Raw genomic sequence first — 72,089 nt, 5'->3', positions numbered from 1 at the left:
TGTTAGGGCTCGGATTTTCAGCATCTTCAGCAAGCAATATGTTCAGGATAATTCCAAAATATGGTATTCTCCAAGGTAACGGGTATCCTAAATTTTTTGTATAACTAACAATATCGTTCGCCGCCTTTCCTTATTCACCAGGTCAAAGATGTCGTCATAATTCCCTGAAGACTCGCACTTGCCGTTAATAGGACGTCACAAAAAAGGAAACGTGATTTATGGAGTAATTAACAGCTAATAGGAAAGAACCAATAGTTTCCTAATTTATAGGAAAGTTTGTTAGTCTCTTCTTGTTATAAATAAAGCCTAACTCGGATCACAACACACACTTTTTAGCACTCAAGACTTAGAGTACTCGTTCATTGTAATCACGATCCGATTAAGCTCCACCACTTGTAACCACTTAATTATTAATAAATCGGTGGTGATAGTTTTCAGCACCCGGGGTTTTTTTCTTGTTATCCTAAGGATAACAGGGTTTTTTCCTGGCAACAAATCTTTGTGTTCAAGCAATATTTACAAGCACCTAGTCCCATTTTACTAATTTGGTTGTAAAATCACACTTGTCAATTTTTGACCAAATCAGTTATATAATTTGACGTGTAGTGGACGACTCGCTTATTCGTATTTACATTCGTTTGTCATTAATCTAAGGTGAGTTTATCATTCCCCTATTTTACCAACTTTTCTAAACGTTTTGGGGACACATGCGTACGTATCCGTATTTCATACTATATATATATATATATATATATATTCAAACAAATGCATACATGTTATAGTGAGTGACTTAATCAAACATACGTGCTACTTGCTTACTTGTATTACTATTCATTCATTCGTATGATGTGTTACTATTCATTCATTCGTATGTTGGGATTACTATTCATTCATTCGTATAGTGGGTGCTCCTACTATTGACCAACGCCCAATTCGTTTGGCAACGGTCTACATACTTGTTTATGGTTTGATTATATTTACCACACTTATCACGTTATGCATATCTATATTGTTGTGTCAAAACTGGTGATATTCTCACTCAACTTTATGTTGACAAGCTCCATTTTTCTATGCATATGCAGGTGCTTGTATTGAAGATTGAAGTTTGGACACGTAGACAGGACCTTAGGATATAAACAAGAAAACATTATTTGAGCTTACATTCATGTACTTATATTGTTTGCTATATTTGAATATTGTGTGCACATTTGAAATAAAATAATTAAATGGATATTGTCACATTTATATTATGATAGTATCTTCGAGCTGTGAGCAATCGGATCACGCCCCGGCATTTCCGCCTTAGGTTGGGGTGTGACAATACCCGAGGCCTTACCATGATCCCGGTAACAGTTTACTTAATGCTAATTTGTATACTAACCGTGAATCTGTGCAGGATAAGGGGATATTCCCCTAGATAGCCAGAGAATTGCAGAAAATGAAGGATATGGTTTCCAATATCCCCAGGATAATCCGTCCCATAGCTGAAGTTCCCGTAGGCATCCACAGGTTATCCAGGTTCACTTGGCCTATATGCGACGTAGAGATCCCCAAGAAGTTCCAGACACCCAGCATGAAGCTGTACGATGGCACTACAGATCCTGAGGAACACGTAGCTCAGTACAGAAAAAGGACGGAGATCAACCCCGTCCCTATTGACATCAAAGAAGCTTGCCTATGCAAGGGATTCGTTTCAACACTAACGGGGCTGGCCCTCAAATGGTTATTGAGTATTCCTTCCAACACCATTACTTCATTTGCTCATTTGATTAACTTATTCAATAATCAATTCTCTTGTAGTAGATCTTTTGAGAAAATGACAGGTGATTTAATATAAAATTGTTCAGCATAACAATGAATCCTAAGGGATTACATAACTAGATTTAGCAGGGAAGCTTTGGATATCCCCAACCTCGACATGGCAGCTGCTGTTGAAGCTTTCAAGATGGGTTTGAAGAAGGATTCACCTTTCTATGACGACCTTGTCATGACTCCATGCAGGAATCTTGACGAAGTCAGGAACATGGCATTAAGATATATTCGGTTAGAGGATGATAAGAAGGCTCATGGAAGTTTGGTTATCCCGAAGTATGAGTCTACCAACAGGAAGTCAGACTCTCCACAGAAGTTCTCCAGGCCCAAGCCTTATTCCAAACAAGATACCTCCAGGATAAACGCCATGGAAGAAGACGAAGATGATAAGGAGTATCCTAAAATCTTCGAAATATTGTTTTAATATTGATATTGGTGGTGTGATATGTGCCATGCAGGATTTAAGTGATAAGGCTAGATGGACCAAGAAAAGTGAAAAGTCTGGATCCGGCAAAGACAAGTCCAAATGGTGTGCATTCTATGAAGACTTTGGCCATCGCACTGACGATTGTATAGCACTTCGGAAGGAAATAGGATATCTTCTCAGCAAAGGATACTTGAAGGAACTATTTGGAAGAAACAAGAACAAGAGTCAGGATCTTGTCAAGATACCCAAAAGGGCACCTTCTCCACCACCCGGAGCTAAGGTTGTACCCTTCATCTCAGGAGGATCTGACATCTGGGGAACCTCATATTCAGCAGCTAAGAAGCGTTCCAAAGAAATGAAGATGGACAACGGAGAAATACCTCTCCGTACTTCCACGTTAACAACTCAAAGAATCATATCCTTCGATGACGAGGATAGATGAGATTTTGTGGATCCCAATCATGATGGTTTGGTAATTACATTATGTATAGCTAACTGTTTTGTGCGCAGGATACTTGTTGATGGAGGCAGCTCCGTAAAAATTATCCAACTGGATGCCTTAAAGAAAATGGATATTCTTGATACTAAGATTATCCCGATATCCTCAGTCCTCGTGGGATTCAGTGGGGAGACCAAGAATACCCTGGGAGATATCAAACTTCCTGTATACATAGAGGAAGTAAACTCTCAACAAAAATTTTGTGTTATTGACTCATTGTCTTGTTGTAATGTGATCTTAGGCAGACCATGGATTCATGACATGAAGGCAGTACCCTCAACATACCATCAGTGTGTAAAACTTCCAAGTCCTTGGGGATTATCAAGATAGAAAGTGACCAACAAGACGCCAAAGATTGCTATGCATCTTCAATGAAGTCGGCTGCAAAGCCTACTTAATCATAGCAATTACAGAAACAACCAGGGGAGGTCCTGCAAGCTAGAAAGCAGGATGTGAAGGAAGTATCTTTGGATCCTCAAGATACTGAGATCAAAGTATTGTTAGGATCAAGTATTCCTGAGGATATTGAGATGGAATTGATATCCTTCCTAAAGAAAAGAGCTTCTAGCTTCGCCTGGAAACATGAAGATATGACAGGTATCTCTAAATAATTACTCATAAACTTGGTATAGATAAATCTTTCAGGCCGGTACATCAAAAGCGAATGAAGTTTGCTCCTGAGAGAAACATTATCATACAAAAAGAAGTGCAGAAGCTACTCAAAACTCAAAACCAAGATGATAAGAGAGGTCCACTATCCTAGGTGGTTGGCCAATCTAGTTGTAGTCCAGAAGAAGAATGGAAAGTGGAGAGTGTGTGTGGACTTCACAGACCTAAATAAGGCCTGTCCAAAAGACCCATTTCCACTCCCACACATTGACTCAATGGTGGATGCAACTGCTACCCATGAACCACTAACCTTCATGGATGCATCTAGGGCCGGCTCAACGTCCTCGAAGGCCTAAAATTAACTAAAATTTTGAGGCCTTTTTCTCTTCTTTTATTTTTGCGTATACGGATAAAGAGTATACAAAAATTATAGAATAATGATGATATGCAATGATAATGGATTTAAAGCAATCCTCTTTAGTTGTGGCACATCTATAAGTTACTAATTCTAAAAGAGCTCCACTTCAAAATCTCATAATACATAGCTTCTATTTAAAATGGACGCCCTATAAAAATGGAGGCCTAAAGCCATTGCCTTATTTAGCTTACCCAAGAGACGGCCCTGGATGCATCCTCAGGATTTCAACAAATTCAAATGGAGCCTTCAGATCAAGAAGACACAGCCTTCATGACTCCCACAGGTATATACTGTTATATTGCAATGCCTTTTGGACTAAAGAATGCATGTGCAACATACCAGAGGCTGGTCAACATGATGTTCAAACACCAACTGGGGGACACGATGGAAGTCTACATAGACGACATAGTGGTAAAGTCAAGGAGGGCTAAGGAACATCTCAAAGACTAGGCAACAGCATTTAACATCTTGGATGAATACAACATGAAGTTGAATCCTGCCAAGTGTCATTTTGGAGTCAAAGCAGGAAAGTCCCTTGGGTACATGGTCACCAAAAGAGGAATAGAAGCAAGCCCTGAGCAGATCAAGGCTATCCTAGATATCAAATCGCTAAGGAACGTTAAAGATGTCCAAAGATTGACCAGAAGAATTGCAGCTCTCAACAGGTTCATTTCAATATCATCAGAGAAGTGTAAAGACTTCTATGATATCCTGAGGAAGAACCAAAAATTTGAATGGGGAGAGAAGCAAGAAAGGGCTTTGGTATCCTTGAAGGAATACTTATCCTCAGCACCACTCCTGATGAAGCCAGTTGATGGTGAACCATTATCATTGTACTTAGCTATTTCGGGGAATGCGATAAGTGATGTCCTGGTCAAAGATCATGAAGGTCAACAATATCCTGTATATTATGTAAGTAAAAGTCTACTAGATGCTGAATCCAGGTATTCCTATCTTGAAAAATTAATTTTAGCACTTATAATGGCTTCTACTAAATTAAGACATTACTTTGAAACTCATGCTATTCATGTAAAAACTAACTATCCTATTAAAGTTGTTTTGAGAAAACCAGAAATGTCAGGTAGGATAACAAAGTGGGCTGTAAAACTTAGTGCATACGATATTGTGTATGAACCAAGAACAGCCATCAAATCTCAGGCGATTGCCGACTTTGTGGCAGCTAGGATATACTTGTTGAAGTAGAAAAAGAAGTTCAGCAGTTGGAGGTCAAGGAGAGTTGGACCTTGCATACTGATGGTGCTCCAACATAAGAGGAACAGGTCTAGGTATCCTGCTAAAATCGCCACAGGGGGGGCATTATACCTCTATCTATATCTTGTGAATTTCAGACTACTAATAATGAGGCTGAATATGAAGCCTTAATAGCTGGTTTACAGTTAGCCAAGGATATAAAGGTCAGGTATCTTCAAGTTTATGTTGATTCATTATTATTAGCTAACTATTTTAATGGCTCTTATACAATAAATGCAGAAAACTTAGCAAAATATTTGGAAATAGTTAAGCAATGAGCTATGTGTTTCGAAACATTTGATATAGTACATGTACCAAGAGAATGGAACGCCGAAGCAGAAGCCTTAGCAAATTTAGCATCAGCTCTCAAGATACCAGATGATATCAAGATACCCATCGTGCATATCCTGGCTCCAGCAACAAAAGAAAACCATGAAGTTATGGAGACTTCAAAACCTGAAAACGATCCAGTATCCTGGACCCGTCCCATAATACGGTATCTTAAAGATAACGAGATCCCAGAAAGAGAAAACCCTAGAGCCTTTCGAATGAAGGTAACCCAGTATATTATCCGAAATAATGTTTTGTATAAAAAGTCACTTGCAGGTCCATACTTGAGATGCTTCGAACACCATGAAGCACAAGAAGTTCTCAAAGACATACATGAAGGCGATTATGGAAACCACACTAGGGGCAGAGCCATAGTATCCAAGATACTGAGGACAGGTTACTTCTGGCCAACAATGAAGAAGGATGCAATGAATTTCTCCAGGAAGTGTGATGCTTGTCAAAGACACAGCAACATCTTGCATCAGTCAGCTGAACCACTACATCCTGTTATATCCCTGTGGCCATTCATGAAATGGGGAATGGATATTGTGGGAAAGCTGCCAAAGGCTCCTGGTGGAAAAGTCTTTATGCTGGCCATGACATATTACTTCTCTAAGTGGATCGAAGCCAAGGCATTTGCCCAGGTTAAAGAGAAGGATGTGATCTCATTTACCAAACGCAATATCCTGACAAGATTCAGTATCCCGGCAGAGATCGTTTGTGATAACGGTTCACAATTTATTGGTAGTAGAATAACCAACTTTTGTGAAAGTTGGGGAATCAAAATGATAACTTCAACTCCAGTACATCCTCAAGCTAACGATCAAGCAGACTATAGTAACAAGATCATCATCAACAATTTGAAGAAGAAATTGGGGTCCAAAAGGGGAAAATGAGCTGAAGAACTACCATTCGTTCTTTGGGCTGATAGAACCATTTCAAAAAATGCAACGGGTCAAACACCCTTCTCTTTGGTGTTTGGGGCCAAAGTTATTATCCCTACAGAGATGGTGATCCCCACAGCAAGAACCAACATCCAAGATACTGAGTCCAACAACCAAAGCCTTACGGAAGACCTAGACATTATTGATGAGCTTAGAGATCTAGCTAAGATCAGATGGCAGCATACCAGCAAAGGATAGCCAAGTCCTACAACAAGAACATCCGAATCCGAAGATTCCAAGTGGGAGATATGGTGTTAAGAAAGGCATTTCAGAATACCACTAATCCAGTAGATGGAAAACTAGCTTCAAAGTGGGAAGGTCCTTACTTGATTAATTCAGAAGACTTCGGCCATCGCACTGAAGATTGCATAGCACGATGTTCGAATATAGTTCGAGGCTGGCGGACCAGACTAGCTGATAATCTGTTTGTTGTTGGCTATATATCGGATCCTCAAGATAAGTGGCAGACGTGTCACACATACGTACTAAGGTTTATAACATTTTCATGTTATCTAAAGTTTCGGCATTTTCATGTCGCTCACGTTTGGGAATTTCCCCAGTTTTATCTAAGGTTTAGACATTTTCATGTCTCTCAAGTAAGGGCCTTGTCGCCGAAATATAGGCTTTATCGCCAGTAAACAGGCTCTATCGCCAGTAAATGGGCTTTATCGCTAGAACTATCTAACTTTGTTAACAGATCGGAGATCAGCCAGATCGCTAAGTGTAGAGATGTTACTAAGTTGATTGTAACTTAGCAAATTCCAAAAGCATGGTGCATAAAAGACCAGCAATTAGGGACATCGTTTGTAAGTTTGTCAATTTAATATCATCTGCGAAGGTACACTTTTATACCTAACTTTTCCTTGGCATTTTATTTGAAATATGATCTTTTGGCTTAATTGTGTCAAGTCTCACTTATAGAGGTTTTAAACATATATTTCCTGAAGATGTTATTCTTAAGATACTTTTCTAAGTATATTAAGGACATGTTTTCTACATATACCAACCTCAGATATTGTATTTTAAATATGATAAGTTTTGGGAATATATTTCACAGATATATTATACTTAACATATCTTACTTTAGAAAGTTTGAGACCATTTTGAATGTGTTATGTTAAGAACATATCGAATTGATTTCTCTTAATATATATATATATATATATATATATATATATATATATATATCAACACTCTAGGTTTAAAGATATATTATTTTATCTCAATGTATAATAAGGACTTAAAAACATATTTTTTTGAAATATAATCCTTAGAATATTTTATTCTAAAATATGAAGAGTTTAAGAAATATGTTTAGGATATATTATCCTCAAGATATTGTATTTCAAAAACTTAAAAATATTTCACAAGACATGTTCTAATGGATTATCTAAAATGACATGTAAATAAAACACAATGCTAAAGCCAAAAGATTATGTTCTTACTAACATTAAGTACAGGAAAATAAAAGGCAAAACACGGGCTTCGTTTTGAAAAGTTAAGATCCATCCACCCAAGTAGTGCCAGATGTCCAAAAGTCAAGATAACACGAGCTTCGTCTTGAAAAGCCAAGATCCCTCCACCGGTGTATCCTATTATCCTAAGCATAATTGTTTAAAGACATGAAAGTAAATTGTTCGACAACCATTACAAACCATCACAAACACATAAACCATAAAAAAGTGGGCTCAGGCCTTGTCTTTTTCGCCCTCATCACCCAACTGTTCGCCATCACCAGCTGCCTTCACCGCATCCTTGATTGCCACCTCCACAGCCTCCTCAGCAACCTTCTCCGCTCCGCTAGGCTCCGGATCCTCCATTCCTTCTCCATTCGGTTCCGCCATAACCTTCTCCCTAGCCGATACGTCCCAAAAGGGAGTATCCAAACCCGCATCTTTTGCCTTCTTAGCCATTCTGAGCCGGGATTGAAAGATGGAAATAGCAGCCGACCTCTTCGCCCCCTCTGCGACCTCTTGGATCCTTGCCAAATAATCTGCTTCTTGGTGAACAAGTTCCTTTTTGGACAGAGCAAGCTCCTGCTTCAGATCCTCACCCTCCTTAGTCTTCTTTTCAAGGAGATTGGTCTTATCAGTCTTGATCTTCGGCATTTCGGCAATACGGGTATTGGCATCGAGGAGTTCATGGCGAAGATCGTTGAACTTGGAGGATAACAGCCCTAGTCCCTGCTCAAAACAAACTATCCTCAGCATACATTATCTTCAAAAAATGAGGATAGGATAAGTCATACCTGATTGAACTCAAGGTCACACGTCGGAGAGGAGTCGGAAGTATCCTTGGTCTTTCTCTTTTTTGAACCCTTGGCTTAACCGCTTTCGGGCTTTGGCTGGGTCACGGGAATGGATTCCTTCTTTTTGGTGCTATGTGTGGAGACCATACTGTCAATGTCGTCAAAAACGAAAACAGGAGCAGATTTACCTACAAAAAACACTTGTTAGTATCTCTAACCCTTAAATTCTTCAACTAATGTATTGATACTTCTTACCAGACATAGCGGAGCCCGCTGACGGCGATGGTTCTTGGAGGCTTGACTGGAAGTGAAAGGTTCTTTCCTCCTCATCAATAAGATAGAACGAATTTAGTTTGCTCTTGGTCTCTTTGCTGGGAGGATCAATCTCAAAGAACTTCAAAGCTGCAAGAAAATAAGACAAAGCATATCAGTCACAGACATATCAGCATACGGCTTCAAAATAACGTATCCTACTTTTGGTGACCCAAAGATATGGAAGGTTTGCAGGATGGGGAAGGGAGTCTCTCCTAACAAAAAAGAACTGTTTCTTCCATTGGTCATTGTTTTGGGTTTTTCTCAAAACGAGTGGGGTTCGGTCAGATTTGGTCTTAAAAAGGTATCTTGAGGAACTGTGGCTACGAAGTTCATAAACGAAAGCGAGCTCAGAAAGGGTGAGATCTAAGGCATGATCAGTAATTAGCCACTCCAACACGAACAAGGTCCTCCAAACCATGGGCATGGTTTGGGCAAAACTAAGACCGGTTCTGTTGAAGAACTCGGTGGTAAAGTCCGAAAATGGGTAAGAAAAGCCAATCTTGAATGGCAAATATGGAAAGCAAATCCAGGTTTTCGAGACAAGGTCGGACAGAACGGCTGGGTCAAAAGGTCTGAAGACAGTCCCCGGAGGGAAACAGCCTCGGGACTGTAGGTTCATGATGTCGGTGTTGTTAAAAGTACATACTTCACTCGCGGGGCTTGCGAGAAGATTTTGTGACACAAAATCTTCAATACCGGAAGTGTGAAGCTTTGGACTCATGATTATAGAAAATGAAGATAAGAGAAGTTGAGAAAATTACCTATGAAGACGATCGGATGATTTGGGAAATATTTATCTTGGATAAATATAGAGATGTTCAAAGGTTTGATATGGTCACGGATGGTTGACACGTGCTCGTAATCTACACAAACAACGAAATTTAAAATTCAAAAATTAACAGCTGTTTCCCACTTTGACAGCCGTTAATTTTGGGAACAATTGTTAGGGCTAGGATTTTCAGTATCCTAGGCAAAAGCAATATGTTCAGGATAACTCCAGGATATTGTATCCTCCAAGTAACAGGTATCCATTGTATAATTAACAAATTGTTTGCTATTTTCCTTGTTTACCAGGTCAAGAGACTTACCATGATTCCCTAAATACTCGGACTTGCAGCTAATAAAACCTGTTCAAAAAGGAAACGTGGAAATCAATTATCTCCGGAAAAATAGGAACGGCTAATTAGATTTAGTCTGTCATTTCCTAATTTATAGGGATTATTGTTAGCTTCTTTTATTATAAATAGAGCTATTACTTGGATCAAAAGACACACATTATCACTCGAGACTTAGTAGTACTCGCACTCTGTAATCACGATCCAGTTTAAGCTCCACTACTTGTAATCATCTTTTGTTATCAATAAACTGGTGGTGATAGTTTTCACCACCTGGGGTTTTTTTTTCTTGTTATCCTCAGAATAACGGGTTTTTTTATCGCAACAAATATCTGTGTTCTAGTATTATTGCATTCATTTCAAGCAAGCACCAAACCGCATTTACTAATTGAACAACAAGAAAACAATAATTATTAACATTAAATAACTTATAGAAAGTTATGTAACATGGCTATTTTGTAACTTTCTTTCTTTATAGATTTCAAGCTAACTTAAAAAGAATAATTACTATTTCGATTTGTTAAATATTTTATAAAAAAGTTAATGATATAATATTAGAAGTGATTTTTTTAATTGAAAAAAGTGATCAAAATTGATGAAAAAGTATGAAGTATTCCGTATAAAATTAGGGCGTGGAGCTCAAAACTGGGTTGATTTTTTTTTTAAAATAGTGGATGCAGGATTATCCTTTAAAGGTATTTTTGTTAATGTTCACTTTTTAAGACTCGAAAATCTGATTACTCACTAATAAAAATTTTGAGAAAATCTCTCTCACCTTCCAACAAAAATTTCTTAAAACAATATGAAAGGTATACCATTACTTTATTCTTTTTAGGTAAAGAAGTATTACCAACTCAACAAATTCTCTTTAATTCTCTAATACCCAATTTATACCAAATTCTTTGATACTAAAATAAATCCAAATAATGAAACAAATGAAAGTAAAACCAATGACCTGTATTTCAAGTCGTACACATGATTTTATATTTATTTTTATTGCTGTCTTGTCACCCAAATCTTTGACTTTGTTCTCCATTCCATATTGTTTATTTGATTTTCTATTTTCTCAACAGTCCGGATCTCCGTCTATTACCTTCTAATTTTGTACGTTTATTACAATACTTTCGTATTAAAAATAGCATATTATTTATTTAGTGATATAGAATATAATGCTTTCTAAAATACGATTTCGCGAAAACTGTTTTAAAAATCATAATTTTAAATTCTATTTTAATTAAATATATATATTCTAATAAAAGAAAATAATTATGGACACGTATTGCTATGACTCTTTGAGATTAAACCTAAAAAAAATTTTACTTCCTATAATAATAATCATGTCATAGATCAATAATTATTCACTTTTATTTTACACTTCATTCATACTATTATACGTTGTTGGAATATATTTCAAAACATATCTGGTGAAATCCAAAAATCAACAAACTGTATTTCTTAAAAATTGAAAAGAATATAATTTCAAATATTATCATTAACATATTATACTATGTATATTGTTGAATATTGTAAATAAATAATAAAAAAAAGCTCTAATATGCTTTCATTTTCGGTTAATTTAGAAAACTATATATGTGTTAAAATGTAAAGATAGTATATATCAATCACTTTCATATATAATAAAGTTTACCATATTTAGTTTTATTTTCTTGGGTTTTTTATCAACGATTGTTTCGGGCTTTTTATGAAATTTAAATTTGATTGTTACAGTTAAAAGTTGGTAAATAGATTGTTTAGTACAAATCAACTACGTTTGACTCAAAATTTGTTACGGCTCGAAAAAGGATAATCTGAGTATTTTAAAAAGTTAAGAATACTATTTATCGTCAAATTTGTTACGGATTCAAAGTTTTGACTTGAAAATGTCAAATAAAAGAAAGAACGTGATTTGGTTTTCGAATTTATTTTCAATGACATTTTTTAAAATAATAAAAAGCTTTGGAGTTTGACAAATTGACTATTTTTCCCATGACTATTTTAATTTAAGAAAATATGGTGAGAACTTCCGACATGCCACCTCCAAGATTTATCAATGCTTCTAACTTTTATCAAATTTGAAATATTTGTGTCAGCATTGCATTTTTCTTTAATAGTGATCAGAAAGTTCAAAGTTGTATATGAAGCATGCCATACAAAATTATACCCAAGTGAAGCAAAACATTCACAAAATTGAAAGTGTTAACATTTTTTTTATGTGTTGTCATTAACCAAAGTCGAGAAGCCCATTCAAATTTATCAAAAAAAATTTAATGGTGTGGCTCTGAACTATTATTGTACGATAAGTCTTCTTCGAAATTGGTTCATAACCAAAATTCTTTCAATTATACTTATATGATACTGATAATGAAATTTCCAATAGATTGAGTTCTCGGGTATGTTTTTGCACTTACGTTATTATTATTATTTTTTTGAAGTTCATTTTTTTTTTTGAAAAAAATCATTTTGTTATATAAAAATCATTTATGTACACATAGTATAGATACAAGTATATATATAATGCATTTTCTATATACATTATGTATTTGCTTTATTTGTAACTTTATTATTTGGATCATTAGGTGCATTGCACGGACTCTAAAACTAGTAACAAATAAAAGATTGAAACAATAACAAAACCAATATGTTCAAATCACGAACTTGTTTAAAATACACACACTTGCAGACATTACTAAATAAATAACATTTTACATTTAAGCAGCTCAAAAAGCTGATAAAGTGACGTTTAAATTGTTCAAATACATGCATAATGATTTTTTCATATATGATAACTAGCGTTTTTATGTAAATTGATTAAAAGTGATAAATTTGTATTTCGCATAACTAAAAGAGTATATACGACATTCATATTAACAAAATTCTATACGTAGCTCTAGTCGACGTTTTTATGTTCTTATATGCTTTACTACATTATAAAACTACTTATATGATTTACTACATTAAAACCAGGTTAGGCAATTTTGAGAGTTACATGACTATATTTTGCGGGATTATGATGCTGATGGGCTGGATTCTGATTTTGGGTGTGATTTGAATGTTTGCACAAGTCCTTTCCTGGTCTTGATCTTGGCAGGTTCACTAATAAGGACACCACTAGGGATGGGAAAATTCTGTACCGGTATCGGTACCGAATCAATACCAAAGAGTTGAGTTTCGGGATCGGTATGGTACCGGTACCGGTATTTTCCAAACTTTTACCTTCAATAGCGGTACCGAACCGAATATTTTGGTATCGGTACTGGTACCAAGATTTTGTGATTTTCGGGATCGGTATTTTCTGTACCATTACTGGTCGGGTACCGGTCGGTACCGAGCTCATCCCGACCGGTAACGGTACCGAGCTCATCTCTAGACACTACCACCTAAAGCCCAGGATGAGTGCCCTTTATAGTAAAATCATCGAGAGTTTAAAATAAACGTTTGGTCTATCCTTCACCAAAGCCGTGTTAGAATGTCTTTGGACCCTTCGTGTTTAAGATTTCTTTATGTCATCAACATTAAAGGATTAGGCCAGCACATGGCAGCAGTGGAGTACTAAGCCATTTTCTTATGATAATGTGGTTCATTGCAAGGAGCTTTCGGGGTTTAAATATAAACATGATTGGGTTAGGTATGCCTATGTGATGTGTTAAGAGTGGGTATTGCGACAAGAAAAAAGGCTCTTATGAATTGACTGTCAGATCCGCCTGAAGAAGAGGTCTACTCTTCAGCCAACGGATATTCTTGTGTTTGGATGGGCGGAAGGAAAACACGCTTGTGTGAACCTTACTGGAGAGCCCCCTTCCCTATGTCGGGTCAAGGACATCAAGTTTGTTGCGAAAAATAAACATGTTTTTATTTTCATTGCTTTTGATATGTTTTTGTTCCTTGTCTCCAAAGCTATTGCGAACATGAAATTAGTTCAGCGGGTTGTGTACAGTAATTCGTCGACGCCGAATAACCTTAACTTTGTTTTTAGAAGGCAGGGTCGTCTCGTGGATAAGCTAAATGAGGCAATGACTTTGGACCTTCATTTTTATAGGGTCTTCATCTTAAATAGGAGTTTTCTATTATGAGATTTTGAAAGTAAAGTTCCTTTAGAATTAGAAATTTATGGATGGACCGTAAGCAAGGAGGCATTACTTCATATCCATTATCACTGCATATAATTCATATTTTATAATTCTTGTATGCTCTCTAGTCTATACGCATAAAGAAAATAAAAGAAAAGGTCCTCAACATTTTAGTTAGTTTTAGGCTCCGAGGACGTCAAGTCGGCCCTGTTAGAAGGGTCGGTTTTGATATTCAAAAGGAAATTGCCGCATAGCTTGTTGCAAACTAACATGCCTCTTTATCGTAGTTGAATCCATTATACAATAGATTTAGAATTATGGTATAGAAAAAAAAGCAATTCTCCGAAAACATTAAACATTACACTAGTTTTATTTCTAATATATAATATATAAATGAAACTTTTAAAAGCTTTCTGGTTGCTCCTTAAATTCTCTCAAGCCACCAAATTACTTTATTTGTAAATGAAGGCTTCTCATGCATTTTACCCGAATTTATGGGTATGGGTTTCACCAACCCTAGATAACTCATAAACGGGTTATAACATCTCATTAAATTAAAAACTAATATTACTAAATATTTGATGTGAAAATTCTATAAAATAGGGATATACTAAAAATTAATATATGATTTAAAAAAATATTATTTATAATTAATAACAATTTATACTAAAAAATAAGCGGGTCTCGGGTCTCACCAAACCCAGATAACTTTTAACCAGGTTATAACATCTCATTTATTCGCGAAACTCTTCTATCATCAAACCGTAAGTATATTATTAAATTTCTTACAATAAATAAAATTAGAATTCAAAAAATATATATATTATAAATGAATAATGTAAAACAACCTCGTAAATACGAGAGATAAATTAAATTAAAAATTAATCTTACCAAATATTTGATATGAAAATCATATAAAATAGCGATATACTAAAAATTAATATCCGATTTTTTTTTAAAAAAAAATATTATTTATAACTCAAAAACAATTTTATAATAAAAAAAAATAAACGGGTCATGGGTCACCAAATCCAAATAGCTTTTAAACGGGTTATAACATATCATTTATTTGTTAAGCCCTTTAATCATCAAACCCTAATTATATTAATAACTTTCTTATAATATAGAAAATTAAAATTCAAAAAGAAAATTGTAAAACAACCCCGTAATACGGGGGGATAAAACCTAATATTATTATACTAGTTTTAAAGCCCGTGTCACACACGGGATAATTTAAATTATAAAATTATAAGTAAAACAAATAATTACAGAGTATATATGAAAAAAATGTATTACATCTATGCTTATATCTATACAATGTGTACATAAATTGATTTTATTTGTATCACAAAATGATTTTTTTAAATGAACTTAATAAAAAAAATGTCTGTGCAAAGACGTACCCGATAATGCTTCTTTCTATTGAAAAATTCATTCTCAGTGTCATATATGTATAATTAAAAGAATTTTGGTTATGAACCAATTTAGGAAATAATAATTCTCATACGATAATAGTTCTAACCACTCGGCTTAAATACAAAAGGAGCGTCGCCTTTATTGATATATTTATCAATTTACCACACATTAAAGGAAAGTAAAACATTAAATTGTAACAATTGATGTTTTTCAAGAACTATATTTTTCTGAGCTACACCATGAAAAAGATTTTGATAAGTTTCAAAGGGCTTCTTGACTTTGTCATAATGACAACATAAAAAATAACATGTTAAACCGTTCAATTTTGTGAATATTTTATTTCATTTGAACATAGTTTTGCATGACATGTTTCCCATACAACGTTATGATCACAATTGAAGAAAAAATTAATGTTCACATAAATATTTCATATTTGATAAAAGTTAGAAGCATTGATAGGCATGGGGTGGCGTTACGAAAGTGTTCGCAATTTTTTCTTAAATTTTAATAGTTGATGGAAAAATAGTCAGTTTGTCAAATCCCGAACCTTTTGATTATTTCAAAAAATAACCTTAAAAATAAATTTGAAACCCGAATCATGTTTAAAATTCTAGCTTTCATACTTTTGACATTTTAAAGTCAACACTTTGAACCCATAACAAATTTTATGATAAATCTATTTTGCATTCTCAAACTTTTAAAAATACTCAAAATTTTCATTTTTGACCCGTAACAAATTTTGGCATAAATGTAGTTAACTTGTACCAAACAATTTATTTACCAACTTTTGACCCATAAAATCAAATTTAAGTTCTACAAAAAACCCGAAACAATTTTTATTTGAAAAACATGATTTGTTGTTGATTTTTGGAATTCACCAAGTACTTTGAAATATATAGAACAATAATATGTTAATATTTATATTTACAAAAATAATAGATATTATATAAATATAGTGTAAAAGGAAAGTGAATAATTATTAATTTATTACATATATATATATTAGGGTATATTGATTTTGGAGAAAAAAATTATAAGAATTAATAAAATAAGTGTTCACACTTATTTTACTTTATTAGAATAAGTTTATTTTATTAGAATAGGTAGATACATAATGTTGTTAGAATTTTCTTGAAGGTCCATACAAAAGTTGCATACTCTTATAGTTGGGTGATGCATTTATGAATAATCCATCCACACCACCGGTTTCCTACTTCTCAAACCCACCCAAAAAATTAAATAAAATTTAAACACTTTTAACTCATTCTCTCTCTGAAAGTCAATTTAATACTTCCCTCGGTATCTGCTTTGTATTATTATATCCTTGTTCTTGTTCCCCTCTTCAAAAAAGAACCCATTTCTTCATTTTCTGTATGAATTCATGAGCAAAATCACCACCTCCCAAATGGGTTTTGTCTTTAACCCCTAAAGCTTACACCTTTATCTCAAATTCTTGTTCTTGGTCGGTTTCTTTTGTCTGTTAATATTAAGTTATTAACTGAAATGGCTGTTAATGCTAAATCCAAGATTTGGGTTCTTGTTATTGTTCTCTTATTCTACCTGCAAGATCCAGCTTTTGTGGTTTCACAGAATATTACATGCAATTCTGATGATCTCACAGGGTTAATTGGATTCTTGAATGGATTAGAATCACCAATTGATGAATGGGGGTTTGTGAATTCATCTATATATTCCAATTGCTGCAATTGGGTTGGAATTAGCTGTGATTCATCTTCTGGTAGGATTATTGGATTACAGTTATCCAAGAAAAGATTAACTGGTAATTTATCTGATTCAATTTCCAATTTTGCCCATCTCAAAACCCTTAATCTTTCACATAATTTCTTGAAAGGCCCTGTTCCATTTTCTGTGTTGAATCTTGCTAACTTGGAGTTACTTGATTTAAGTAGAAATGGATTTAGTGGGATTTTACCAGTTAATATTAATCTGCCTGCACTACAAGTTTTAGACATGTCTGATAATTTGATTAGTGGTTTGCTTCCATCTGGTTTATGTGTTACATCCAACCGAGTTCGGGTTCTTAGTTTTGCTGTGAATTATTTCTCAGGAGTTATTCCGGTCGAGTTTACGAATTGTAGTTTTCTTGAACACCTGTGTTTGTCTTCCAATTTTCTTTCGGGTGATATACCGGAATTCTTATTCAGGTTACCGAGAATCCGAGAATTAGCTGTCCAGGATAATAGGTTTGCTACTATCCCGGGATTAGGTAACTCGTCTAGTCGCCTGGTTCGTTTGGACGTTTCATCCAACCGGCTTTCGGGAAGCTTACCTGATTTCTTTGATAAGTTTCCGAATTTGAATTTTTCTCGGCTCATTCGAATAATCTGTCCGGTGTGATACCTCCATCGTTGTCGAATTCCCGAACCATTTGTTCGGTTAACCTGAGAAACAACTCTTTGAATGGTGATATAAATTTTAACTGTTCCATGATGGTTAATCTGACTTCAGTTGATCTGGGTACTAATAACTTTTCGTGAACAATACCGGAAAATCTTGTTTCTTGTAAAAAGTTGAAAGCTTTAAATCTTGCAAGAAACAAACTCGTCGGTCAAGTCCCGGAAGCTTTCAAGAACTTTGAGTCTCTTACTTATCTTTCACTTTCAAATTGCAGCTTCAATAACCTCTCGGCATCTCTTAAAATCCTCCAACATTGTCCTAATTTAACCATTTTGGTGCTCACCATGAACTTTAAAAGCGAACAGCTTCCATTTGATGACGGTCTACGGTTCAAGTCACTCAAAACTCTCATCATTGCTAACTGCAGGCTCACGGGTCGGATTCCATTGTGGTTAAACAGGTTAACCCAATTGCAGTTGTTGGATTTATCATGGAACGAGTTAACCGGAACGATTCCGGCTTATTTGGGCGATTTCAAGTCGTTGTTTTACTTGGATTTGTCCAACAATACATTGTCGGGAGAGATACCGAAGAATCTGACAATGTTACCGAGCCTGATTTCACAGGATATCTCGTTAGAAGAACCAGCTCCTGATTTCCCGTTCTTTAAAAAACGAAACACGAGCGGGTCAAGGTTGACTTTCCGTTATAATCAGATCATGAGCTTCCAGCCATCGATTGACCTCAGTAGTAACCTTCTAACGGGCCCGATCTGGCCTGAGTTCGGGAACCTGAAAAAGATACATGTCTTGGATCTGAAACATAATAATCTATCGGGTACGATTCCCGGTTCTTTATCAGGTATGACGAGCATAGAGAATTTGGATTTGTCATATAATGATCTGTCGGGAATAATCCCGCCATCATTGGCGAATCTAAGTTTTTTATCCAAGTTTAGTGTCGCATATAATAATCTGAGTGGGCCCGTCCCGCTTGGTGGTCAATTTACAACGTTTACAAATGCGAGCTATGAAGGAAACCAAGGTTTATGCGGTGGAGGACGTGCAATATACACGTGTGAAAGTAGAGCAGCAGCGATCCCGGAATCAACAAGCGGGAAACCCAAAAAGAAGATCGGGAAAGTTGTTGGTATGGCTATCGGGATTTGTTTCGGGACGTTATTTCTTCTCGGTTTGATGTTCATGGTGGTTGTTCGTGCAACCGGGAGACAAGAAGTCGATCCTGAAATTGAAGACGGTTTTGATGACGATGATTACACCAAGAAAAACGATGATTACGAGTCAATTAGTGCTTTTCCATAACAACAGCGAGACATTATCGATAGATGATGTTTTGAAGTCAACCAACAGTTTTGACCAGTCAAACATCATCGGGTATGGCGGGTTTGGTCTTGTGTTCAAAGCCACATTACCCGATAACCAGAAGGTCGCCATTAAAAAGCTCTCGGGTGATTGTGGTCAAGTTGACCGTGAGTTTCAAGCCGAGGTTGAAACGTTATCAAGAGCTCAGCATCCAAACCTAGTCCTCCTTCAAGGGTATTGCAAGTACAAAAAAGAAAGATTACTTATATACTCATTTATGGAAAACGGTAGCCTGGACTATTGGCTACATGAAAAGCCAAACGGGCGGTCCAGACTAGACTGGACCACCCGTCTGTATATAGCTCAAGGAGCTATCAGAGGTCTAGCTTACTTGCACCAATCATGCGAGTTGCGAGCCACATATTCTACACCGCGATATAAAGTCAAGCAATATTCTTCTGGATGAGAATTTTGAAGCACATTTAGCCGATTTTGGTCTTGCGAGGCTGATTTTGGTCTTGCGAGGCTTATATTACCGTACAACAACAACCGATCTTGTTGGGACATTAAGGTACATTCCCCCTGAATACGGGCAAGCTTCGGTTGCATCATACAAAGGGGATGTTTATAGTTTCGGGGTTGTTCTTTTGGAGCTTTTAACAGGTAGGAGACCGATGGACATGTGCAAGCCGAAAGGCGGTAGAGAGTTGATTTCATGGGTGATGCAAATGACGGCCGAAAAGAGGGAAAATGAGGTCATTGATCCCATAATTTTTAATAAAGAAGATGCTATTGAGATGTTACGGGTTCTTGAGATCGCGTGTGGTTGTTTAAACGAATCTCCAAAGTTACGGCCTTCGACTCAAGATTTACTGTCTTCGCTCGATAACGTTGGGGTCCAAACATCGTAACGATTATTTTGTTTTTTTGTTTATGGTTGAAGAGGTAGGTCCCAGCAGAGCCCAGTTGGACCCGCAAGACTCACCTTAAACAGGGACGTCTGCGCAGAGACCAACTGGATCCGCAGGACCAACCATGCTCAGAGACGTGACGTCCTTACGCGCAGTATGCAAGCTGGTCCCGCAGGAAATGCCTCCCATGGTGAAGGACTCCGCCTGTTCCCGCAGCCTCGGATACAAGCCATGAGGGAAGGCCACCCGCGCAGCATGGCTACACGCACTAGGTACTTAGCTCTCGATCATTCAGTGTCACCTGAAGGAATGAGCAAAGCCGGGAGCAATCCCGCACAGAGGCGGGAGGGGGAATACTCCCGCCCAAATAAGCCAGTCTATACTGAAGGACCTTTCACTGTACCTGACGAGGTATGGGCGAAAGATCTGATCAGGGATACGACAGCTCACTGATACAGTATGGCGAGCAGCATGCTCCTGTACTATATCACTATTAAGCCGCTGCCTACTCACCAACTACTGTCATACCACGTGCGTAGCCGGCAGTTGGTGGAAAGGGAATAGTATACAGCAGGCCTGGTCGCTATCAGCCGCTGCCTACCCACCAACTACCAGCAAGGCACGTGCGTAGGCTACTGTTGATGAACAGGAACACTGTTGCAGCCGGCCATACCTCCTTGGAAACCTACCTTCGGCTATAAATACCCCAAATGGTATGATCATCTAAACACAACATATCTTACTACATTATCATCATATTATACCTGATATCTGCTCTAGCAATCTCTTAATATACTTTTATATTTAAAAAGCAATCTAGTCTGATTCTCACGCCGGAGGGTGGTCACAAGGAGGAACCCCCCCCTTCTCAGTGACGAGCTCACGGTGTCTGTTTTGCAGGTTATCAGAAGAACCATCTTCCAAGGGTCTAACCCCTCGTGGGAAACAGCTATCCAACCCCCAGGTTACCAGTAATCTGTCCGGGGTCCGGTTAGTGTTTCTTCATTGGCGCCATCCGTGCATAAAGCTAGAACTTTATTTTTCTCCAGTTTTTTCAAACTTCTACAAAGATGGTTAGAGAAATTCCGGTAACCACAACCCCAGCTACTGGGATGAACACCGGCAACACAGTTTTTACGAACACTACCCCGGCTACCGAAGCCGGGGCAAGTGAAGTAAATTTTACGAACACTACCCCACTTACCAAAGCTGGGGCAAGTGCAGTAAATGATCACCTATTGGGATCCACCGATATCCAGTTTGAGAAACGAAGACTCCCCCGCCAGACTCTCGATGAAGTTAAGGCATGGGCGGAGGCACGACAAAAGGAATTCCAGGCTGAGTTGGACGAACGCTTGCGTTCCGTGCAACAGGCCGACGAATTCGAATACTGGGAGGATGACTCGGAGGAATCCGACTCCGACGCGAACCCTCGCCATAGGGCAAAAGGGAAGCGTAAGGAAACGGAATCCCAACCGAAAAGGCATTTTGGACAAGCCTTCAAACCAAAAAGCACAGGTGAAAGTCCACGAGACTTCTCTAAAACGTTCAGACCAAACGTTGCAAATGCAGGAACGTCCAAATTTGCAAGGGACATTGCTGAAGCAATCGCCCCAAAGAGTGCCAAACAAATGCCCAACATAGGCACATATGACGGTATATCTGATCCAGACGATCATTTGAACAGGTTCATAGCAGGGGCAACCGTCAGCAATTGGACGGAACCCACGTGGTGTTACATGTTCCAAATGACGCTGGTTGGGGCTGCTAGAGCATGGTTCGATCGTCTACCGGTCAACCACATCTACGACTGGGCAGACTTCCAACAGAAGTTTAGCCAACACTTCAGCCAGCAACGGAAGTATACCGAGGAGCAATGGACAATCCTCAAATGCATACGAGAGGAAGACGAATCTCTGCCAAACTTCATCACTCGCTTCAACTCAAAGAAGCTAAGTTTGGGCAATATCAGCGAAGATCTTGTTCGCGCTGCCTTCATCCAGGGCGCACATGACCCAGAGCTCATCCGCACCCTAACGGGTAAAGATGGCATGCCATCCACATGGGATGGCATCATGACAGCAGCAAAACGCTACGCGGAAACAGAGAAGCAACTGGGTAGAGATCTCCCACAGAGCACAAACCTCTACACCCAGAGGACGAGAGAAGACAACGTCCTCACCGCCCGACTAAATAAAAAACGAAAGCTAGGCATTTGGCAGTCAAGGGTAAACTTTGACACTTCATCCGGCTTGCAACATCGGTTGGGCGGAAGGGATAATGTACAGTCGCACCGGAACTCCAGATGGACGCCACTCACCAAAAGCGTCACTGAGATATTCGCCACTGAAGGGCTCCCATGGCCAAAACCGCCAATAATCCGACATCGTCACGATGCAGATCGGAGCAAATACTGTGACTTTCACAAGACAAAGGGCCACAACACTGAAGAATGCATAGATGTAAAAGATATGGTCGAAGCATTTGTCAGAGATGGGACGCTCGCGCACCTCGTGGCGTAATAAAGGCTGAGCAGGCGGGTGCGTATAGAACCCCAGCTGGGGAAAACACGAATCAATTCCAGCTTCAAAATCGAGACTACATGTTGCGTAAAGAACGAGATCCCGAACCAGGTGCGTATCGGCTCGATGGCACTCCCATCCCAACAAGGAAGGGAGCTCATTTACACATTTTGCATGTAAATCAATTCCAATTTGTAAAGAAAAGGCCAAGAGCCACTTCTAATGGAAATGATTCTCTTAAGAATATCGAAGCTGATGATTTTACATTTAATACTTTTCTGGACACTAATATGCCGGTTTTCACCGCATAATTACGTGAAGTCATTGCATGGGAAGGCGGTCCTACCCGCACGAACCCAATAACGTGACAAACCTTCACGCAGGTCAGTTGAAGGGGAAAAAGTTCAGCACCCAAAAATGAAAGTGCCGGTCTATCCGCATGAATCATTAACGAAACTGAATAATAACCTATCAACAACCGCGCGTCGAACGGTTAAAACTATCCAACACTGGTGACGGCATTCACATTACGTGAAGTCGTTGCGTGGGAAGGCGGTCTTACCCGCACGAACCCAATAACGTGGCAAACTTACACGCAGGTCAGATAAGGGTAAAGTTTTGCCATCCTACTAAGTGCAAGTGACGGTTCTACCCGCACAATCACGAAAGAGGAAGCAAAACTTCACACCTATTATCAACCACGTTCAAAGGTTAACTTATCCTCAAAAGGTAAGAAAAACCTACACGCAGGTCAGATAAGGGTAAAGTTTTGCCATCCTACTAAGTGCAAGTGACGGTTCTACCCGCACAATCACGAAAGAGGAAGCAAAACTTCACACCTATTATCAACCACGTTCAAAGGTTAACTTATCCTCAAAAGGTAAGAAAAACCTACACGCAGGTCAGATAAGGGTAAAGTTTTGCCATCCTACTAAGTGCAAGTGACGGTTCTACCCGCACAATCACGAAAGAGGAAGCAAAACTTCACACCTATTATCAACCACGTTCAAAGGTTAACTTATCCTCAAAAGGTAAGAAAAACCTACACGCAGGTCAGATAAGGGTAAAGTTTTGCCATCCTACTAAGTGCAAGTGACGGTTCTACCCGCACAATCACGAAAGAGGAAGCAAAACTTCACACCTATTATCAACCACGTTCAAAGGTTAACTTATCCTCAAAAGGTAAGAAAAACCTACACGCAGGTCAGATAAGGGTAAAGTTTTGCCATCCTACTAAGTGCAAGTGACGGTTCTACCCGCACAATCACGAAAGAGGAAGCAAAACTTCACACCTATTATCAACCACGTTCAAAGGTTAACTTATCCTCAAAAAGTAAGAAAAACCAGCACGCAGGTTAGATAAAAGTTAAAGTTTAGCCATCCTACCAAGTGCAAGTGACGGTTCTACCCGCACAATCACGAAGGAGGAAGCGAAACTTTAACCCACTATCAACCACGTTCAAAGGTTCTTATTCTAAACACTTGGAAAATTGCTAATTTAAACTAAGTATGCAAGTCATAAGTTTATAAAGCAAGGAACCCAAAGAAGGAAATAACAATCTTATACGCAAAAAGATTAATATTTCAAGAATATATTACAAGAATGGCCGGGTAACTACCCGCCTAAAAGAAAATAAAAAACTATACAAGTCTTAGCAATGGGAAGGGATCTTCAGGATCAAGCCTCAGGGCCGCTACCACTTGGACCCGCTCCGTCAGAACGGGGTGGTTCGAGGAACGCTTTGAGGACAGCTAACCCATCATCAGCAGCAGCTACTTCGTCCACCTTCTCCACCACTGGATGCGGGAAGGCGGCGTATTGGTTCAATGCTTGGTCATAAATGGCTTCAGTATCCACATTGAACAAAGGGAAGTTGGAAGGCGGGACGCCTTTCTCAACAAACCCTAGACCAAGCATGAAGCCGGCCTTTTCCCCATCATCATGAGAAGCGTTGAGGGCTGCGGTCATAGCATCATCGTAAGAGGTCTCGGAAAAGACCCGACGCACAACCTACAAAGAAAACACAAGTATTAGAACCTTTTCTTACAAAAGAAATGCGTGAAGATAAATCTAAACATACCTGAGGCAACGCTTCTCGAAGAAGCCATCGGAGGGCAGCTTGAGCTTCGGTATGGGCGCGTTCGGCTTCGCTCTTGTTAAGGTTGGCAAGTAAAACTTCCTTAGCGGCAGCCTCTTCGACGCCCTTAAGCTTCCGCTGGGTCTGGTCAAGCACCCCCCTTTGGTCCAGGATTTCCTGGAGTTTCTTGGCATCTTCCATTGCCAAGGCATCATGAGCGCGTTGGAGAGCCTCTAATTTGGCCTTGAGCTCCTCATTCTCCACACGCAAAGGCTCAGCAACGGCTTCAGCCTTGGCAGCCCTCTCGGTTGCGTTTCGCGCAGTCTCCCTGGCCAACCGAAGCTGTTCATTCACAGCTTGGGCAGCCTTGGAGCGGGCCTCGAGTCGCGCCTGAACTTCAACCTCGAGGGCCTTGAAGGCCTTCTCCTTGTCGGCGGCAGCTGCCGCCAGCTGTTGGTTCTCCTCCCGAAGAGCACGCGCCTCAGATATGTCCTTGGCGTGAGCTGCTTTCAACTTGTCGTTTTCACGACAAAGCTCGACGCGCGGCTGCATCCGGGCCTGGAGAACCCGAAGCTCATTAGTTAGCCTACCCTCCTGGTAGCTAACCATGGCTTCCCCCAACGCGCCCGGAGGAGCAGCGTGGCGAGCCCAGTCCACGCACTCCACGGGTGTGCGAAGGGTTGTTCCTCGGCGTATGTTCCATCGAGGAACATACACTTCATTGGAATTCGATACTGCAAAAGAAACAAAAGCAGTAAGGAAAAGATGATGAAAAACATTAAGGGAAAAAGAAAGGAACCCTACGCACCTGTAGGGTCAATGACAGGCCGATAGCCGCCAAACCCATCACCTGAACCTAAAGGAAATCCATCCAACAGGTCAGGCAGACGGGAAGGTGGCAAAGATCGGCGTGAAGCCCTGCGCGTACCTGATGGTCCGGCCATTGGTGCCGGTGGCGCGGGCATGGTGGCAGCCGCCGTGGTCGCCGTCGTTGTCTCCGCCGCGGTCGCCGCCTCCTTAAAAGCAGCAGTAACCGCCGGTTCCGTGAAGGATGCTGTAAAAATCGCACTCACGGCCGGCGGTGACGTCATCTCGGCCGGAACAGTTGGCTCGACGGAACGACCAACTGGACCAGCGGATGCAGGCGCAGGCGACTGGGTCGACGCCTCAGGAAGGCTGACCGAGCCTACCATCATTGGCGAGGAAGTACTCCCCTGCGTTTCACCCAGGATTGCGTCAACATCCACGCCTGCACAAAGAAGAAAGTGTTAAAAGAAAATTAAGAAGTGACAAATCTACAAAGGCATTATGATTATACTTACGGGTTTTCTTGACCCTGAACGTACGGACGGGCGGGGAGGAACCCGATGGAGCCGGCCTCTTGGTACCGGTCACCGTCGTCTTCGTTGGTTCTCCGGAGGTAACGGTCGTAGCCTCCGGAGCAGTGGTCTTCTCACCACCGGGCTTCCCCGCCACCTCTTCACTATCTGACTCCGTGTCAGATAGAACCACTGGATCAGCTGTGGCCTTCTCCTTCCCCTTCACGCCGGCAGCAGTCTTCTTCTTCCGCACAAGGGGAGGACCATCTGCGGATTCCTCAGAAGACAGGACGTAAGGATTTTCAGCAACGGGTACAGCATTGAGGGGTTCAGGATAGAATATCTCCTTACCTGGCCGCCGGTGGCTCAGGATCTCTTGGCCCGGCGGATAGACCTCCACAAACCTATCCGCCGTTTGCTCCAGGATGGGCAACTCATTGTCATCCAGAGCACGAGTGCCCACCCGCACAGGACTGTCAGCTTCCCGCGGGAACAGGAGCGACTCCAAATTATTCCCCTCTGAAAGAAAAAGAAACAGTTAGAAAATTAACTAATATCAGCAAGAAAGACAAGACATACCATAAGGAATAGAGTTCAAACCATATTCAAGAAGGATGGGAAACCGGGACGCATCCTTCCATACCCGGCTCATCCCCAGCAGCACCATCCCGGACTCCGCAAACCGGTAAACCGGAGATTGGACCCGGGATATCTTCGCGAACCATTCCGCCTCCTGGTAGCTGGAAGCGTGAAGGCTCGGAAGCGCTTGACCCTTCTTGAACTTCATAGCAATGGGGATGGCGCGGGCAGAGATGTAGAAGAACTCCCGCTTCCACGATCGGAGACTGCGCTCGGTCACGCAGATCTTCAAACCCTTAATACGGGTTGTTAGGGTGTACCACCCCTGGACGCACCTCCAAGTATAGAAGGTCATCAGGCGGTCCACGTAGGGCTCAATACCCAGAATCCGGCACACCCACTCGAAGTGCCGGACCTTGGCAATCGCCATCGGATGCACCTCGGTCAGGTGCACACCGTGCCTCTCCAGGACACGATACATAAACTTTGTCAATGGAAACCTAAGGTTCCCATAAACAAAGAATGCAGCATATACCCCGATCTTGCCACTGGGGGCATCGTACACAGTCTGGTGAGATTCAGGAAACTCAGGCTCGAGAGACTCGAGCATGAACTTCCTGACTATATACTGGTACTGATCGAGAGGTAGAGCACACTGGCACTCGCCAGCAGTACTCCTATCGTCGGCTACAGCTTCAGCATCATGAGAAGACATTTTTGCAGAAAGAAGAGTGATTTCGGGAAAATGCTTGCCTGAAAAAGGGGAGTATTTGCCGGAAATCACTAAGAAGAAGAAGAAGAGAGGTGAAAGTGTGGATTACAAAGGGGCCTCTCCCCCTTTATATACTAATCGCAATTAATGCGGTGAATTTAATGCGGAGGAGAGAGAAATCGAAGGTGCAATGAAACTATGACACGTGGCAAAAAGCAGGCTGGCAACAGCTGTTGACAAGACGCGTGCCAGTAATTTCGCGGCCACGCGCCCGAAAAATCGTGCCCACGCGCCAGGAAAAGCGTCTGGAATGACCATGTTCTGTCACGTCACCATAACTTCCTGCACGTCCTGACACAGTCAGAAGAAACCGTCGCACGACGTTTCAGAGGTTTGGACTGTTCTTATCTTTCCACCAACTCTTCGAATTTCAAAATTCAAAATTTAAAAAATATTAAAAAGTAAGCGGGAAAATACCCCTTACCCCTTGGCAAACAAGTAACCGTTAGACGGATGCGGGTACAGTGTAAAGGCAAAACCCTTCACATACCTAGCACCCGCAGGGAATTGAAGCCAAGTAAACCTTGGCGAACAAGTAACCGTTAGACGGATGCGGGTACAGTGTAAAGGCAAAATCTTTCACATACCTAGCACCCGCAGGGAATTGAAGCCAAGTAAACCTTGGCGAACAAGTAACCGTTAGACGGATGCGGGTACAGTGTAAAGGCAAAATCCTTCACATACCTAGCACCCGCAGGGAATTGAAGCCAAGTAAACCTTGGCGAACAAGTAACCGTTAGACGGATGCGGGTACAGTGTAAAGGCAAAACCCTTCACATACCTAGCACCTGCAGGGAATTAACGCTAGGAATACCTTGGAAGTAAAGTAACCGTAAGACGAGCGCTGGTACAGTGTTAAGGCAAAACCCTTCACATACCTAGCGCTCCGCTGGGAATTGAAACCAGGAAGGATCTTCTGGGCAATGCTTGCGGAAACGGAAATAACATCCCCGCATAGCGGGAACGTTGAGAACTACGTTGTTTGAAGTTCCAGGATGGAATTGGTGGTTTTAACATAATTGATCACTATGTTCAAAACTACCAAAACCTCATGGAGAATCCACACAACTGGGACTCAATGCTCCTGACTTGCGAGGAGGTTACAGACCTACCCGCATCATACCCAAAGACCAAGCAGGAAACTCGGGCATTTCTGCAAGTGACAAGGACTTCCCATGGAAAACCTTACAAAACCCTTTTCAAAACCCTTTGCTTAAGTCCAAAAGTTCACCTCACTTTATTAAACACGCATGAGAAGAACATTGGACTGGGGGGACTTGAAGAGGTAGGTCCCAGCAGAGCCCAGTTGGACCCGCAAGACTCACCTTAAACAGGGACGTCTGCGCAGAGACCAACTGGATCCGCAGGACCAACCATGCTCAGAGACGTGACGTCCTTACGCGCAGTATGCAAGCTGGTCCCGCAGGAAATGCCTCCCATGGTGAAGGACTCCGCCTGTTCCCGCAGCCTCGGATACAAGCCATGAGGGAAGGCCACCCGCGCAGCATGGCTACACGCACTAGGTACTTAGCTCTCGATCATTCAGTGTCACCTGAAGGAATGAGCAAAGCCGGGAGCAATCCCGCACAGAGGCGGGAGGGGGAATACTCCCGCCCAAATAAGCCAGTCTATACTGAAGGACCTTTCACTGTACCTGACGAGGTATGGGCGAAAGATCTGATCAGGGATACGACAGCTCACTGATACAGTATGGCGAGCAGCATGCTCCTGTACTATATCACTATTAAGCCGCTGCCTACTCACCAACTACTGTCATACCACGTGCGTAGCCGGCAGTTGGTGGAAAGGGAATAGTATACAGCAGGCCTGGTCGCTATCAGCCGCTGCCTACCCACCAACTACCAGCAAGGCACGTGCGTAGGCTACTGTTGATGAACAGGAACACTGTTGCAGCCGGCCATACCTCCTTGGAAACCTACCTTCGGCTATAAATACCCCAAATGGTATGATCATCTAAACACAACATATCTTACTACATTATCATCATATTATACCTGATATCTGCTCTAGCAATCTCTTAATATACTTTTATATTTAAAGAGCAATCTAGTCTGATTCTCACGCCGGAGGGTGGTCACAAGGAGGAACCCCCCCCCCCTTCTCAGTGACGAGCTCACGGTGTCTGTTTTGCAGGTTATCAGAAGAACCATCTTCCAAGGGTCTAACCCCTCGTGGGAAACAGCTATCCAACCCCCAGGTTACCAGTAATCTGTCCGGGGTCCGGTTAGTGTTTCTTCAATGGTGGTGGATGTGTAAATAGGAATTAGGATATTTGTGGTACAAGAAAAATTGCAAGTGAATACATTTGAATTTTGAGATTCTAGATTTTTTTTAGATTTGTTTGGATTATTATTATTATTATTATTACTAAATGTGTTAGATTTTGGTGGTGGGTGAACATAAAGTCCAATGTTGCAACTAGTGTTGTGAACTTGTGACTTGTGATTGAGATTGTGATACAAGTAGGGATCAAAAAGACATGTTTTTTATTGTAAATCTGATCTCCAGAGGTAGCGGGTCAACGTGATACACCCTGGTTTGGCGGCAACCAACGTCAAAAGTCACATGCAATCAGCTTTCAAATGTCGACTCCTATCCACCTAATAAATATACTACTTTATTTTTATTATGATATTGGATTATAGCCAATTGAAAAATATGATTATTGAAGTTAGCTTTCTTAATCGAGATAGTTTAATAAGGGACAAAAGGGTAAAAACGTGTATAGCCCTCATCCTTATAAAAAATGTTGAAAGATGTTACACGGTTTCAATACAAAAAATATGTCAAAATAACGTAAATATCCTTGATGGAAAAGCTACTAAATTGACTCCTGAAAGTTATGTATCATCATATAATAGTCTCTTCATTCACATAGAGGGTTGTCCAAAAAGCTCCTAACTTTTAAGAAACTTCACAATGTTTTAGAGGTGAATAAATAGGTATTTTCAGGAACCGGAATCGGTATATGGTCAACAAATGTCAAAACCGGATCGGATAGGAACCGGTTCCTGGTATAGTCGGGTACTTAACCGGGTTTTTTTCGAGTTTTGGGTAGGGCCGGTCGGGTTTTGATCGGGTAAAGGTGCGACCGGTTCCATCAGGTATGGGGAGAAACACAAAATCAAGTCATACCAGCGGGTCGGGTATGGGTAGAAACCCGTGCACCTCTACACTGTTTAAGTATTTTTAAAAAAATTATTTTTTAAAATGAGCCAAACTGGGTCAAGCCGGGCCCAAGCTCAGATTCTTAGCTTGGTTTCAAACCCTAGCCTGAACCTACCCTGGCTCAGCTTAGGTCAGCTCATGAACAACCCTACATTCCAGCATCATTTTTTTTCCCCAAACGGCTAATATTGTTGAACAAAAAAAATATCTGTACTAGCAAGTGGATAGACTAGACACAACATAACACTTAAAAACAATTCACCAGATTACAAGTAAATCAAAACAAAAAAATAAGTCTGTTTGATGTATTCCTGGATACTATTGACCAAAACTCTTTAATTACAAAAAAAAATGCTTTGTTTCCAGCCTTTTAAAGACACCAACATGCCATAAGGATTGATAGGACTGTTCAAAGGGTAAGACCCGACCCGCTTACCTAATATCCTACCCAGACCCTTTACCTTTTTAGGAAGAAACATGGACCCGAGACCCTACCCTCTAAACAATTAAATGGTCAGGTATAAATAAGGGTTTCAAGGGTCCAACCCTTTACCCTTTAAGTCAGTAATCACATCTCATTTTTCGTATTTACTAGTTGCATATCTCATATATGAATCCTAACAATTATATTTTCATTAAATAACATGATAAAGTATAACTTCGAAAGTTTATCAACCATTTAAACTGATACAAAATTACAAATAATATTCACATTCACAAATAAGTTTATCAACCATTTAAACTTATACAAATAATATTCATATTCACAAATTACATGTAGAGAACAATTCAGTGATTTTCATATACATGTTTCCATTTAATAGTATGACCCTTTATTTTTATTTTTCTTATTAGTTGCTGAATTTCTGATGAATTATATATGAAATACAAATCTCTCATAAATTTCTAATTAATCGCGAATATGATGTATATCTATCTAGAAAGTAGTAAACGGGTCAAAGGTTTGGAAAAGGGTCGGACCCTTGAAACCCTTTTACCCTTTAAAGTAGAGAAATTTAAATACCCCGACCCTTATTATATATTTGGGACTAATTAAGGGTTTTACGAGTCGGGTAACCGGGTTTTAAAGGTCCGACCCTTATCTTGCTCATCCCTAAGGATTGATTGAAGTGCCTTTTGTTTTATCTTATCTACTCCACAGTTGAGATGAATCTTTAGGAGTCTCGTATTTTGAAAGCATAAAACGGGTTTTGCCACACCAACTACTAACTGTCATATTACCGTTGCCACATAGCAAGACGTCAGTACATGAACCGCCGATTCCTTTTCGCCTTCACATAGTAAGCACCTTTTTATTTCATTCACAACATTCCTTTTGAAAAGTGCATCCAATGTCGCCATTCTACCTATTTCCGCCCGTCATTTAAAAAGGCCGATCTTCAATGGAACATGCCTATTCCATTCCATTACAGAAAACAATCCTAGACCAATTTTGTTGTAATCCACCCTCTCTTTCAAGTGCCCACTTCCCCCTATCTTTCGTTAAGCCCATAACGCTACCCAACAATAAGTCGAGATAATCCCAAAATTCTTGTTCTTGTAGTTCACACACCTAATTTTCAAAGACGACGCTTAAAATATTTACCATAAGTAAATAGTAAACGACAATAACAATAACAGGAAATTTAACCAAAATATTACATCTCATCTTACTATACTAATAAAAGAAAATGTTGATGCTTAGGTATTAAGCTTGCATTTCTCCTAATTTCTAATATTTCATCTCATTTATTCTAGCTATCCATGGGTCTTGGATCAAAATCATTTTGTCAATTGGGTTATAACATAGTGTGAATTTTATTCATTATTGAGTTAGGTGTCGTTTTCATACCCGAAATTTGACAAACTACGCAACTTTAGTACCTTAATTTATAAGTATTTTGAGAAGCACGTTAAATGAAAACAAACCTTATTTATTTTTATTATTTGACAAATCTCACGGATTTAAAAGCTAGTAGAAACAATATTTAAAAATACTGAACAAAAAAGGAAAAAAGGACAAATAAACTGATCCTCTAAAATAAACAATGAGTTGCTTGTTTGTTTTTACCAAAAAAGCTCTTCGGCCTTTTTTACTTTTTGGAAAATTTTGCGTAATTGGAATTGGGCCTTTAGATTTGTTTGGACCGTGTTTTAGATTTTCTTTTGGAACTACGTGGGCCTAGTTGGGTTTTGACTCTTGAGAAATATTTTACTATTTTGGATCAAGTTAACTCGGCTAAAGGGACCTAAGACTAATCTTTATATAGATATGCAATTCGAGCTTTTACTAGAGGTGCACCAAATACCCAGTTCTGGACCCGACCTGGTATTAGATTTCTCTCCGGAGCCGTACCCGAAACCAGTTCCTGACCATACCCGTAACCATGGAAAACCCGGAAAGCCCGGTCAAATACCCGACTATATCCGGAACCGGTTCTTACTCGACCCGGTATTGACTTTTGTTGACCATACCCGAAACCGGTTCCTGAAACTACCCGGTTTATGCCTCTCTAGCGTTGATTAGAATAGACTTTGGGTAATTTAGATTGTAAGTGGGATAAAAGTCTAGGTAATATCCCCGATTTCGATTGTGATGCTCTTTTTTAGTTTTGAGTCGGGAGCCTTAGCGGTGCAATGTTAACAATGGATTCGAGATGGTCAATCTCAAAACGATTTAAAAGGAAGAAGAAATATTCTTTTATCTTCAAACCTTGACTAAATACATGGCTCACTAGTCACGCACACTAAATAATAGGAAAGTGGTGTTTGACTTGGCTTCACTTGTGACTCAATCCAAGAAATGGTTAGGCCTCTTAACTCTGCGTTTTTTGCGTTTATGTCGTATCTCAGCTACCGGGCCGGGTTGATGGGTTTGTCCCTATCTCACCCTTCCCAAACCACGTTATGAGTTAGGTCTAACCTGGCTACTATTCACATCTGTCTCATGTTTTTTGTGAGTTCCATCCAAAACCTAAATACCAAACCATTTGTAGCCTAGTGGCATCCAAGTTTATAATAGTATGTTCCTCCCAAAATGGATGTAGAATTAGATATAAAGTTAGAAGGTGTGTGAGTTACCCTGTAAAAAGAATAAAGAAAAAAAAAATCTAAAACTTAAATCAGAATCTCGCTGAAAATAAAGCATTCAGGATAATTAGAAAACCTTTATAATAATAATAATAATAATTAGATAATAAGTCACACATCACCCTATTACACCACAAAGTTCTTGAAACAAACACTTTAATCCTACAAACAGATTCAGCAATCCGACTTTATGTTAACGAAGGCAAAGATATTCTATCGTAGTAGTTAACCGTACACAAGAACACAACACGATAATACCGTCTTATTACAAAAGCATCAAAAGTTGTCGTCATCCGCATCCACTTCGTGAACGGCTTGAAGTGGACCCTTTCCCAAAACAGAACCCTCGTTTTCAGAAATGCCAGCATCCAAAGGCCAGTTTCCATTTAAACATACTTGCGGTTCTAACTGATTTAACCGCCTGTACTCATCGTCTGACAAACTCCAGTTGAAGATATCAAAGTTCTGCTTTATCCTCTCGGGATTCACACTCGACGGTAGCACACTTGTTCCTCTCTGTAGACCCCACCTCAAAATAACCTACATAAATAAACCTCAATATATCAAGGTAATGTTTGGTATTGAGTTTTAAAGGCGATTATAATAAAACAGGTTGTTGTAAAACTGTAAAAGTACCTGTTCGGGAGTCTTTTTATGTCTGTCGGCTATATCTGCAACGGTCGAGAGCTTAAGCATAGGAGCGTGCACGGATCTTGACCGTCTAAAAGACAAATGTGGTGTTTCAGGTTCATGTTGCTGCTGTTCACTTGATCCATTATCATATAGTGTGAGATTAGAACTAGAAGTCGAAGTTGAAGTTGGTACACCTAATGGTGTGTGAGCAGATACATGGATCGATTTCGATTGACAAAATTTAACAAGCTCATCTTGTCTCCAAAAAGGATGCAACTCCACCTACATAATAGTCACTTCAAGTATTAGCAAACTTATGCAGTGTTTGATGCAATACAAACATGTACAAATCAAACAAGCATAATGATTATAGTTAGGCTTATAAACAAACCGAACGTTGTGGGAAGTTCGTTAATTAATATACCACCATCAACTAAATTTTCCCATTTATTATAATAAACTTGTTCATGAAACAACGAAGTGGACGGGACGAGCATAGGCAGAACCAAACTGACATGTGATGAGCGGATTAAGCACGATATGCTAGACCTGCACAACTCTAGTAACATGATCGGAAATAAGAATTCATGGAGACGTTGGATAAAGTTTATTGGACTTTCAGGGTTTTCTTAGAATTTTCAATTTTCTAAACTTCTAGTTACTTTAGTCTTAGTTGTGTCTTAACACGGTCTTGACGTATAGATTTGTTAAGAGGAGTGTATAGGTACTTCTCAAGGCAGGGGCGGCCCGTGGGCTAGCGAAATGAAGACAGCGCTTTAGGCCCACACTTAGTTAAGGCCTCCAAACAAAAAAATAAACATTATATATAGACTCATTATTAGCACTTTTTTTATTAGCACTCTTTTTTTGTTTTTGTAAAACAATTGTCATAAAAGGGCTACAAAATCTCCTTCCGATTTAGGCCTCCAAAATCGTTGAGCCAGCCCTGTCTCAAGGGGATCTATTACTACTATAGTTTTCTCACAATTTTGTGTTATGAGTAGTATACAACCATTCTTTTAGTACTTTTATTCCTCAAATCATTTGTGTTTGTGGGTGATTACCATCGACGGGACCACATGATCCACATATAGCATAAACAAATGAACTAAGATATGAACAATAAAATCCACACGTTTATGCGTTCATGTTCGGTAGCCCATCCATGTTCGTTCGATTCGTTTACAGGCCTAACTATAATATAAAACAAGAACAAGAACAAAGCACAAACCTGATTTACCGCAGGCACGATTTTTGCAAACTTAAGCACTTCATTAATCTGCTGTATATCAAAATTACTCAACCCGATCGCCCGAACAAGGCCCAACTCAACCAACCGTTCCATCGACTTCCACGTCGTATTCAGCTTACTCCAAATATTCCTATACTCACTACCCGAATTCGCAGGCGGGTCAGTCGCGTCACCGAAAACCGAACTTTCGGGCCTGTGCATCAAATACAGATCCAAATAGTCAACCCCAAGGTTCTTAAGTGAAACCCTAACATGATTCTCAATCTTATTTAACGAATTCATAGTACAATGCAACTTTGATGTCAAAAACAAATCCTCTCTTTTTAATGAACCATTAAAAGCTTGAGCCAATGCTTCACCAACTTCAGCTTCGTTTCCGTACAGATGTGCACAGTCTATGTGCCGGTAACCGGCTTCGATGGCGGTCTTGACGGCTTCCACACAAAACCCACCGCCGCTGTGCCATGTTCCGAGGCCGATGGCCGGAATCTTGGCGCCGGTGTTTAACCGGAAGTGGGTTCTTGATGGGCCGGATTTACCTTTCATTGTAATGGATCAAGATTTGATGTGGGTATTGGAGATCATGAACGGTAGATGCGAATAAATACAAGATTTGGAGTAAACAGGCATAGATAAAGGTGAAGACTTTGACTGATTCAAGAAAGAAGAAGGTGTGCACACCAAGTGTTTGATGAAATGCGGTGGGAAAATGGGTTATGTAGAAAGTGAAAAGAGTTGAAATGAATGACATAGGAAGTACCACCAGAAGCCATCTAAGTGGGGCCCACCGGTCATCAGATTCAGATCCTTCCAAGAAGGTGGAATTGTCAACCAAATGCACCTTGAATTTGGCATCATGTCACACGTATAAGAAAAATTATTTGTATTAACAAGAAAGGGGTCAAGATAAATGGGCGTGGAGATTCCTTTGTTTTTGGTTTGATTTTAAATAATTTGGTACATCTCCCCTCGTGTGAATACAATACTAAGTTTGAGGAGGATCTTCGCTAAACAAACACTTTCTAAATATCACTATCTTATCATATCATATGGATGAAACAGGTTAATTGAGTTATATGATAGTCATACGAACCATATAATAGAAAGAAAATGGTCTTATAGTTTGTATGAGAATCAAATCATACAGGCTCATGTAACATGATACAATTCATATGATAATAACATGCAAGATGGTGTAGGACTAGGGTGTGATTTGTATGTGGACCAAATCACTAAATCATATGGGCTCAAGCAACATTATACAGCTCCTATGATATAGTCATGTAATGTGACATACAAAGTGGCGTAGGGTGTGGTGTCTGCCTAACATGTGTATTTGATTAGTTAGTTGTGTGCTAGGTAGGAAAAATATCAATTTAATATATTAACAGATACATGGCTTTGAATTAACTAGATTGTTAATTACACCATGAGCATTACTATAATGTCTATGAGAAATAACAAAATGTGAGCAAAAATAAAATATCCTTTGACTAGCATGACTAAAATAGTAAGACGGGGGGGGGGGGGGGGGGGGGGGGGGGATTCCAAACCTCCTTATAACTTATATAGGTTATAAGTTGTAACTTATGACTTATACACTCACAATCTTTAAGTTTTCTAAACACCTTATAAGTTATAAGGAGAGAAAATATGTAATCCTAAACCCTCCTTGGGTCTACTTTGAGCAAATATAAAGAACTTTAAAGCTAATACATGTTCATCTTTCAATTGTAATAACATTTTGTAAAAGGTTGCACTTGTATTATTAGGATTCAATGAAGATAAGAATTTTTTGTTGATGATAATAATATGCTTACATTTAGGGGTATCTTGTTTTTTTTTCCATTGATGAAAAGAAGGCATCTGTGGAGTACACGCAGGTCCCCGCGCTGTTGTAGCTAAGCTAAACATCTGTGGAGTACCAAGATGCGTGGACAACCAAGATGCTGACTACCTCCTAAGGGAAGTACACGAAGGCATCTGTGGAGTACACGCAGGTCCCCGCGCTGTTGTAGCTAAGCTAAACAACGCGGGATACTTTTGGCCGGGGATGCATACGGATGCACTGGCATACATCAGAAAATGCAGGTCTTGCCAGCTTTACGCACCCAACACGCACCGCCCGAAGAATGAACTTGTTCCAGTCACTTCTTCATGGCCATTTCAGAAGTGGGCCATCGATGTGACAGGCCCATTTCCTACAGCAGCAGGAAATGTTCAGTTCCTAGTGGTAGCCATCGACTACTTCACCAAGTGGATAGAAGCAAAACCTTTAGCCCAAACAACCGCGAAACATATCAAAAAATTTATTTGGGAATTTATTATTTGTCGTTTTGGACTTCCACAGAATTTGGTGAGCGATAACGGCACCAACTTTGCTGACAAGAAGCTACAACAGTGGCTGAAAGAACTTCAAATCACCCACACATTTACCTCAGTGGCACACCCGCAAGGTAATGGTGAGGTGGAAAGAGCAAATAAGAGCATCGTCGAAGGCATAAAGAAAAGACTCTTGGAACACAGATCCGGCTGGGTGGACGAGCTTCCGCACGTCCTTTGGGCAAACAGAACGCTGAAGAAGGCCAGTACGGGAGAAACCCCGTTCAGTCTCACTTATGGCACTGAAGCCATGGTCCCGGTCGAAATTGGTTTACCCTCACCAAGGGTCTTGATTCAGCCAGAAGACAATGATGCGGAAAGACGGTTGGACCTTATGCTAACCGAGGAACGCAGAGACTTAGCCGCAGTGCGTGAAGAGAACTACAAGCGACAAATGCAAAAGTACTACAACACGCGGGTAAAACTCTGCAACTTCAATGTAGGAGACTACATACTGCGTAACAACGAGGCTTCGAACCAAGAACGCCCAGGAAAGCTGGCCCCGGTCTGGGAAGGGCCATACATTATCAAAGAAGTCCTGGGAAAGGGCGCATACCGGCTCGAAAGGCTCGATGGCACTCCCATCCCAAGAACATGGAACGGAGCTCAATTACGCAAATGTTATATGTAGATCAATTCCAAACTTGTAAAGAAAAGGCCTAGAGCCACTTCTAATGGAAATGATTCTCCTTTCACAATGTGTTGATAGCCTTACCTTTATACTTATGAACTTCCCACACTGGTGCCGGTATTCACCGCATAAATGGGGGAAGAAGTAAGTCGTTACGTGTGGAAGGCGGCAAAACCCGCATAAACACAACGCTAAAAATAAGGAAAACCTACACGCAGGTCAGATGTAAGTAAAGTTTAGCCATCCTTGTAAGTGCAAGTGACGGTCTTACCCGCACAATCATGAGCAAGGAAGCAAAACTTCAACCTATCTACCACGTTCAAAGGTTAACTTATCCTAAACACTTAGAAATTTCAAAAAAGGATGAGGAAAACCTACACGCAGGTCAGATATGGGTAAAGTTTAGCCATCCTACTAAGTGCAAGTGACGGTCCTACCCGCACAATCACGAAAGAGGAAGCAAAACTTCACACCTATTATCTACCACGCTCAAAGGTTAACTTATCCTCAGAAAAGATGAGGAAAACTTCCACGCAGGTCAGATATAAGTAAAGTTAAGCCATCCTACTAAGTGTAAGTGACGGTCATACCCGCACAATCATGAAAGAGGAAGCGAAACAAACTTATAATTTACCACGTTAAAAAGTTAACTTATCTAAGTACTAAAGAAATTACTAAGTTAGATCAAAACATGCGTAAAATAAACAAGGCAAAGAACAAACACAATCTTTATTTCATCAAATTCAAAAATTACAAAGCTACACAAAAGCAAAAATCTATGCTAATGGTGGAAAGGGATCTTCAGAATCAAGCTTCAGGACCACTTCCACTTGGACCCGCTCCATCAGTAGAGCGTGGTGGTTCAAGGAAGGCTTTAAGAATAGCTAGCCCATCATCAGCAGCAGCGACTTCGTTCACCTTCTCCACCACAGGATGCGAGAAGGCGGCATACTGGTTCACTGCTTGGTCGTAAATAGCTTCGGTATCCACATCGTACAAAGGGAAGTTGGAAGGCGGGATGCCTTTCTCAACGAACCCTAGACCAAGCAGGAAGCCGGCCTTTTCCCCATCCTCATGAGAAGCGTTGAGGGCTGCGCTCATAGCATCGTCATAAGACGTCTCTGAGAAGACCCGATGCACAACCTACAAAGAAAAAATACAAGTATCAGAACCTTTTCTATTTATAAAGAAAAGCGTGAAGACATGAAGCTAGACTTACCCGAGACAACGCTTCTCGAAGAAGCCATTCCTTGGCAACCAGAGCTTCTTGGAGGGCGGCTTGAGCTTGGGTACAGGCGCGTTAGGCTTCACTTTTATTAAGGTTGGCAAGCAACACTTCCTTTGCAGCAGCCTCTTCGACGCCCTTTAGCTTCCGCTCAGTGTGGTCAAGCACGCCCCTCTGGTCCAGGATCTCTTGAAGCTTCTTCGCGTCCTCCATCGCCAAAGCATCATGAGCCTGCTGGAGAGCCTCTAATTTGGCTTTAAGCTCTTCATTCTCCACGCGTAGAGGCTCGACAACAGCTTCAGCCTTGGTGGCCCTTTCAGTCGCGTTCCTAGCAGTCTCCTTAGCCAGCCGAAGCTGTTCATTAACAGCTTGGGCAGCCTTGGAGCGAGCCTCGAGACGGGCCTGAACCTCGACTTCAAGGGCCTTGAACGCCTTCTCCTTCTCCGCCGCCGCGGCGGAAAGCCTCCTATTCTCCTCCCGGACAGCCCGCGCCTGAGCTACTTCCTGAAGGCGAGCTGCTTTTAACTTGTCGTTTTCACGACAAAGCAGCTCGACGCGCGGCTGCATCCGGGCTAGGAGAACCCGAAGCTCATTGCTTAGCCTACCCTCCTGGTAGCTAGCCATGGCTTCCTCCAACGCACCACTAGGAGCAGCGTGACGAGCCCACTCCACGCACTCCACAGGGGTGCGAAGGGTTGTTCCTCGGCGAATGTTCCATCGTGGAACATACACTTCATTGGAATCCGACACTGCAAAAAACATAAAGCAGTTAGGAAAAGATGATAAAGAAAAAATATATATAAATGGGCCAAAAGAACCCTACGCACCTGTAGGGTCAATTACAGGCCGATAGCCGCCGAACCCATCACCTGAACCCAACGGAAATCCATCCAAGAGGTCAGGCAGATGGGAAGGTGGCAGAGATTGGCGAGAAGCCCCATGCGTACCTGATGGATCGGTCGTCGTGGCCGATGGCGGGGGCATGGTAGCAGCCGCCGCGGTCGCCACCGCGGAATCCGCAGCAAAAGTTACCGCCGGTCGGTGAAAGATGCTGTAAAAATAGCACTCACAGCCGGCGGTGACGTCATCACAACTGGAACAGTCGGCTCAACGGAGTGAACAACTGAACCAGTGGAAGCAGGCGCAGGCGCAGCCGCCTGGGTCGTCGCCTCAGGTAGGCTGACAGGGCCTACCATCATTGGCGGGGAGGTACTCCTCTGCGCTCCACCCTGGAATGCGTCAACATCCACGCCTGCACAAAGAAAAGTGTTAAATGATATTAAGCTATGAAGATTAAAGCTAAAGGAAATTTGTACTTACGGGTCTTCTTGAGCCTGAAAGTACGGACGGGCGGGGATGAACCCGATGGAGCAGGCCTCTTCACGCCGGTCACCGTTGTTATCCTGGGCTCTTCGGTGACAGTTGTCACAGCCTCCGGAATGGTGATCTTGTCACCACCGGGATTCCCCGCCACCTCTTCACTCTCGGTCTCCGAGTCAGACCGAGGCGCTGGATCGGCTGTGGAGGCCACCTTCTCCTTCCCCTTCCCGCCGGCAGCCTTCTTCTTCCGCACCAACGGAGGACCATCTGCGGATTCCTCATCAGAACATACGATTAGAGGAATTCCAGCAGAGGTTTCAACATTGAGGGGTCGAGGGTCGAAGAGCGCCTTACCTGGCCGACGGGCGCTAAGGATCTCATGGCCTAGCGGATAGACCTCCACGAACCGATCCGCCGTTTGTTCTAGGATGGGCAACTCGTTCTCATCTAGAGCGCGAGTACCCATCCGTGCGGGACCGTCAGCCTCCCGCGGGTTCAGGAGCGACTGCAAGTCGTTCCCCTCTGAAATAAACAGGAAAGAAGTTAGAAGAAATTCAAAATCAACAAAAGGGAAAAAGGCATACCGTAAGGAACAGAGTTCGAACCGTATTCGAGGACGATCGGAATCTTGCGCGCATCAGCCTCCTTCCACACCCGGCTCATCCCCAGCATCACCATCCCGGACTCCGCAAACCGGTAAACCGGAGATTGGACCCGAGATATCTTCGCAAACCATTCCGCCTCCTGGTAGCTGGAGGCGTGAAGGCTGGGAAATGCTTGCCCGTTCTTGAATTTCATGGCAATGGGGATGGCGCGAGCGGATATGAAAAAGAACTCCCGCTTCCACGAGCGAAGACTGCGCTCGGTCGCGCAGATCTTTAAACCCTTAATCCGGGTTGTCAACGTGTACCACCCCTGGATGCACCTCCAAGTGTAGAAGGTCATCAGGCGGTCAACATAGGGCTCAATGCCCAGTATCCGGCACACCCACTCAAAGTGGCGAATCTTAGCGATCGCCATGGGGTGCAACTCGGTCAAATGAACACCGTGCCTCTCAAGGACACGGTAAACAAACTTTGTCAATGGGAACCTAAGATTCCCATAGACAAAGAATGCAGCATAAACCCCGACCTTGCCTCTGGGGGCATCGTACACCGTCTGGTGGGGTTCAGGAAACTCAGGCTCGAGAGACTCGAGCATGAACTTCCTGACGACGTACCGATACAGGTCGCCAGGCAGAGCACACTGGCACTCGCCAGCAGTACTCTTATCATCAGCCGTAGATTCGAGATCACGAGACATCTTGTAAAAGAAGAAGAAAACGATTTCGGGAGAATGCTTGCCTGAAAAGGTTAGTATTCGCCGGAAATCGCAAAGAAGATGAAGAGAAGAGTGAAAGTGTGGATTACAAAGAACCCTCTCCCCCTTTATATACTAATCGCAATTAATGCGATGAAATTAATGCGGAAGAGAGAGAAAACGAAGGTGCAATGAAACTATGACACGTGGCAAAAAGCAAGCTGGCAACAGCTGTTGACAGGACGCATACCATTAATTTCGCGGCCACGCGCCCGAAAAATCGCGCCCACGCGCCTGAAAAAGCGTCTGGAATGACCATGTACTGTCACGTCACCATAACTTCCTGCACGTCCTGACACAGTCAGAAGAAACCGTCGCACGACGTTTCAGAGGTTTGGACTGTTCTTATCCTTTCACCAACTCTTCGAATTTCAAAATTCAAAATTCAAAAAGATTCAAAAGTAAGCGGGAAAATACCCCTTACCTTGGCAACCAAGTAACCGTAAGACGGATGCGGGTACAGTGTTAAGGCAAAACCCTTCACATACCTAGCACCCGCAGGGAATTGAAGCCAAGAATAACTTGGCAACCAAGTAACCGTCAGACGGATGCGGGTACAGTGTCAAGGCAAAACCCTTCACATACTTAGCACCCGCAGGGAATTGACGCCAGGAATACCTTGGAAGTAAAGTAACCGTAAGACGAGTGCGGGTACAGTGTCAAGGCAAAACCCTTCACGTACTTAGCACTCTGCAGGGAATTCAAACCAAGATGGATCTTCTGGGCCATGCTTGCGGAAACGTGAATAACATCCCCGCACGACGGGAACGTCGAGAACTATATTGTTTGAAACTCCAAGATGGAATTGGTGGTTTTAGCATAATTGATCACTATGTTGAAAACTACCAAGACCCCATGGAGAATCCACACAAGTGGGACTCAACGCTCCTGACGTGCGAGAAGGTTACAAACCTACCCGCTTCACACCCAAAGATCAAGCAGAAAAGTCGGGAATTTCTGCGTGACATCAGGAAAACCGCGGGATGAATCACCACGGAAAACCGAAAAACTAAACCCTTTTCAAAACCCCTTGCTAAGTCCAAAAGTTCACCTCACTTATTAATAATTCATGAGAAGAACATTGGACTGGGGGGACTTGAAGAGGTAGGTCCCAGCAGAGCCCAGTTGGACCCGCAAGACTCACCTTGAACAGGGACGTCTGCGCAATGACCAACTGCTCCAGCAGGACCCACCATGCTCAAAGAACATTACGCGCAGTACGCCAGCTGTACCCGCAGGGAAAGCCTCCCAATGGTGAAGTACCCCGCCTGTTCCCGCAGCTGCGGATACAAGCCATCAGGGAAGGCTACCCGCACTAACAGCAAGGCTACACGCACAAGGCATTCGTTACTTCAGTAGTCACATGAAGGAATGAGCAAGGCGGGAACACTCCCGCCTAAATGAGCCAGTCCGTATGCTTCTGGAAGGTCTTTCGTACTATACCTACTAAGGTATGGGCGGAACAGACAATTTGACCAGAGCAGCCCATGAACTAATCACAGGGTGACAGCTCACCAACAACAATACGAGGAGGAGCACCCTCTAGTACTGTTTGTCACTATTAGCCGCTGCCTACTCACCAACCCTTACGATGGGACGTGCGCAGCCTACAGTTGGTGGAACAGTGCGTAGCCGGCAGTAAAGGAACAGTATACAGCCGACCTTATTACTGTTGGCCGTAACCTATCCACCAACCAGCATGGCCTGTGCGTAGTCCACTGTTGGTAGAACAGGAATACTATTCAGCCGGCTGTACCTGCTTGGAAACCTACCTTCGGCTATAAATACTCCAACACCTTGGAATGGTAAGGACATCATCTGATATCTCAATCTTATCTAGCAATCTCTTAATATACACTTATATTCAGAGCAATCTAGTCTGATTCTCACGCCGGAGGGTGGTCACAAGGAGGAACCCCCCCTTCTCAGTGACGAGCTTACGGTGTCTGTTTTGCAGGTCCCCTGAAGAACAACCTTCTCTGCTGGACCTCATCCTCGTGGGAAACATTACTTAACCCCCAGATTATCTATAATCTGCCTGTGGGTTCACTTAGTGTTTCTTCAATTGATGAAAAGATTGCTGAGATAGATGAGCATAGTTCGGATAAATTAACAGAGTGAGGTTCCATTTATTGTTGGTTTAAGATTGTATGGGTTACCCTCCAGAAAGAGCATCTAACACTATGATCAAAGCACCGCTACGAGAGAGACTAGAGGAGCATCTACTTTTACTAGAGTCAAAGAGATAATCGGACAATAGACAACAGTTGGAAAAGGACAGTTCTCTCGTGCTCTGTCACACCCCGACCAATGAAGGCAGAAACGTCGAGGCGCAACCTGATTGCTCATTGCACAACGACACTATAAAGTTACAATATTTAAACAACTCATTTAAATCCATATTATATAAATAACACAACGATTGTTCATACAAAATGCCAAATAGATAGATAAACAAATAACTTGTTCTTTCATTTTCTAATATCCTAAAGCCAAGATGATAAGTTTCTTCAAGTAATCCAATCAAGCTAACATCAAACCTGTAACATTGCATAAAATAGAGTTTGTCAACACTAAGGTTGGTGAGCAATTTTGTTGGTGCATTTTGTGACCGTCGCTATGCAATTCTGATCAGCGGAAACGATGTACGAAGTTAGGACAACTTCGCCATAGGCGAAGTTGTAACAACTTCTGCCATAGGCGAAGTTAGAACAACTTCGCCTTAGGCGAAGTTGTAACAACTTCGCCTACAGGCCCAAGCCCGTGAAGTTGTTTATCTATATATATGTGTGTCTTGTTTAGGCGAAGTTGTAACAACTTCGCCTACAGGCCCAAGCCCGTGAAGTTGTTTATCTATATATATGTGTGTCTTGTTTAGGTTTGGAGTATCCAGAAAATTAGAGTGTTTTGTGATCAGTTTAATTGTCTAGAGAGAAACAGAGAGGGAGAGTCGTGTGGGACGACCCGAGGTAGAGCTCACCTCGGGTCGGCCGTGTTTCTGTTTATGTTGGTATGTAACGTGTCTGGTTATTATATAAAAGATCTGCAGATGTGTTTATCCCGTTCGTGTGTTTGTTCGTGTATGTGTTTGTGTGTAATCGTGTTCTTCGTCTTCTACACCAATAAACGAGTCTAGGAGGATTCCGCACTCCTAGACCTCGTGCGGATCTCGTATCGATCGGCGACGCCCCGCGGGGACTTACAAGTGGTATCAGAGCCTTAGGCTCTTATGCTATGGTTCGAGATCTGCGTTTTGGTGTTTCTGGCACGTTTCTGATGCGTTTCTGGCCGAACAGCCGCCGCAGGCGAAGTTATGGGGTTCAGGCGAAGTTGTCGCTTAAATTTTAGGGTTTAGGCGAAGTTAGCCGCCAGGCGAAGTTATAGCCAGACGAAGTTATGGACAGGCGAAGTTGACTTTAGGCGAAGTTAACGAGAAAAAAAAAAGAGTGTTTTGGAGTTTTCGTCTGTATGGCCAGGTGTACACGATTATTGTGAGACCGAAGACGTTGTTCCGTCAACGAGTGAAACTTGTTATCTCTTGGTCTTACGTGTGAACAAATACGTGTCAACTCTGGATATGGAGTTGAGTTTGTGAATGGGATATTGATTGAAACTGGATATTGACACATATTTGGGTGTTTGTGGGCAATGAAATTGTTGTTGTTCGAGGTTGACCAACTGAAGAAAGTCAAATTGAACTGAAGGTTTTCGTCATTACTGGATTGCGGTCAGAGCATATTATTTATGTTATTTTCAAGGCGTTCGAGAATTGGATCCTGAAACGTGATGCTTATTTATTAAAGTGAAAATTCTGGAACAAGTTGGATTTAATCGGGAATTAAAGTGTTTATGTTCTTGATCATTATCCCTGGTGATTAAAGATGCTTCGGATTAATTAATGGTCATGTGTGTTAGATTCTGTCAAGGTGGTTTTGTGATGAAATTGATCACTTGATGTTGAGTAGTTGAAGATTAAACCTTATCGTATGCCGACGTGTTGGTGAAGTTGTGGAGGGAGCCCAACTTCACGTGTTGTGAAGTCAGAAGGACTCACGTGATTGGTTGAGATGATCAATTAGGCACGGGGATGCATGCATTTCAAAGACCTCAATCTATATAGTCGGAGAAGCTTACACTGAAGGGGAGATCTGATATGGAAGACGCTGGGTGATTGGTAGATTTGGGAAGCTACAAGACAGTTTCAGGCACGGCTGGTTGAAGGGCAAACAGAAGATCATCAGTTAAGAGGGAATCTGTTGGTGCATGTTTTGTAACAGATGATCTTTTATGTTTGTTAGAATTGAGAGCAACGGTCAAAGGGGAGTCTGTTGGTGCATTTTGTGACCGTCGCTATGCAATTCTGATCAGCGGAAACGATGTACGAAGTTATGACAACTTCGCCATAGGCGAAGTTAGAACAACTTCGCCTTAGGCGAAGTTGTAACAACTTCGCCTACAGGCCCAAGCCCGTGAAGTTGTTTATCTATATATATGTGTGTCTTGTTTAGGTTTGGAGTATCCAGAAAATTAGAGTGTTTTGTGATCAGTTTAATTGTCTAGAGAGAAACAGAGAGGGAGAGTCGTGTGGGACGACCCGAGGTAGAGCTCACCTCGGGTCGGCCGTGTTTCTGTTTATGTTGGTATGTAACGTGTCTGGTTATTATATAAAAGATCTGCAGATGTGTTTATCCCGTTCGTGTGTTTGTTCGTGTATGTGTTTGTGTGTAATCGTGTTCTTCGTCTTCTACACCAATAAACGAGTCTAGGAGGATTCCGCACTCCTAGACCTCGTGCGGATCTCGTATCGATCGGCGACGCCCCGCGGGGACTTACAAATTTTCATAGTTTTGGACAATAAGTATATAGTATGAAATCCACAACTAGTATATGAAAACAATAAATAATAGTAACAATTTAGATAATAAAACCGTCAATAAGAATACATTGACGAACCGTCAATAAGAATACATTAACAACAATAATGAAATCGTCAATAAGAATACATTGACGACACCTTTCTATATGGGGATACCATATATACTCGGAATTAACGTATGATCATACTTTGATGAGGCTACTCGCCTTAACATTCAAGAGGCTACCCGCCTTAGCATTCAAGAATTTGCACATAATCATGTAAAGCATATAAAACCAAATCGAGCATTTATTTAAGTAAACATATACAATAAGTGTTGTGGTTTAAGACTCAAGTATAAATCATTTGAATTTAAATAAGTATGCAATGCCACCCCCAAAACGAAAGATGGAAAATGGGGGATGAAAAAGTACCCACCTTAACAAGTAACTTGAAAGATAGTGTCGTGAATAATCAGAGAGATCGGTTTAACGAGCAAGACCTGTATTAAACGGGTCTTGTGTTAGTAGGTAGTCTTGGAAGGGTTTAAAATAAAATACATGACAAATAAAGTAAATAAATAAAGTTTAAGATTTAAAATGTAAATATTTGAGAAATTAAATAAACGAGTTTTGTAAAATAAGTTTACTCAAAACCGGGTCTCGGTATTCTATTCATTTTTTTTTCTTTTTTTTTTACTCAACCTATGTTAAGTAATAATGTGGGTTAAAATGCAATATTGCAAAACCCTTGGTTATAAGAATACCAAAACGAGGTTTAAACGAGTGTTCGGGTTTGTCGGTTCGAGACTTGATAATTGACCAAGCTCAAAGTTAACTTCCCAAAATAATAAATGTTATGAGATAACTCCATAAAAATCTAAATAGACTTAACCAAGTATGTGGTTCTATTATGAAGAACCTTAACATTCGTTAAGCGAGTATACGACTTTATCGGTCCGAACTTGTTATAAGATCAAGTTGGTTACCGACATGCCAAGTATGTTTAGAAATTAACTAAAATTGATTTAAAATATAATCTTGAAGAAGAATATAAGTTTTGGTGGCTAAAAACACACTTGTGTGTCTTAAGCGAGTGAACTCGGTTTAGTTCGGTTTTTTTGGTTCGGTCCTTGACTCGGAATAAGACCGAGGATGGTTACCACATACCTAATTACCATGGAACTTGTAAAAATAACTTATAAATAATAATACTCAAGTTTTACATTCAAAAAGTTAACAATAAAGCTTTTAAAAACAAAAGTTCGGTTTTTGGTTTGGTTCTCAACTCGGGATGAAACCGAGGCTAGTCACCACATACCCAATACCATGGAACTTGAAAAATATGAACAATAAACTGAAATATGCAGAAATTAAGCAAGTATAACATGTTATATGGTTAGATTTGTTAAATATATAAACAAGGACTACAAAGTTCTCCATGTAACCTTGCCTTACAAGCCCGACATTTCAACTGGCTGAGACCGGAGAAATGAAAGACCGAAGGTAAACAAGGAGCGTATATTATATATATGTTGTAACATCAAGCTTTAAGTATTGAGAAGTTAGTTAAAATGAAAGATTAACTTATGAAGAACAACCTTAGAATTCAAGAATTTGAGAGAGAAATGAGGAAATGAGCAAGCACAAATGAAGAAGATGGGTGTGTATATATAGGGTAAGTTGAATGGGTCTTTCATAAAGGGTGTTGCATGAAAATGGGTTGGTTATAGACCCAAGAAAGCACAAACTACAAATGGGTCCTTTAAGTCTCCATTTTGGTAGTTTGTCCCTGGAGTTCGTTTTGAGCGTTTTTGGGGCATTTTAAGAACAGAAAAGGGTGTTTTTTTAGATCCAACAACTATAAAACAAATATATAACATAAAATTCATCATTTTGATAATATCGAAAGGTTCGGGATACAAAACGGGTCGTGTTTACATTAAGAATACAAGTATAAAATAACCCAAAATTGACAAGTGTCACATGCTCAGCCATTAGAAACAATAGTACGACCATAATTATGTGTTTCTAGCATCACTCTCATATTACTCTCAAATATCGTTCATACATTTACCCATTAGAGTTAATCTTAGTCCAATAATCAATACGGTTAAACAAAGACAACCAATCAAGTCAAGGGATCGACAACATCAACATCGGTAACAATGGGCATGTAAAGTAGCCCGAAAATCGGCATTCTCTTTATTTTGTTTCTTCACCTCGGCTGATGATCCTTGAGTTCGTAGTACCTGTCCTTCTAACTTCTTAATCTCTGTCAACGCTCCCACGCATTGGAGAAATCATGATCACTCAGCTGACAAGCATGGTTGGTATCGAAAGGCAACCCAACATTGTATAAGAAAAGCTTAGCATAATCAGCACAGGATACAGTGTCAGCCCCAGTCAAGCTCCAGTCAGGAATGTACTTCTCGTTGCTTCGACAACCCACCACCACTTTAGAACGAGCACAACGCGCAGACTCATCACCTACCTAATCCACTTTCTCTGCATCTACATAAGTAAAATAGTCACATTAAAACGCTTCGACAAATTATCAAATATGCAAAAAGAGGAAAATAATTACCTGCGACAACCTTGGGCTGGAGCATCGGTAGTGGCAAGCAAATGTTTCTTAGAACGAGTGACTTTCTTAGCCACTTAAGATTGAAAAGCATAACATTTACCAGCAAACTCTGAAAAACTATTTTTCCTCTTAACAACGGAATCACCCGAGGTAATAATGTTTGGGTCATCTGTGGAGGGTCCAGATTCAAATAAGTTAGTCACCTGATCAGTGGGAGAGAACCGATCACCGGATAGATACATTCCGGATGGGAGGAGGTTAGGGGTGTTCAAAAAAATCCGAATCGGAAACCAAATCCGAAATATCCAAAAATATGAATCCGAACTATCCGAAAATCCGAATATCCAAAATTTCGGATATCCGAATCTCGGATATACGAATTTTCGGATTCGGATACTTATTTTGAAAATTTTCTAATAGTTTGGGTATCCGATATCCGAAAGTTTAAATTTAGATATTAATTATTATTTATTATCTTCATACATGTATCATTTTACAAACCCTATTATTCTCATTCGCCATTTATGGAGTCTGTATACTCCCCTATTTCTTTGACCACCACCACACACCATGTAACATCTCGGGTTTTTATCGTATTTGTTTATCATTGTTTGAACGTTATTCGGATCCTAATCTTTATTAAGAATCTGCACTTATAAGTTACCAAGTTTTATCTTATTCACTTTTAGCCCTTCATGTTCATTCACTGTTTAAATACTAAACTATATCCTAAAAAGTTCATAAAATGATCAAAAACTAAACTATAGGGACCATTTGTGTCAACGGCTGAAACCACCCACCTCTGGTGGCCGGAGTGCGACGTGGTGGGATATCTGGTCAGTTTTGTAACTTGATTTCGTTTCTTAACTTGTTTAAGGTATAAAATCACTTTTTTAGGCACATTAGAGAGAATTAAGGACCAAGAAATCTTAATGTAACTGAAATACATATTATAATTCGTTTAAACACCAAGATCAAATCTTTTGATTATATTCAGTGATTTCATCATTAAAAACATATATTCTTTCTTAATCGAGCTTAAAGCCCATATTTAGTTCGTTTTTGCTATTTCTATATATACAAGTCCCATTCATCTGCCACAAAACATTACACAAACCCTAAAGAACATACTCTAGCCGTCCTACCTTCTGCTCAGCTCGAATCCTCTCGGTTTTTGGTGTTTTGTTGAAGAACCGTTCATAACCGGTTGACTTTGCAAGTCTAAGGATCTTTGACTCGTTATATCTCGTTGTTCGTTCACATTCCGGGTTCTGATCGGTTATCTCATTTGATGCGTATTGGACGACTCGATTATCCGTTGACTCATTTATTCTTAATTATACTCACTTGCCTTTAAACTAAGGTGAGTTTTATCATTCCCCTATTTTACTCAGTTTTCTAAAATGTTTTTGGGACATATGCGTATATCATACTATATATATACATATATATCAAAAAATAGCAAACGTGTAATTGTGTGTGATTAATCAAATATACTTGTTATGTGCTTATTTGTCTTTGTATGCAATCATTTGACATATCCCCTTGGAGAGGGTTCTCATTATTGACCACCGCCCGATTTACTTTGCAACGGTCTTAATTCTCATTATTTGCTCATGGTTGATTTACCGGCGCCCGATTCGCTTAGCAATGGTTTAATTGACAAATTATTTGATTATGATTTGATTTCATTACCGCATTTATTACGTTTTGCTTATTTATTATATTAACATTATTTTTTGTGTCAAAAATTGGTGATAAACTCACTCAACATGTTTGTTGAAAAAACTCCATTTCCTACGCATATGCAGGTTGCTTGAGTTGAAGGATGGACACTTAGAAAGACCTTAGGGTTATAATGAAGACAAACATGGATTTAAACTTGTTATATTTATTTATTTGAATTGTTTTGTTGTATTTGATTATTGTGTGTACATTTGAAATAAAATAATTAAATAGATATTGTCACATGTATGTTATGATAGTATCTTCGAGCTGTGAGCAATCGGATCACGCCCCGGCATTTCCGCCTTAGGTTGGGGTGTGACACACCACTCCCTTCCGGCCACCACTACACCCCAAGTCTTAGATCCAGACGCCCCGCATATCTGAACCGACAACCACCAACCCTAAAAGCACCGCCAAAACATATTCATTATCACCTCAACTTGTCGTTCATGGAAAAATGAAGATGAAGATAGAGTGCTGGTGATTGGAGACGGAGAAGGAGATGGAGATTGAACCTGATCTAAGATTTTTCATATGAAATGGAGACGATGATGACGAAGAGAAGGTGATTGGCGGGTGGCGGTAGTTCGTGGCTAGTGGTACCACTTCATGGCTGGTCTTTTGTTGCTATTCAATTTCAATTTTTTATAAAATACATTTGTTTACATCTTGATGTTATGGGTTTGTATAAGGTGCATAAAAGGGTACATGACATTTATCGTAAAACAATGTATTAAGAATTTTCTTTATTTTCAGATATCCGTCTCATTATCCGAAATGTTTGGATAACCGAATTTGAACACCCCTAGGGGAGGTGCCTTCGGCGGGGTTCTGATAAACAGATGCTTGGGAGGTCACTGATGAGGACCTTTGAACAACTTGCGGAGGACGAATGGTCGAAACGGCATCAGCTACCTGTTTGAGAAAGGGAACGTCGCATTCGGCCAAGGGAACTTCGCGAACTTTGATCACATGAGCACCTTTCAAATTCAGAATATGATGGAGATCCATTTCTGCATCGACAACAAACATGTCAGCACACACAAAACAAAACACATAAGACCAAAACAAGAGACTAACCATTGTTATCAACAAACATGATAGGAAAACTGTCACGAAAACCAGTTCCTGCTTATACGGGACCATGACAAAATGACTTCGGGATAAGGGATCAAGTCACAGGGATTTTCCTTCAACAGATCATAAAAATCTTTGTCGAAGGTAGATGGAGCTTCGTCAGCAACGAGCTTCTCCAGTGGACGCCATTTCATATCAGTAGGAGGCGTCAGTCATCAAGATAAAAGAAGTGATTCTTCCACCCACGAAGATTAGATGGGGGATTAGTATCAAGGTTAACGCTGTTGCATTTCTCGGAAATGAACCACTGACTAGCCCTAGAGAGACGATAAAAAGCCCTAAAAAGCTGTAGATTGGGAGTTTTGTGAACGAACGAGATAGAACTACAAAATGAGAAATATGGGCAAGAGCAAGAGGATGACATTGAGAAATGTGAAGCTCAAAGAACATCAACACACGAAGCAGAAACTTACTAAAGGAACCCTACAGTTGCCTACTTTAAATATCACCGAATACACGAAAAACTTACCGGCCGGAAAAAGGGTATATGGGTTTATCCGATGGAGCGCTAGTCGGATTCAAATCTAGAGGGATGTGAAACTCATCTACAACAACCCTAACCCTATTCTCATCCATAATTGAAAAGTGAGTGTTCATGTAATTTTTAAAAGACATGACGAGAGAAGAAGAAATCAACAAGAAAAGAAATTATGGTACATGATAAAGGAAGAGGGAAAACTCAGGGGGGAAAACAACAGAGACAAATGAAGAGAGAGAGAAAGAGAAAGAGAGAGAGAGAGAGGAAATAAATGTGCTTATAAAGGAAAATGTGCCCTAGTAAGTAAGGGTGATGCAATCGTAAGAAAAGTGGGGAAAATGTCAAATCAAAACGGGCCCATTGTCAGAACCAAATCCAGATGTCAAAGGGCCCATGACCATCAACGAGAAACCTCCCAGCGATTAGTCAGACACTATGAAACAAAGGCCTCGCATCGACTGACTAGGGGGACTTGTAGGGTAACCCCCAGAAAGAGCATCTACAACTATGATCAGAGCATCATTATGGGAGAGACTAGAGGAGCATCTACGTTTACTAGATACAAAGAGAGAATCGTACAACAGACAACAGCTGGAAAAGGAGAGCTCTATCGTGCTCGACCATTAGAGACAATAGTACGACCGTAGATGCTATATTGTCCTCTATATATACTTCATATATTTGTAACAATGCTCATAAGATGAATATCAATACAATTACACATTTAACTATGTGTTTCTAGCATCACTCTCATATTACTCTCATATATCATTCATACATTTACCCATCATAGCTAATTTTAGTCCGATGATCAATACAATTGAGATTTGCTTTAACGAAGATCATTAATTTTGTAAACTGGTTAGGGTTTAGCAATCGTTCAAATAGCAAAGCGGCAAAATTGATTATATATTTGTATTTACTACAAGCACGGATCCGATTAACCCGGTATGGCCGGCTGGGTTTGGGGATAGTTGCTATAATGCTATTCAGGAACTTTTAGTCGAGTTACTTCCATTTAATTCATATGATGTAAAATATAATTCAAATTATAAATAAATTATTTGAAATTGTTATCTTGAACATTCTTAAAAAAATATGGGTGTCGCTAAACGTACTCTTTTCCATACGAATTTTACTAAATGTACACCCCTTGAACTTATCAAATTAATTACTATTTCCTTTTATGAATTGTGCAATTCATTTCAAATAAGTCGTAATTTTCCCTTTAACATTATTTGCATACATATTAGTCTTTTTAACATTTTTTTCACTTAATAATCTTCACAAAATATATCAAATTAAATTTTTTTTTTCCTTTTTTCGTTTTTCTTTGTTTGGCATTGGTGACATAGAATGTTAAGGGATGGTACTTGGTAATCTCGTAACTTATGAAGGAGAGAACATTATTTGCCCTTTGTTGTAAAGTACTAACCATGGATTATACTTGTTAGTGTTCAATCAAACATCATGTATACGAACTGTACACGCTTGAGATGCAGCCGTTTGTTTTAATATATCTCACAATTGTGACATTGAGTCAATTTTAAGTGTGAAACTAGTAAAATCGTACAAAAATTTATAATATTTGTACTACTCAAGATTCTTTTTTACTTAATATTAGTTTTAAAACATTTCTGAACATTTCTAATCACATTAGCAGAAGAATTAGCCAGCCATTCAAACGAAATAAGTTTTTCATTTTATTATTGTTCAAGGTGTGCATGAAAAACCAATACGAAACCAAAAAAACCAAACCGAAACAAAAATCAACGGTTTAGTTTTATGTTTTTGAAAATATCGAACTTACGGCTAAATTTTAGTTTTGCATGTCATAAAAACCAAGAAACCCCAGTCGAATTTATGAATTTTAGTTTTCTCTTTTAATTAGTTTATAATATGTAACTAAAATATTTTAGAGCAATCTTAATACAGAGATCAAAAGGGGAAAAAAATTCAATTCAAAAATTTCAAAAAATGAAACCGTAACCGATCCAAACCAACCGTATACTTCATCAACCCATTTTCCGTCCGAGCCTTCATCTTCTACCTTCACTCTCCCAATTCACTCCCAACCCTGGCAAAACCCTAAAAACCTCCAACCTGCATCAATGGAGTCAGCTCTCTCATCTACACTAAAACCCTCATTTCACCACCAAAAACCCGCAACTTTCAATCCAACCAATTCGAATCTAACCAAACCAAACGCCCCTTATCCCTTATCAAAACCCTTGAAGCCACCCACACTCATAATCACCGCCTCCACCAAACCCACAATTAACCCAATCATCCAAACCCTCAAACTCACCGCCCGCACCATAATATTCTCCGCCACCGCTGCCGCAGCCGTTATCTCCAAATTCCAACAATACCCTGCTTTAGCCGACCCAATTGCCCCAATTACCGAATCCGTAACAACCGAAACCGAAACCAAAACCACATTACCCGAGTTTCTAGAATCCAATTCCGAAGCAATCGAGGCAATGAAAACATTACTCGAGAAGAAATTAGAAGCAGGGGAGGATGAGGAAAGCTTAAACATTTTAAAAAAACTCGTATCCGCCCAACCCGAACACATGGATTTCAAATTCCTAATGGCGAGATTGCTCAACGAAATGGGCGAAGTTGAACCGGCCCGAGAGGCGTTAGAACAGATTTTAACTGTGAATCCGCTATCGTTCGAGGCATTGTTCGAAAACGCGTTGGTAATGGACAGCTTGGGGTTAGGTGAAGAGGTGATCAAGAGGTTAGAACAAGCGTTAGCGATTGCGGTAGAAGAGAATAAGGAGAGAGAAGCAAGGGATGTGAGGTTTATTATTGCTCAGTTTCAGTTTTTGCAGAAGAATATTGATGAGGCATTGAGGAGTTACGATGAGCTTCTGAACGAGGATCCGAAAGATTTTAGGCCGTATTTTTGTAAAGGGATGATTTATAGTTTGATCGATAAGAATGACGAGGCGAAAGTGCAGTTTGCTAAGTATCGGGAGCTTTCGCCTAAGAAGTATGATGTGGAAGGGTACATTCGGACTCCGTTGTCAAGGATGAAGCTTTTCGGGACTGATGAGCAGAATTGATTAATAAAGAGGTGTCACGAGCAGTCGGTATGTTTCTTGTTATGATCGAGTCTTTGCTAGTTATAAAAATTCAGCAAATGTTTGTTGTTAATTGCTGCAAAATAAGCATATGATAATATTGTTATTGATGGTTCAAGATGAACTTTATGGTGTTGCAGTTGCAGTGTTTTTGAATAGAGCTTCTTTTTTACTGTTTGTTTCGTAAGTAGAAAGTTTGTTTCAGGTCGAGTCACGACCAGCGAATGAATGTGTATATGAGGTATTTAAGTAGTTTGTCAATTTTGCGTAAATTAGATATAAATGTGGCTGCCTACTTGAAATTTATGCGTAGATGGATGGGTCCATAGTTAACACTAGGGATGTGAATAATACCGAGCTGAATTGATGAGTAGACTTAGGGGTGGGGTTTTTAGCCGTAACCCAAAATCCCACCGGAACCCCAAAAAACCTGAACCTGATCTCAGTTTAAACGGTTTGGTTTTCGGATATAGTTTTGGGAAATTCAGGTGACCCAAATAATCCGATAATCTTAACACATTTGATTTTCGATTTTTTATAGGTCAGCGCCTGATATTACATTCTTCCCTATGCATTCGACCATCGACTTCTCCTATTCCATCATCTCTGGTTCGACATGTGCTATTCCACAAACTCTAATTCAACTTCTCCTATAATCCTATTCCATAATATCTAATTTGAATACAAGAATCAAGAAGCAGTTGGAAACAAGGTTTGATTATTCTTCCTTTATCTACTGTTTGTTATTCATAATAATTTGAGTTCATGTTTATTGTTCCTTAATCTAGTTTTTATTGATCACGGTGTGTAACTGTGCAATAAGGTGTAACCATGATAAACGCTTCTTGCTCTTTAAGCTAGTTTTTTCTGTTGCAACCTGCAGCCCAAATTAGTTCAATGCTAGTGAGTAGTGACAACCAAAAATTGATTTTGTTTTAGGACAAAATATACTCTAGCAGCCTAAAATTTGAACTGAAAACCTGATTTACCGACCCGAAAAACCCGGACCTGATAAAGCTGATAGATGTTAGGGTTGGGTTTCGGATATGGTTTTAAAATATTGAAACATGAAACCCATAGATAGCCCCTAAATCGAGGCTTTATATATTCGTGTCAAAGAAATCAACCCTGGCCCGTACTCTTAAATTCGTGTAACCTATTTATCTAAACAAGTCAAACAATTTAACAGGTAATTGTCTGACATTGCAGACGGGCCCACACACCTATTTTGCCTAAATTACTTTTTAGCTTTTGAATCTGTTATATGAAGATATTAATACTAAGATTACACTGTTTGATGGAAGAAATGTAAAAATGTTAACATTAAGGACTACTTTTGTGAAACCATAGAAGTTCAGGGTATAAGCTGTAAGCTTTTATGAATATACCTACCTATATATGATATTTGGCACATAAACAACCAACCACTTTATTTGTGTATATAATAATTTAATTAATAAAAGAAAATACCAACAAGGATGATAAGGTATACATACCACTCTTTTTTTTTTTCTTCTTTCTTCTTCCTTTCAATCTCCATGCCTTATCTCATTCATCAACAATGGCTATCTCTCCTTCCTCATCAGACTTCCCTTTAGCTTCCATTAACACAAATTTCACTTTCAATTCTTCAAAAACCTCACCGATTCGCATCTCTCTTTCGCATCACGCTTCATCTTCTTCAAGAATCTTGAGCCTCAACTCATCCAGCAGCAGTTATCCACCGCCCGTTTTAGAAGATGGGTCATTTCAAGATTCTCAAGATTCTTCAGATTCTTCTTTACCTGAATCTGAGAATCTTAACGTTTCGATCTGCAATCTCTTTAAAGATTCACAAACCGAAGAAACAGGAGTTGAATCTTACCTGAAAGCTAAACGAGACCCGGATTTTGTACCCGAGAGATCAACTTTGCATCATATTATCAGGTACGCGATACGTGTGGAGAATTGGAATTTAGTTTTGTCGGTTTCTGAAGATATTCGAAAGTTTAATGTCTGCCCGGATGCTCCATACTGTTGTAGAGTAATCACTAGCTGCATTAAAGCTAGAAGATTCAAACTTGCTAATACTTTACTTGATGTTTTGAAATTTGAAAAGGAAGTTGCGAATCTAACATTTAATTCCGCCATGCGAGCCTACAACAAGCTTCATATGTACAGTAGCACGGTTACAGTGTTTGAAGTTATGAAATCCTCAAATGCTGAACTAAACGAAGAATGTTATAGCCACACAATGGAAGCTTATCTTAAAATGGGCAAGAACGAGAATGTCGTTTCACTGTTCCAAGAATTACAATCGAGTTCAGTCGATTGGACGTCTTTTGGCACCCAAATTTATAGACTTTTATGTGAGTCGTTGGGGAAGTCGGGTCGACCCGTTGAAGCTCTTGAATACTTCAGGGAAATGACGGAAAAGGGCTTCCCGGAGGACCCGTCCTTTTACTCTTCACTCATCTCTTCATTTGTGAGTATAAAAGATGTAAAATCAGTAGAAGACCTTTTGAAAGAAGCCAAAGATAAAAGGATGTTACGGGACCCTTCGGTGTTCTTAAAGCTCGTGTTGATGTACATTGACCTAAATTCACTCGAGAAGACACTCGACATCGTTTCTTACATGAAAGAAATGAATATTCGGGTTTCTGATTGTATCTTTTGTGCTATTGTAAACGCGTTTTCAAAGAAAAAAGGGCCGAGTTTTGCAGCCCAAGTGTATGAAGATTTGGTCCTGCAAGGCTGCATACCGGGCCAAGTGACATATGCTTCGGCCCTTAACGTGTATAGCAGAACGGGCCTTTACAAAAAAGCCGAAGGGGTATTTTGGGAAATGGAAAGCAAAGGGTTCGACAAATGCGTGGTGGCATACTCTAGCATGATCGCAATGTACGGTAAAACAAATAGGATCCGAGACGCAATGAGGCTCGTGGCTAAAATGAAAGAAAAAGGGGTCGAGCCGAATGTGTGGATTTACAACTCGCTCCTCGATATGCACGGGAAAGTGTTGAACTTGAGGCAAGTAGAGAAGATATGGAAAGAGATGAAAAGAAGGAAAGTGAGTCCCGATAAAGTCAGTTACACGAGTGTTATAAGCTCGTATAACAAGGCACGCGAGTTTGAAACGTGTATAAACTTTTATAATGAGTATAGGCTCAATGGTGGCAGGATTGATAGGGCGTTGGGCGGGATCATGGTGGGTGTTTACTCGAAAATGAGTCGTGTTGATGAATTGGTGAAGCTTTTGCAGGATATGAAAGCCGAGGGTGCACGTTTAGACATGAGGCTTTATCGATCTTCGTTGAATGCTTTACGCGATGCGGGTGTGCAAATTCAGCCTATGTGGTTGGAAGAAAGCTTAGACCGGGTTTGAGTTTTTGTATAAAATACAAGATTTTAGGGTTCTAATGATTTTTGTTTATAATCTTAAAAAATGCTTAAAGGTTATCAATGATTCTTAGTGTCAAATCAGTGGTGGATAAGTTTGCGAGTAAAACCCAAATAGATAGAATCATAGAATAGAAGAAGATAACAAACCTTAGCTGGTTCTTTCCAATCACATGTTTTTTTTCTTGTTTTTTTTTTCAATTGGTACATTTATTTTTTCTAAATTATAAGTGGATAGTGTTTTACTACTATAGATAATATCAGAACAAAATGATTTTATTTATTAATTTAAAATAATGTTTTGGGTAAAATCCATTTTCTTCTGTATGTAAAGATTACAAAAATGATTTATTTACAACTTAACTTAGATCATCATTATGAACTTCAAATTATTGGAGATGCGACCCTGAATTTTCGTCGAATGGTAATGAATATTTACTTTAGAATCATGTAAGAACATGTGTAAAACGTTGTTAACGTGCAAGTAACATAATGTCATTTAGTGATATTGTTTCTAACACTATGCACAAGTGCACAACCACATATAGTGTTGGTAGCCGAATACATGTTTTGCCAATCTATAGCTTTGTGTCTTTCTTGATGACAATCTTGCTAGTGTCATCAAAACATTAACACGGTGTTTTCAATCTAGTGCTGAAACTAAATACTAAGGTAAACACCATTGTCGAGATGCATGGCTACGTAAACCTTCTTCTGGCAATGTGGAATGTGGGTGATTCATAAATTTGTGGTTCACTTTTCTCCCTTTCCGTAACGTTAGAGACGCTGGCAAGAGGTTTTTGAGAAGCAACTCTAAGTTTTCAAGTTGGAACACATAATTTTATGATTTTGTTCAGCAACATCCAAACTTCGTTCTTTGAGGTAATTTCCTATAATTCTCCTCAATTCATAAGTTTCACAATTGAGGTTATTGTCATAAAACAAATTATTTAAGGGCTTCTTTGGAGATGGTAGAGGTTTCTGACTGTTGGAAGCGCGTCGTTGATCAAAGCAGCGAATAGGAACCGGGAAGATTAAGGCCATGAATCCATCTTGATAAGCCCATGAAGAGAGAGGGGTGTTGGGGTGGGGGTGGGGGGGGGGGGGGTTGAACCAATAGTCCAAACATGAGACATGAAATAAGAAATAGAATTAGAAATAAATAGAGGATGGAGGATTAAATTGGAAGTAAAAGAATAATTAATTTAACAGTTATACCCGATAAAAATTATAAATGTGATAAACGTAGAGGTGTATATTTGGATTATGCATTCTTTACAATATATAAATAACTGCATGTACTCAAATCCAAATTTATGCAATATTTAGTATCATTTACACTATGCACCGATGTTTATGAACCCTCATATTGTAAGTTAAGCTTACACACCTTTCTCAAATTCCTATATCTAAATTGAGATCTATAGATCTTAATACGAATATTCACCCTTCGGACGTCCATTTTTGTGAAGTTCTTTGACTTGATAGTGAATGCCACCATTCTTCAACCAAGTTATGTACCACTTTAACATCAAATGGAGCATTTCATGCTCTAACCCATCAAGCGTTGTACCATAATTATGCTCTTAACATATCTCGTATATTATTAATTTACCACAAAAATAAATTTGGATTACTTCACCTAAACACAAGTTAAATCCCGTGCAAACATGTACTTGCGCATAGCCGCGTAATGACTTGATCATTATAAATTGATAATTCTGTCATGTTTTTTTTTTCCTTGTACAGAAAATAAATATAAAATTGAACTTTAAAGGATTGTATAGTCACATTTACATCTTGAGCATTAGATTCTAATGCTAGCTCTTTTATAAGGATCATTAACTTTCTAAAGTTTAACCAAATAGCAAGTAATCAAAGGATTTCATTTTCTGATCTAATTAGTTAACCTAATAACCAAGGCAACTTCAATTACTCTTATTTAACTATAGACGCCCATTAAACCACATATTAACTTCCATAACTGAATTTAGACCCCTTTAGACATTAATTTCATCAAGACCGACCTGTTTAGTGCAAAACTTGTGCATTTGATCACATCCTATTGTAGTTTAACACCCCAATCAAATATATATAACAGTATAAGTTATAAGCACATTCGATTAGTTAAACTCAACATTTGCTAATTTGATCAGCTAATGAACACTTTGATATAATGAGTCCATTTTGACTTAAAATACCAATTTCATCAAATTTCTCCATTTCTTACCAAATCTTTTGATATAAACACATATCCTTGGTATTTTAGTTCATTCTCATAAATTGTTGATGTTTAAAGCATAATTTTACTTAAAATCACAATTTAGGTCCAAATGGGTCAATCTCATCAAGAATTTCAATACTCAACTCTTAAATTAACTTAGGTGTTGTTTGTTTTTGCAGACATAAACTGTCTGCAAGCTGATTTCATCTGTTTTCATGTCTGGAACTGAAGATGTGGTCTGAAGATCTGCAAGCTGAAAATATAAGACTGTTTGTTTTTATAAGCTGATACTGTCTGCATAACTGTCAAACTTATCTCACAAGATAGAAGTCATTTATTCAAGTTACATCTAGTTTTTAGTCTTTGCTTGCCATGCCGATTTGGTTTTGGTGGGTGGTGGAAGGTGGTGGTGGTGGATGGTGGTAGTGGCGGCGGACGGTGGGTAGTGGCGGTGGATGGTGGTGGTGGACAATGGGTGGTGGTGATGGATGGTTTTGGTTGGTGGTGGACGGTGGTGGTGATGGATGGTGGTGGTGGTGGGTGATGGATGGTGGTGGTGGCGGTGATGGATGGTGGTGGTGGTGATGGATGGTGGGTGGTGGACGGTGGTGGTGATGGATGGTGGGTGGTGGACGGTGGTGGTGATGGATGGTGGGTGGTGGACGGTGGTGGTGGCGGTGATGGATGGTGGTGGTGGTGGGTGATGGATGGTGGTGGTGGCGGTGATGGATGGTGGTGGTGGTGGCGGACGGTGGTGGTGATGGATGGTGGGTGGTGGACGGTGGTGGTGGCGGTGATGGATGGTGGTGGTGGTGGGTGATGGATGGTGGTGGTGGCGGTGATGGATGGTGGTGGTGGTGGCGGACGGTGGTGGTGATGGATGGTGGGTGGTGGACGGTGGTGGTGATGGATGGTGGGTGGTGGACGGCGGTGGTGGCGGTGGATGGTGGTGGACGGTGGCGGCGGGGTACGGGGGTGGTGGTGGCGGCGTACGGTGGGTGGTGGTGTTGGCGGACGGTGGTAGGAGCAGTGGATGAGAGGGTGGCTGCAAAGGGAGAAGAGTAGGGTTTTTTTGTGAAGATGTTTTAAGCAAGATTTCCTTGCTTTTCTTTTAAGATGAAAGAAGATAACTTCAGATCTGTTTTAAGAAAAAAAACAAACAGTCTTCAAGGGTAATGTCTGCGCGCCTGTAGACATTAGCTCCCTTGAAGATGTTTGAAGAAAAAACAAACACCCCCTTACACAATCACCATCCGTGGTATCTAACATATTAATCATTTAGGTGATCATTCTAGAAACTATAAATTTTTAGAAATCCAAATGGTGGTTGCATATAGTGGTTCTAATTGATCTCGACCCCAATAGTGGTCCTAAGTAATCTTGATCCCAATCTAGTCTTCGTTTTCCTGGTCATATCCGAACCACAATTTATAAACAATCATCATTTTGGTTTTCTTATTTGATATGTGACACGAAAAATAATTTTCAAGCAAAAACGATCGTGCTTAAATAATTTTCATATACTCATCCTGCTACCGATTAATCATTAATGACTTATGTTCTAGTTTGAACCCCTTTGTGTTCTATCATGAGGGGATGATCATGTATGTAAATCTATATTTCACTAATGAATAATTTGTTGAAAGGTAGCCTTCAATTTTTTTAGCTTCTTGTCTACAAACACGTTCTATATAGTATAACTAAATAAATGAGAAAACGTAACCCTTACAAATTGTATAAACAAAAGTCCAATTATCAAAACCAAAAATAAAACTACAATATAAAAGTTGTTGACACGTAAAATACAGATCCACTCTTGGCCTTTGTGTGGCATAAACTAGGATTTTATTTATAGAATTAAATATTCCGGACGACTATTAAAGATATTATCCCATTAATTAATGTGATTGGTGTGGCGTAAACGCATAAACTAATATTATTTTGGATAACTATTAAAGATATTTTCAAGTTATATTAGAATAGAAGTCTCCAGAAATCAAGCAACTAATAAAAGCCATTTTCAGAGTTTCATTTCACCACATTACATTATCAATCAAGCTTGCTTTCTGGTTTGAATATTATAGACGCATTCACAGAGAAGATAGTTGCCGTCGTATCGGAAGCCGGAATCTGGTCGAAAGTTCGTTATCCTGAGATTTTATTCGTAATTTATTTGTTATATTCGGTTTAATTTTAGTTTAGTTGCTTTATGTTTATAATTCGCGTTAATTTAGGTTTTTGTGGCTGAATTTGTTAACATTTTGTGCTTGTGATAGTTTGGTACTTGATATTAGGGTTACGAAACTAGTTATAGTAATTAGTGACACTGTAACAACTGGCTGTTAGTTTCATCTTGTGTTGAAATTGAAATTGAATTCTGTTTGTTAGGTTTTGCTTGGCCTGTTATATCCATATGTGTTGTTTACGCGTTGAACGAGTGATGTGTGGTTTTGATTAGGCCAATTATGTGTTTTTATTAGGAGGATTCGCCTAACCTTTTCGAGTCGTTTTTTATAAGCAGTGTTAAGTCTTCGTTTGAGAAATTAGTTTTCGTAAATAGTAAGAGAATTTGTCCATCTTTCATATGCTGTGTTTGATATGGTGGAAAACCTGAGTAAGAACCATGTGCTTCTGAAATTGATATTCAAAGCGGCATTAGTTGTGTTTGTTTGGTTTTTCGTCAAATAATCAAAACTGGAAAATCAGTTATGTCCATTCACCAAGCCTCAGTCTATCCCCTAACCATTGCAAACTGTCCTCATGTCTCTTCTTTATCAAGTTAATAACTATGCAGTCCATCCAGTTAACTCGAGAGTCAATAGCTTGGGGACGGTGTAATTCTTCAAGTGTTGGTGCAGAAAGCCAGTTGAGGTAGTTTTTCCCTTGGCGGGCAGGAAATTTATTAGATATCTGCATCGGTGGTGCTTTCTTCACGTTTTTTTATCTTTTTTTCATTGAGGACGTACTTGATTTTATGATCTATTGATTTTACCTTAGGTTGTTCCACTTTTTCGTGGTATCTTAATTAGATGGATGTGGGCCTCTTCAAGAACCAAGAAACCATGCATTGGATACCTCCATTTCTCTTGGACACGTGGAATTCACTCACTCATGAACTTTTATTATATTACACTTGCTTGTTTTTGTGATGACTGGTTGCAGCTTTTCAACGTTTGGTTGGATTATGTTGTTGCTGATTTCAACTCACGTGCTGCTGTGTGAGAGAAAGCCACATTGTCACTGGATGGACAACTAGATATGTCTTCTATAGACCTAGGATATTTTGCTTAATGTTTTCTTAAATGCAGGTGCTTTCTGCTGTATTAGTTGTTAGTTTGGTCCTAGTTGTAATGGAGGATCATACAAATTTGCATCTTCAAGGAAGCAACACAGAATCTGCAACACATGCTTTTGCTGTCACAGAGGAACCAAAGTTAGAAAATCACCATATTCATGGAGATGGTGAGCCTGATGTTGCAGAATCCGTGAACTCAGATGTTGTTGATGAATCCCTTGAATATGGGTACTGTTTCTGTGACTTGTATTCTGATTTTCTTAGTAAATATATATATCGCGGGTCAATCAACTGTTTCTTGTTTCTTGGCAGATGTTCTCACTACCGTCGAAGGTGCAGAATACGGGCCCCATGTTGTAATGAGATATTTGACTGTCGTCATTGTCATAATGAGGCGAAGGTATGTAAGAAAAAGTAAAGCAAAATAGCAATGCGTGGATACTGAAAATGGTATTTTGGACCGTTGGTAATATTTTTGGTACAGAATGACATCAATGTCAATCAAGAAGAGAGGCATACCATCCCTCGTCATAAGGTCCAAAAGGTAGCTTACTTTTAAAAGTTATACGTGTTCTCAAAATTGCTTTCTTTTGCTGGACACCTGAAGTATATTTGGTGTTGTCTTACTTTCAGGTTATATGCACTCTTTGTGGCACAGAACAAGAGGTGAGTGTTTTTAGTGTTGCTGTTTTTTTCATGATGTGGAAGCAATATCAAAAGCTGAACCTGAGATTTTTAAAAAAATCATTTCTGGACTGTTTTGCTACTTGCCTTTTTAGGTTCGGCAAATGTGTGTCAACTGTGGTGTGTGCATGGGCAAATACTTTTGTGGGACATGCAAGCTTTTTGATGATGATGCAAGTCTTCATTTTGTACTTTTTCTTTATCTGAGGAAGCTTCTGTAAACGGGTTTTGATGTAGTCTCATGTTTTCCATGAAGCCATTTTTTTGCTTTCGTGTAAGATTATGTAATTTCTTGCTCTCTTCTTTGCAGATATCCAAGAGACAGTATCACTGTGATGGTTGTGGTATTTGCAGGTACTAGTTTCACGCTATTTACAGTTGGATATTCTTATGTGTTAACCAAAGTAGAGTTAATATCGTAAAGATACTATTAATCTCATAATCTTGTGGGAACTACTGGTATACAGATACTGGTTTTGTTGACCTACGATACATAACTTTTGGATATGTAATCTTTCAGTTATTCAAGATACACAAATATAGTAATAATAACTACTGTAGATTGTCAATATAGCTAAATGTTTTAATACAACCTACAAATCCGTATAATCTGATATAATGTGTGCGTTTTTATTGTAAATAGCCTTTGTTTGGTATGTTTTGATAATATGGTGAATTTAGTGAGACCTCTTCTGACTTGTATATGTTTTTCTGTTTCGATCAGAATTGGTGGGCAGGAGAACTTTTTTCACTGTGACAAATGCCGTAAGTCCTCTTTCTCTATGATTCAAATTAGTATGAGCAGTTAAGTTGTCATGTTATTCTGTTTTGATCAGAATTCGTAACTGTTAATAACTTAATATCTAATACTAGTCAAAACAGGTAACTTTTTAGTGCTAATCAAAACAAGTTGGCCGAATTGGGCCAACCTACAAACACCATTTTGTTCTTTTTTCTAAATAGTTATGATGTTAAAAGGATTTTGAACCAATATTATTACATCAATCTATTGGGCTCATTCTTGTGTATCTATCTTGTTGGGATACAGGATGTTGTTACTCAAATATTCTGAAGGACAGTCACCTGTGTGTTGAAGGAGCAATGCACCATGACTGCCCTGTATGCTTCGAGGTTTACTTCTTCACCTTACTTTATTCCCGCTTGTATGCATCTTCTGGAAACACGCTAAAATGGCACGTAAATGTGGTTGTTTTGCAGTATTTGTTTGATTCCTTAGATGATGTTACAGTCATGCCCTGTGGACATACCATTCATAAGAAGTGTTTAAAGGAAATGCAGAAACATTCGCGGTAAGTAAATCTAATACATCAATTGATTTTTAAGAAATTGAAGATGATTTTGTAAAAGTTAGTATTTTGGTTCGTGACTATTTTGACAGATACGCGTGTCCGCTCTGTTTTAAGTCAGTCTGGGATATGTCAAAGATGTGGGAAAAGCTTGACATGGAAATTGCAGCTACTCCTATGCCCGAAATCTATCAGAACAAAGTAGGCCATCTTTCTTTGTCCTTGGTTTTCAACTTTCTGGAGTTCTGTTTCTATATTTATGTTTTGCTTTCTTGTTTTGAAGATATGGATTCTGTGCAATGACTGTGGAGCGAATTCAGAAGTTCCTTTTCATATTGTGGCTCATAAGTGCCCAAATTGCAAGTCTTACAACACTCGCCAAACTTGAGGTTAACAGGATCGGTCTCTCTGATGGGTTATCGTGGCTAGCAGTCCAGTGTTGATAAATGTTGGTTTTTATTTCTACAGATTTTGTTAGTCCTTTTGGCTCCTTGGCGTTGTAAATTCTGCAAATCTTATCCTGGTGTATAATGGGATGCATGATTTTTCATCGTGATCGAATGGCTTGAAAACATATATAAGAATCACTAGATTTTATCCCCCGTATTACGGGGGTTGTTTTACATTATTTGTTTTCAATATTTATATATGTATATTTGGATTATAAATTTTATTTATTGAAAGAAAGTTAATAATTAATATAATTGAGGTTTGATGACGAAATGGTTTCACAAATAAATAATATGTTATAATCCGGTTTAAAAGCTATCTGAGTTTGGTGATACCCATTACCCATTTATTTTCTTTATTATAAAACTGTTTCTTAATTATAAATAATATCTTTTTTTAAATAAAATAGGATATTAATTTTTAGTATATCCCTATTTTATAGGATTTTCATATCAAATATTTGATGAGATTAATTTTTAATATAATGAGATGTTATAACCCGTTTAAGAGCTATATGGGTTTGGTGAGACATTTACCCGTGAATTCGAGTCAAATGCGTGAGAAGCCTTCATTTACAAATAAAGCAATCTGATTGCTTGAGAGAACGGTTGTTTTACATTTTTTGTTTTTTAATAGTTACTTTTTGGATTTTAATTTTTTTTATTATAAGAAAATTAATAATATACTTAGGGTTTGATGATGAAAGGGTTTCATAAAAAATGATATGTTATAATCCGTTTAAAAGCTATCTGGATTTGGTGACCCATGACCCGCTTATGTTTTTTTACTATAAAATTGTTTATTAATTATAAATAATGTCTTTTTCTTTTTAAATTGGATATTAAATTTTAGTATATTCCTATTTTATAGGATTTTCCTATCATATAATTGGTAAGATTAATTTTTAATTTAATAAGATGTTATAACCCGTTTAAGAGCTATCTAGTTTTGGTAAAACCCATACCCATGAATTTGAGTTAAATCAATGAGAGGTCTCCATTTAAAAATCAAGCAATCTGATGGCTTCCATAAAAAGAAAGAGCGACCACATCGTGACACGTAGGATTTTAGGATTTTCGTTTATATATATTATAGATATACCATATTTGATAACAAAATTCATTTCGAGTACATAAATAGGTGTAAACATATATAAGAATTATAGCTGGTAAACATATTTAGTCATTAACCACTAATTATATTTATGTTTTGTGGTAGTTTGATCTTTTAAGTTGAACCTTGAATTAAAATTTTCTCCCAGTTTTACAACTTCGTATTTTTTTTGTATGTATTAAACATGTTTTATATTATTTTTATACTTTTATGTGAAGTACATTATAGCAGAAGAAATAATTTGATTATGAAAAATTACACGTAAAAGCTGATGCTGATGTGAAATAAATTGCTAGTAGCATCCTTCATTCTAACTCGTGTTTTGATCCAACCCATTCTAACTCGAAATCCTTTTTTACCCCACCAATTACGACCCAAACTTATCATAACCCAAAACAAAATATATTGTCTTAATCTACTTGTTCCAACCCCATCCGTGACTGAACCGACCCGACACGTTTACCAGCCCTAACATGGATAAACAATTTTACAAACATGTGCACGGGTAGTTTGAAAATACATATAAAATCCGTATATGATAACCAAAAACTTCTAAAAGTCAAACATATTATTTTTAGTTAACACTTCAATTTCTATTTTATTTAAAGTCTAGCAAATACATTTTTCAACTTAAAGTAGAGGTTTTTGTTTATTACCCATACAATTCTTCTGAACTAGATAAAAGCTTGACTGGAAATCAGTTTCATGAAAAGCTTAATTCCCGCTCTTGAGGTCGACTTGAACTTGACAAAAGCGAGACTCGAATTAGCAAGATTTAAATTTTGAATGATAAAGATTGCAACCCTTAAAATTCAACCAAAGTGAACCCACTTTCAAGATTTGGCCCTCTCATAATGTCGGATTTAGCCATGTCTTTGGCTATGTCCTTTTATCACTTTTTTAACTTACAACTAACTACCACCACTACCACCTTCAACCAAATGGTAGGGTTACATGCATTATTGTTTTTGCACCCTGCCTCTCACAAAACAACAACAAAATTTATAAAACGATTAACAACTTTTCATGTTTATTAAATGTAAACTAATTGGGCTAATTTTCGCTAAATTCAAGTTTGGTTCATTTTGAATTCTATACTTAAAGCTTAAACTCGACTTGGGAGTAATTTTATAAACTCCATCGGACATGGATCGTTTATAATTTTTATTTATGTTTGATTGCTTTCATATATTTATAATTTTATGTGTAACATTATATGTATAGCTTTTAGTGGTTAACTTGTCTTAATCTTCAATTCGACTCGATTCAAGCTTTATTTAAATGGGTCGTTTCAAAGAACTCGTGAGTGAAACCGAGGATGGCTATCTAGTTTATGATTCTTTTACACCACAATTTATAAACGGCATTACAGTGTGAAGTTACTTTTTGGGTGGGGTTAACTCTAGTGTACCTAAATTGACCGGTACAACCCCTTAGTGAATTAGGGTCCCCTCAAGTAACTCTTTCAAGCCATTATCTTTCAAGGATGCCATCCAATCATAAGTTACAAAGACACAATTTGCGATTGAGAATGTTACCCATGGCCGGTTTAGTGGTTATACCGATTGTAAATTTTATTTATGGATAAGTAAATAATCTTTTTGAAAGGTTTTTCTTAGCTATCGGGATTTGAATCTAAGATTTCTCGTTCAAGTGATCTCGTAAAAAATATATTGATATTGTTAATGCACTCCTTATTCTTTCTTAGATGTAACTAAGTGTTTAATGTAATAGTTAAAACATTTCTAAATTAGTTATATCACACTTTCAATTTAATATACCATTTACTTTTTATGTAATAGTTAAACATTTCTAAATTACTTATGACATCATTCGGTTCTTCAATAGTGAACCGGCAAGGCAGCGGTTTGATAGCCCGTCCGGTTACGAAAACAATGCACTTGAGTGTTGATATCTTTACTGCTGTATTCTGTTTTAAGAGGAGGCAGGCAACATTATAAGCATGGGCCTAGAAAGATAAAGTTGGTTCAAGTCTTTACAAGAAAGATGCATTTGATGCAATGACAATGATGCACACATGTGTGAGGGTCCAACACTAACAAGCTCTTCATGGAATGGAAGGACCAATCATGTATTCAAAAGAGTAAACCACATCAATGCATCAATTACTTGTACCTTACAACCCACACATCAATGCCATTCAAGTCTCATGACTCAAGATTTTCGAAACCCATAAAGTTGTACAATAAACTATGCTTTAGGATGCTTGCAGAGGCGTAAACAAGCTGAAACGTGGTCAAGCTTGGCCTGTTCAAGTTCTTTTTATAAAACTCAAGCTCGGCTCGTGAGTCATTTTTTCAAGCTGGGGCCCGGCTCGTTTATTAATATATTAATTAATTTATATAAGTTATTAATTATGTTACAATTTTGAGAAAAACCTTAAACGGGCCTAAGCTCGGCTCGAGCTCGCGTAGTACCTTAAACAAGACAAAAGCTCAGCTTGAGCGCTACTATGAAGGGAAAAAATAATACATGGAAGTTCGAAAGAGAGAGAGTTTAAAAAATACACAAGGCTTGGGGACTCGGGTAGCCTCACGAGCTTCCCATACAAGGCTAGAACTCGGGCTCGATAGCGGATAACTAAATGAGTTTTATTTGAGGCTCGGGCTCGGCTCATTTCCAGCTTTTTATTGTCGTACAGAAAATAATGCATTTGAATGCGTACATATTACAAATACCAATGCAATTGTGCTGTTGGGGTTCAAAATTAAGACTTGCTTAAATGGTATAAAAACATCCATTTATAACCCAATAGAGTTTTGATTCACGCAATTACATCTCAAGATTTACGGGACAATGAGTTTTAGCTCAACTGATATTGGAGGGGAAATAAAGATTTGAAATGGGACCCACAATGTGCCTTTGGGCGGCAAGCTTTCCCCAAAACAAGATTTGGTGTACTTGGCTACCAAGCATAGTCTGCGACCATGGGCGTATGGAGTCGTTTTTTGCCATTGGGTTCCTTTCGACGGCCGGACTTTATTCGTTGGTCATTAAAAAAATCTCAAGATTTACCAAATCGAGTCAGACTAATAGACTATATGTACTGGTTAACTAAAAAGTAACAAAAAATGTGACTGTCACCCGGGTATAAGTGCTCTCACTAACTTTCCCTCAAACACAAGTAATGATTTAACTACAATCACAATTATTTTTTTAACCATTTTTAGTAACAAAAAAATGTTAGTTGGATAGTTTGATTGATTGGAAAATAATTGGCCTCACACCCAAGCCCATCGCACCTGTTAAACGTCTGCTGCCCAAACCCTTTGACGCCCATGGCGCTCTACGGCCTACGCGCTTTGTTGTTCAAGGCCTCAGCCATGTGATGTGGCATGGGGTGCTATT

General features: G+C 39.5%; 4 protein-coding genes and 1 pseudogene across 4 annotated transcripts; 4 read left to right on the top strand and 1 right to left on the bottom strand.

Moving 5' to 3' along the window:
* The first annotated feature begins 16,731 nt into the window (after window positions 1-16,731).
* On the top strand, window positions 16,732-20,055 carry LOC143564509 (phytosulfokine receptor 1 pseudogene; annotated as a pseudogene).
* Window positions 20,056-33,696: 13,641 nt separating this feature from the next.
* Window positions 33,697-36,102, bottom strand: LOC143564508 (aldo-keto reductase family 4 member C10-like). The gene is made up of 3 exons (XM_077051765.1): window positions 35,456-36,102; window positions 34,228-34,506; window positions 33,697-34,131 (listed from the first exon to the last, which is right to left on the bottom strand). The coding sequence occupies exons 1-3, from the start codon at window positions 36,020-36,022 to the stop codon at window positions 33,868-33,870; spliced, it is 1,110 nt and encodes a 369-aa protein (XP_076907880.1). The 5' UTR covers window positions 36,023-36,102; the 3' UTR covers window positions 33,697-33,867.
* A 19,186-nt stretch (window positions 36,103-55,288) lies between these two features.
* On the top strand, window positions 55,289-56,265 carry LOC143564507 (protein SLOW GREEN 1, chloroplastic-like). Its single transcript, XM_077051764.1, has one exon. It carries the CDS (start codon window positions 55,289-55,291, stop codon window positions 56,249-56,251), a length of 963 nt encoding a protein of 320 aa, XP_076907879.1. The 3' UTR covers window positions 56,252-56,265.
* Window positions 56,266-57,809: 1,544 nt separating this feature from the next.
* LOC143564506 (pentatricopeptide repeat-containing protein At5g13770, chloroplastic-like) lies at window positions 57,810-59,713 on the top strand. The gene has a single exon (XM_077051763.1). The coding sequence runs from the start codon at window positions 57,831-57,833 to the stop codon at window positions 59,631-59,633; it is 1,803 nt and encodes a 600-aa protein (XP_076907878.1). The 5' UTR covers window positions 57,810-57,830; the 3' UTR covers window positions 59,634-59,713.
* Window positions 59,714-64,425: 4,712 nt separating this feature from the next.
* LOC143564516 (putative E3 ubiquitin-protein ligase RZFP34) lies at window positions 64,426-67,545 on the top strand. Its single transcript, XM_077051770.1, has 11 exons — window positions 64,426-65,394; window positions 65,479-65,566; window positions 65,651-65,710; window positions 65,800-65,832; window positions 65,946-66,023; window positions 66,161-66,204; window positions 66,575-66,615; window positions 66,899-66,981; window positions 67,069-67,160; window positions 67,250-67,358; window positions 67,441-67,545. Exons 1-11 carry the CDS (start codon window positions 65,174-65,176, stop codon window positions 67,543-67,545), a joined length of 954 nt encoding a protein of 317 aa, XP_076907885.1. The 5' UTR covers window positions 64,426-65,173.
* The last annotated feature ends 4,544 nt before the right edge of the window (window positions 67,546-72,089 follow it).

The sequence above is a fragment of the Bidens hawaiensis genome, unplaced genomic scaffold (genome assembly GCF_021521415.1).
Source record: "Bidens hawaiensis isolate Kalapana, Puna unplaced genomic scaffold, B.hawaiensis_p1.1 tig00022011_1, whole genome shotgun sequence".
Taxonomy (NCBI): Eukaryota; Viridiplantae; Streptophyta; class Magnoliopsida; order Asterales; family Asteraceae; genus Bidens; species Bidens hawaiensis.
Note: the sequence above shows the minus strand (reverse complement) of the source record. Positions and strands in the feature narration are given on the sequence as shown.

What these genes read in the sequence shown, in the direction of transcription:
- LOC143564506 (XM_077051763.1), top strand. Translation starts at nt 57,831, where the DNA reads ATGGCTATCTCTCCTTCCTCATCAGACTTCCCTTTAGCTTCCATTAAC.
- LOC143564516 (XM_077051770.1), top strand. Translation starts at nt 65,174, where the DNA reads ATGCAGGTGCTTTCTGCTGTATTAGTTGTTAGTTTGGTCCTAGTTGTA. An exon ending in TTTGTGGCACAGAACAAGAG is followed by an intron (nt 65,833 to 65,945) that starts GTGAGTGTTTTT and finishes TTGCCTTTTTAG; the next exon opens with GTTCGGCAAATGTGTGTCAA. An exon ending in ACTGCCCTGTATGCTTCGAG is followed by an intron (nt 66,982 to 67,068) that starts GTTTACTTCTTC and finishes GTTGTTTTGCAG; the next exon opens with TATTTGTTTGATTCCTTAGA.
- LOC143564507 (XM_077051764.1), top strand. Translation starts at nt 55,289, where the DNA reads ATGGAGTCAGCTCTCTCATCTACACTAAAACCCTCATTTCACCACCAA.
- LOC143564508 (XM_077051765.1), bottom strand. Translation starts at nt 36,022, where the DNA reads ATGAAAGGTAAATCCGGCCCATCAAGAACCCACTTCCGGTTAAACACC. An exon ending in TCGTGCCTGCGGTAAATCAG is followed by an intron (nt 34,507 to 35,455) that starts GTTTGTGCTTTG and finishes ACTATTATGTAG; the next exon opens with GTGGAGTTGCATCCTTTTTG. An exon ending in ATAAAAAGACTCCCGAACAG is followed by an intron (nt 34,132 to 34,227) that starts GTACTTTTACAG and finishes TTATTTATGTAG; the next exon opens with GTTATTTTGAGGTGGGGTCT.